Raw genomic sequence first — 72,089 nt, 5'->3', positions numbered from 1 at the left:
AATATGGCGGAAAGTGACGTAATAGGGGTCATTGAACTTAGGTCAGTCCAGGGATTCCAACGGTGCCTGATATGTGAAAATCGGACGCACCGTTCAATGGTCACATGCGTTAATGCAATCCAGGTTCGACCTATTGGTGGCGCTAGAGTGTTGGGCATAGAGTTCTTCCAAATTTCATAACTTTAGATCCAGTGGTTCAATTTTCGGACAGATTTTGACCTGTTGGTGGCGCTAGATGGCTGGGTTTAGAGGTCCGTAAATGAGTGTGAGTGGTCAGTGGAGTGTCCCGAAACTTTCTGCCAAAAAATCTGCACTTTTTAGCCAGGCGTTCTATGGGCTAACCTGACCCTAGCCAGATGAATTTCGCTCCGCCTAGCTCCACTCATCCATCTGGAACCGATCCATTGAAGTGTTGCTTCAGAAGGCTGGGCCTAATCAAAAAATGCTTGCATATGATTGAATAAGCCACTTGTCCGTCATCTATTGACGTGCTACTTCAACCACTCACATGAAGCCAACCCGTGGCGCTAATAACAGTCTCACAGTTGCTTCTACGCTATGTCACATCTATGAAACTCCGCCCCTCGTCCTGATTGGCTGTACCATAAAATCGGTTGCAGAAATCACTCTCAATGGAAGAGGTCCCAGATGGATGTGAGTGAAGCTAGGTGGAGCTAAGCGGAACGAAATGCATCTGGCTAGGGTCAGGTTATCTATGGGCTGCCATAGACTCCAATGGCGGAAGTGTAATAATAGGAAAAGCTAGTAACTCAATAACATACATCTACAATTGTGAAAACCAATTTACAAGTTACAAATATGATTTTTTTATTTGTGGATGTCAAAACACGAATGCAAGTCAAGAAATATTTGTGGATGTCGCCATCTACTGGATTGCGATTTCTGTGTGCCGGTGAATTAAAGTAGGCCTATTTACGTGTGGATTTGTGTGACTTTCATGTGAAGAACGTCTCAAAAACACGTAACTTTGGAAAGCGAGGAATACGTGTGCTGGTGATCCACAAATGCAGAATCACATTTCACAAATGAAATTTTCGGTTTTACAAATGGCATTTTATTTACAAATGCACATCTATATTTCTAAAAATCAATATACGAGTTACAAATATGATTTTTTTATTTGTAGATACCAAAACACACATGCAAATCAAGAAATATTTGTGGATCCCCCTCTGCTCATATACAAATATTATTGAGACAAATTTAGCTCCATATTTGCAGAGTATTTTGTGTGGATAATGCTTAAGCGGACATGCATTATACATGAACTGGTGATTTCCGCGTGTTTTCGGCAAGATCTTTCTTTGTATTCTGTCTCACTGTGGGCTTGTGAAAATGTGGATCTCCCGGTACTCGAGGGGCGGAGGCAGAGCAAAGCGCTGTTAACAAGTAGGCAGAGTCTTGTTGAATATTCACAAATTTTATGCAAATATCACAAGTTAAACTGCTCACCATCTAAACTGGAACACCGGAGTTGTCTAGAAATTCAATGGTAGCTGTTAATTTACTGTCTGTAATAGTTACAGCACAAGAGGCTCTTTCAGAGAGCCACGGACCTAAATTCATTTACAATCATTTACAATCCGTTGAAAGACTGCAGTATGACATGGAGACACATGTATAAAAATTCATATCTAGCTTTGTTGGGTGACAAGCTTAAACGGGAGGCGAGTGTGATTCACTGATATTAATATTAGCAGTGCTAGATAGACTTCCATGCATGTTACAAGGACACTAGGCCAAGTCATGTAAGGAACATGGTGCTGCCAAAAATCAGAAACATAGCCTACATTGCAGAGCCACTTCATCTTTATTATTTTATGGTGAATAAATGTTACACTACTGTGCACAGCCCCATGCTTCTCTGACGTGACGAAGCTAGCACATTATTAGCAGTGGTTAGCTAACTATGCTAAGTTATACAAGTCTCCTCCAAGTGACGATCATTTTATACACAATGCTGGCAATGCTGAAAACAATTAACATCCTTATTTATCTTACATTGAGTTGACTGTGTGGCTTAATCCACAGAGCACTGTTTCGTTATGGTTTGCTAAGGAGTAACCCTTTGCTTAAAATAGTGGAGATCTGGGACGAGAGAGAATTTAAGTTGTAGCTATTACTATGAGGGTTGTTATACAATGCCATTATAATAATTTGTTACATATCTGAACATTACATTTTCCATGATAATGACTGGGAATAATAGTGATAGCTCTCATATAGCAGAAAGCCTCAAATGCAATTTTTACACACTGTATGCTCCATCGCGAAGTGCTTGTGGCTAAAATAATTATTAGGATTAGCTTAATGTATTTTTACATTTGCTGTAGTATTGTCGATGGGTTTAATAACAAACACATCAAGGTGGCCCTTGGACAGAACCTAGTGGTATTTGGGGGGCCTTGTCGTGGAAAAGTTTGGGAACCCCTGGCTTAGAGCACCTTTAAGGCATTAAGATCAATTTCCAAAAGATGATTTTTTTATTCCTCTTTTTAGCCAACTTTAGCATAATAACTTTAACTTTACCAAGTTATGAGCACAACTGTAGGCTATGTTTCAGCGGTAATCCTACATTAGTTTATTTTACCGTAGAACATTGGGAAATCCCATTCAAATCAATGAAGCATTCTGAAGAGCCATATAATAAGTAAGGGATAACGGCCGCCGAGGTGTCCCGGAATTAATGGACGAGGGTGAGAGGCAAAGAACTCCCCAACGCGCAGCTGAGTTTCCCGTAACTTGGTTACAGTTCAGACTCCAGATGTTTGTATTACGCATTATAGCTTACACTCTTAAAGAACCAGTTACACATTCCATCCACAACAACTAAACTAAAATGGTTTACTGTAGACAAAGCTCCATTATTATCCAGTCATAACAAATGTCACTTATCATCCTGCAATGAATCTATTCAACTTATATTACCACTTCAGGTTATTTATTCCATCTGTGCAATAGATGTAATATTAGTGTAATGTGTCATTATTTATTATTATTCAGTTCAGTATGTCAGCAGTGCAATGCCATTATTATGACCGCCGCGCAGCGAAGCGGTCAGATTTTTTTTTTTTTTTTCACATGGCCAAATTTCCGTCAAGGATTCCCCGGACACTGAAAGACCGGGGTACACAAAACTTGGTGGGCATGTAACCCCACATGGATAGCATGGAACCATTGTTTTTCGTTTTGATCTGTAGCCCCCCCAACTGGACTGGACCCCCGAAAGGAGGGTAGGGCAGACACAGTTTTCTGTGAATATCTCGAGAACCGTAGGGTTTAGGAGGACCACCTTTTTTTTGTATGTTGATCTCAAGGGGCCATGTCAATCCATTCCATAACCACTCATTTCATGTATAGCGCCACCTAGTTAAACACAAAAAAGTAAAAATGAGGTGTTGTAATCGCAGGTATCTGTGACCTAACAAAGTCAAAACTGAACAAAATTGGAAGTGTAGGATTATTATGACACCCTCTGAATGCACGCCAAGTTTCGTGGAATTCCATCCATGGGGAGCCACACAATAAATTAATTTATGTGTGTTAAATTATGGGGTGGGGTTGTATAAAATGAATTTTACATGTGAAATCTATGTTTTGGTACTTGTTGTCTAGCAGATATCAGTGAGAATTGAGTGTGCATAATGCAATTTAGTGAGACAGTTAGAATCATATATGCCTTTCAGCGTGATTTATTTTTGTGGAAAAAATGTGCTGGACTGGGCGGCGGTCATATTTTGTACCGCTCTGCGGTACATCTAGTTATTACAGTAGTATGTCAATTGTGCACTGCAATGTATATAGTATATTTTCATCATCAGTGGAACTACTCTTGTCAAATTTTGGTTACCGTACACTTTACTTGACAGTATCGACATAAGAGTGACATGACACTGTCATGAATGTGTCATAAACAAGTCATAAACGTTTATGACATAACGCTTCTGTCATTAAGTGTCATTCGGTTTCTGTCATAACAAGTTAGGGTTAGGATTACGATTAGGGTTAGGTTTAGGGTTCATGTGTCATGACAGTGTCATGTGTTCATCTTATGTCGATACTGTAAAGTAAAGTGTTACCAAACTTTTTTTACGTTTTGTAAACTGAACACCTCAGTGCTCCCGGTGTAGCCTGACTGTTATAGGTTGAAATGGACCTATATTCACAGTGTTCTTCTCATTTGGAATATAAACGCCGCCTGCTCGGCGCCACCTTTTTAGAATTGTTCCTTTCCTCCAATCATCATTAGCTTCCACTTTCAGAACATCAGGTGCTCCTTTGTAGACCCAATACGTTATGAAAGACATCCAAGTGGTATCCTGTACCGTATGTGTACCACTGACACAGAAGGACAACCCTTTTTTGGTCACTTCCTCTTCTTTGCTTCCTTATAAAAAAAAATGCTGTATGAGGCCAGGCCACGCATGTGCCAAAGGATGTGTCCATTTGACCATTTATCTGCTGCTTGATCCTGCTCATGGTCATGAGAACATTTAGCAGGGGCAAGCGGCAGAAAATTGGTTTCACAGCGCAAAAGCAAGCTCAGCAGGGGAGAGCCATTTCTTTCTGACGAGTGAATACCCAGGGGTACTGGGATATTTACTCTGCAGGATTTACAAAACACCAATTAAAATAGGGAAGCAGAAGGGGAAAAGCCATACTATTAGTAAGTCCTCCAAGAGCTGCAATGGTAGAGGCAGCTGCCAGATATGCTAAGCCTTGTTTTCAGGCATACAGCAACACTTATAAATTATTCAGTTTCAATATTTACAACAATACCTTTAGCTATTTACAAAGTGTGTATTATGTCTGTAATAATGTGGCTGAAACCACAACCTATACTAGTTAGAGGAATACTGATATACTGATATCCTGCTCACAGTCAATTTGAATGAACACATACACAATTCTAATTACCATACTGATTATAATTCACTCACAAATATGTGGTGCAATATCAACTCCACGCTGACCCCATGTGTTCAAAAGAAGTGTGATGAATCCTCTGTCATAAGCTTTTCTTTTGATAATTTGCTTTGTTTGCTGTGATTCTAAGGCCATTCTTGACAATACCCTCCACATAACCTAATCAATGCATTATGAAGCCAAGCAATGATGATATAATCTCAGAGTTTCTTTGTCAGCATTGGTCACACATGATTGCATTTCTGATGTGACCTTTTCAGATGCTCGTCTAACAGACAGGTCCCCTCACTAAACCAGTTCCTCTGTAATTGTGTCATGTCTGTACTTACCCAAAAGACCACATTCTTCTGTGATGACTTTTTAATTTTCAGCAAATGCAGTGTATACAGCTTTTTTGTTCTGTTAATTCTATTTCAGAACTATGCAGACAGCAGATTTGTTTATACTCTCTACAATGTTCTTAACAGCTGTTTACCACTTACATGTAATTTACACTGGACAGATGAATGCACAAGGTAAATCATGCATTAATAAGTACAATCCTGTAGTTCTATCCACCTTGAATGCATAATTCCTTCAAATGGTAGGTTAGGGAACACCATACATTCTGTGCGTTTTTCTTGTGTCTTGAGTGAAAGCCTTAAGGAGCTAGGCAGGGGTGAGGATAAATAAAGACAGACATTGCAAGTTGCACAAAGTAAGGAAGGTAAAAGCCTGTCAGGCAGTCCATGGCTTCTCTCCATGTCAAAGCCACAAAGCCAGGCTTGACTCACCAACCAACAATTTGCACAAGAGCTGGAAGGCTTGGAAATCTTAATTGTTATGACCGGCTAAGTAAGTACTATCACTATTAAACTATTATAATACTTTTCAGGATTGCATGATAAACCTGTGATGCAATTTTAATGTTCACATCCGTGGCATTTGAAAATGTCTGCAAACCGCAGTTCAGATAACAAAAGAGGGAAAAGAGGTGGGTAGGCCCTCTTAAAGGTGTCTGGATGCCTGCTGAGATATCATCCTGTTCTGGTTTCTGTCTCATTTTCATTCACTGCCTGCCAGGATACAATTTGTTCTCGAGTAAACATGTAGTCCTCTGCTTTGATGTCTGGGTGCGCTGCAGGAAGAGCAAATATCATTGCCTGAGATTCACAGAGGTGTTGAGATCATGAGGTCCCATTTTGAGATCACATGTGTCACGGGGTTCAGTTGCTATTCATAGATACAGTATATTAACACCATAACACCAACAACCAAATGTATGTGGTATATACCTAATGTATCTAAGGTAAAATAGTTTGCCTTGACAGATCAATAATGAATGTAAGGTCTATGCTTTAATCCACATGTTTCTTTTTCAATGTAAAGATGTCTGCTCCCTATAGGACTACAGTCCTTATAAGACTACAGTACTGTACTACTGATGATAAAAGCATGATAGACAGTTTCCTCTTGGCTGATTCTCTTTGTTTTGAAAAATATATAGACTTTTTACCTGTAACATGTTGCACCATTAGTTTTGTGTGTGTGTGTGTGTGGTTGTTGTTGTTATTGCACCAGTTGTCTGTGTATTGTTTGGAACTGTTTTCTGGTCCTTTACATGTTAGCCATTTAGGCAAAATAGTGTACAAGTAAGTGTTCTCTCTTGCCATGTCGACAGCTCACACTTGCCTATGTGGTTGTTTTGTGTTTTTCGTTAACACTGTTTGATGTGGAATCTAGCACTCTGAGGTGAGATGTTAATCCTGTTGGACACGTTTCTTGCTTAGGCCATGTTACACTTCCATCCTGCAAACCATTGGTGGTGGTTATTTTTAGCTGCCTCACTGATGTCTTCATGGAGAGAGATAATATGTTTTTATGCTTAAAATTGCTGTCTTCATGGTAAGTTTTAAAATGGGTAATGTTACTTACTAGAATCTAATAAAGAAATTGTCTATCTATATATGTATGTATCTACAGCAGTGGTTCTCAAAGTGGGGTACAGGGACCCCTTGGTGTCCGCGACCCATAGCCAAGGGGTCCGCAAATTATTAATTAGCTTGAAACTATAAAGTTGAGGTTTATCATTTTAAAAATGAATATCTACAGATGATGCCCCTCTTCACCCATAAAACAAGCAAATTGTGTCTATGGGGCAGCCGTGGCCTACTGGTTAAGGCTTCGGGCTAATAACCGAAGGGTTGCCGGTTCAATCCCCGACCAGTAGGAATGGCTTAAGCGCCCTTGCCACCTAACCCCTCACTGCTCCCTGAGCGCCGCTGTAGCAAGGCAGCTCACTGTTCCGGGTTAGTGTGTGCTTCAACTCACAATGTGTTCACTGTGTGCTCTGTATTCACGTATGGGATAAATGCAGAGACCAAATTCCTTGTATACCCCTGGAGACTTGGCCTAGAGACCTGATTTACCTTATTGGCTCTTACTCACATTAACATTTAACTTCACTCAGGTCATGAAGAAACATCCCTACTACTGCTTAGCTTGCCATGGCTTATTTGTTAGCCAGCTAGCTGATGAATGTGTAGAAATGTCCGTTACGTTAGGCTACTCAATCTGAGTAATACTTGGATTACTTCCGCATTGAATTGCATTTTATAAGTGTAGGAATGTGGCCATCAAATCCTGCTTACTAAACAGGCCTATTCTGGTCTGTTCTTCTGTTCCAAATGGCTGTAAGTGTTAGGCCCACATAGGAGAATGTAAAATCAACTAAGCACAGTGTTGTAATGTAACGGAGTACAAATACTATGTTACTGTACTTAAGTAGAAATTTCACGTATCTGTAGCCTACTTTACGTCGCTATTTAAATTTATGTCAACTTTCACTTTTACTCCACTACATTTCCTAGATAAAATGTATACTTTTACTCATAGTTCGAATTACAGGGGGTACTGGGGGGTACAGGGGGTACCCCCCAAAGAGACAGAAATATCAGTTTTGGGGGGGTCAGATATTTTTTCTGATATTGTGAAAAAATATAATTACAGTTGGCTACAATACAAGTCAACTCCTATATTTTCACTAGAGAAAATGTAATGTAAAGCGATTTCAGACACCCCTATTATGGACCTTACCATTTTTAACCACCGTGGCGCTATTAACGTTTTTCATGTGACATAGCTTTGTTTACATCCACCTGGTAGGCAAGGGACAAGTTGAACCCATTGAACATCGTTGTCTGCAGCTGCCTCTCAGTAGGCTACATCTCTGTATTTCAGCAATGTCAACATTTCAGGCATCAATAAAGGTAATGATGAAATGTTATCCCATTGTTCAATATTTGATAGCCTGTCACAGGAGCGTTATTTAAGCTAAAATCGCCCTGATTTGGTGCATTGATCTGTATCGATAGCGTTATGGGAGAACCTGCATGTAGCCTATGGTAGCCTAACTTTTTTTCTCTGTTCAAAACTTCGGTTTACCACGAAGGCGATAGACTTTCTTAGAAGCTGTGAAATTTGGCCAGAGAGGAACATGTCTTCCCTCTGAAAGTTGACACAAAATCAAACAATATTTGATCGTTTAACTTGAACTGAACAGCGACAGGTTTTGGTAGGCAGTAGACTCAGCAGACGTTAAAACGGTAGCCTACTGTACATAGCCAGCGTCAGTCAGCATCATGTAACATTAATGTCGTAAAAGTCATGAATCCTGTATCATATTATAACATATAACAGCGATGACTCATTCGAAGACGATCATGGATATATAACCACCCAGAAAAACTCAGAATGTGAGTGATAAAGTTCAACAGTAGGCTGTTATGCTAGCTCAGCCTTTAAATATGCTGTTATTTTAGTCATGTGGACTTGATTTAACGGGTAAAGATAATTCATAAACTGCTTATTTCTTACATGACTGAAGCAGTAGCCTAGGTTCAACAGTGGTGTTTGAGGTTGCTGTGTTAAGTTCAGCTCAAAAATCAGTTTATTTTGACATACGGGAGTTAGCCTAACTGTAGGCTATAGCACATATTCTGTTTTCATTTATTTTGTGATTATATAATCAAATGACACTCATGATAACTTGAAATAAAAGGACAGAAGATAGGTGATTGATGTCCACAAGCACGAATTTCCTTGAGACAAATTAGAACAAACTGTTCGGTAAAAATAATCTTGCCATGTTTAAAATGCTGCACTTTTTCCCTTCATAGCCTATCTCTGGCAATTCATTTTTTAGATGACTATAGATAGTTGTGTTTTTTAGCCCTCGTCTTAAGTAGACAGTCGGCTACACCATTAGGCCATCTTGAGAATAAAAGACTTCACAGCTGCTAACGATCATCCTCCACAACCCGTGGATTTAAATTAAGCCTTTTTGCTTCTTATTGTAAAACCAACTGTTAGGGCCTACACAAGTGGTCGGCATCCCAGTCAATATTTGATATTAAAATTTCAATTTTGAAGCTATTTGTAACTATGTGTAGCCTATGCAACCCGACTGTTGTAGGCTTGCCTACCACTCTCTGCAGTGCCTTGCCTACCATTCTTGCCTACCACTCTAGTTGTAAACAAACGGTCACATGACATTATGACGTAGGTGCAAAACCTTAATAGAAGCAACAGAGATAGAGAACGACTTCAACTTCTCAGGCAAGTGTCAACGTTAGGTAGATTCCTCCAGTAGCTTAAATTCGTAGCTGCTGACGTGCATGGGTAAATATAAGTTGCTAGCAGACGTCTAGCTTGTGGAAAATGTGCTATTTTACAACCTTCATGTATTAACGTGTTTTGTTCTTTCATAGCTCATGTCACGTCTTCATACATTTAATTACCGGCTACTTACCTGCTACTTACCCACTGAGGCTAGTAAAGTGGACCTTGGTTAGATACCAAGGTTAGTTAGCAAGATAATTCTCTATTTAAATAATTTATTATTATTATTTTACATTGTGGTGAGGTAAAATCTATTGTCATTTCCAAGGAGATGAACTCCAGTCCATAGCCTAGGTGCCCATTCTCGTTTAATCTTGAAAAAATGATTGTGCCCTTTTGAAATTAGTTTGGCACAGATCCTGTGTTGTTTTTATATTAAGCACAAGAGGGTCTGATGTAGCTACTGTAAGCCTACATAACATCAGTGAAACCTGTGGAAACATAAAAAGAGCCAAGTAGCCTAGGCTAAATAGTACAGCTATTATTTCATATTTTTAGTTCAATAAATGTAGTTTCATCTGAACCCTGATACTATCTTAATGAAACTAGGATTTTATTTTATTCACAGAGACACTATGAGGAAAAGGAAAGTGTATGTGTGCATGTGTATATGTGATTAATTTGTACAGTAGGATACTGTAGTGTTAATGACACCCAGCTTGTTCTGGTTATCGGATTCTTGTAGGTTACCGCTCTGTAGGCTAGTTTTTCTATGGTAGTATGTTTTTTCATAGTATGCTCCTTAATCACATTAAAGATTGCTCAGGTTTCACATATCTCTAGCAATTGTGTTGATTTGACACTGACTCATAGACTATAACGGAAAATTGGTTTCTGTTTATATGAGAGGGTTAGGGTCCAGGTCTTATGAAATCTAAAAATAAACCAAATCAATATTTCATGAAATAGGCAATAGGCTTGTAAAGGTATTACTTTTACTAGTAATTAGAATGGCATTTCAGTGCACTTAACTTCTAACTTTTGAGAGTTGATCAAAACAGTTCTCTTTTGGATATATAATAACAATGAGATATTCTGTAGACTACTGATTATCAGTTTGTCGCATGTTTAGACCTTGTATGTGTGTTGCACAACACATGTTGCACTTGGCGATCACAATGGGGATTGATATGGTAGTGGACCATGATGGTCATAGAAGAAGTGAAGGAGCAGTACCCCCCAATTATGGTGGGGTAATTCACACTCTGCTTTTACTCCGTTATATTTCCACTAATCATCTTCGTTACTCGTTACTAAAACATAAAATTAGAAGAATTGTGTGCGACAGCAATAAGGGAGGTTTGGCGAATCACTGCTCCTAGATTGCAATACGCACGCTCCGCACGATGCGCGCTCTATTTCAGCACTTGTTTGTTGCAAATGAAACCGCCATGAGCACGAGCAACTACTGGAGGACCTCCCGTTATCATAGACGACCACCCCAACGATAGTGGTGAACTCGGCGAACAGGGTGGTGGTGAAGATAACGTCATACACCCGTGGCCGTATTTGCAAGAAATGTTTCTGTACATTGGCAACTTCTGTGAAGCTGAACACTCCGCTACCTGCCTCAGCGGCCTGTGAAAGGCTAGTTCCCCACTAACACAAAACGTTAAGGGAACGTTCGGGAACGTTAGTGTATGATTCCCTAAAGGTTAGTTCGAACCAAACCAAAAACTAACGGTTAGGGAACGTTCTAAGGGTTCTAACATTCCCTAAACGTTAAGGGAACCAACCAACTAAAACGTTCTCCTGTGGTTGCACAGTACCTTCACACAACGTTCCCGTTTGGTTGTCTTTGGTTGTTTTTTGGTTGTTGATGATGCTAATTATCATCGCAAGACTTGTCTTCAGTCAAAGAAGAGTAGGCCTAAGACTGAATCAGTCCCGGGGTGGGTAATCGGGAGAATTCACGGTGGGCCACTTCACTTTTGGGCCGGTCGAGGGAAAAAAATATTGACATTGGTCACGTCTATCTTTTCTCAAAGTGGGACACGTTCCACATTCTGTGCATGACACCAATGCAATGACTCTGCATGGGTTGTAGCCTACGTGAGGGAGTTCTCCCCTCCCAAAAAGAGTTGGTTGGGTCCATAGCCCTTTTTTTCCAAAACGTTTTCTCAGATACGGATAGCCGAGCTGGCCCTACAGTAGACACAAGCGTCAGGAAGGATGGATGGTAGAAAGAGGCCAGGAGAGACTGAGCAGCAGATCAACCAGTCGACCACTGAAAATGATGAGCCCGAAATTAGTGATGAGGAGGCCATGACTACAGGGACAAGTAGAGAGGATAAATTAAAGTTATTTAATGTAAGAAAGAGCAATTACCCTACATGATAAACCTATATGCCTTGTTTGCTCAGAAGAGGGTGTAGTAGGCTAAAGGAGTAGGCTAAATCACCAAACAACAATATAGCCTACCCATGCAAAAAACATGTAGCCTAAACATTAGTTCAATATGCCTCTTTGTGGAAGCGTGGGATAGGCTACATTTCAAAGGCTTTCTTTCTTTCTTTCTTTCTGTTTTTGTTAACTTGTGGAATAGTGGAATATTTAGCTAGTTAATAGTTAACTTCTCAGTTGAAGTGAATTGTTATATAACCTTTACACATTTGTTAAGCCATGGTACTAATAAAAACTACAGGATAGTAAGAGCTTAAATGTTGCTTCATTTATCCAATTTCCACCACTATGGAAAACGTGGGCCGGTCCTGGGTCTGAAACTCCCGGGCACTGAATTCTGGCAATTTTGAAAACCAGCTTCTTTTAAAGATGAACAGACACCTTTTCAGTTTCAACTAATGACTGGCATATTAGTAGCTGCTGGACATAGGTGGCATGTGTGTGTGAGAGTAAGATGGTGACCTGGGGAGTAAGCCCTAGAAATGCTCATACCACATTACCAAAATGTTCTCCCTACCAGCAGGTCATTTTGTTTTGTTGAAAGATTAAGTTATTTATTTTTCATTTTTACCTGAAGTTCATACAAAAGTGACATTTCTGTTTCTGTTTTTTTCTTTGATGTCAGCTCTAAAAATATGCTGTTTGTTCTTTGAACTTAAGAGAATTGTGCCTGAAAAGTCCTAGAAAAGAATGTGATTTTGATTTGATGAGTGAGATTTAAGAAGATATGGGAACCCTGAATATGCTTTATGCTTTACTATAAGAAAGCCAAAATAAAGTTCACAATAAAAGTTCAAAATAAAACTGCTTGCTTTTTACTTTTTACTTTTACTTCAAATACTTAAGTACATTAAATATCAGAAAATTACTTTTGATACTTAAGTACAGTATATATCAGATACTTTAAAACTTTTACTTAAGTTATATTCTAAAAGGTAACTTTCACTTCTACCAAAGTCTTTTTTAGTACAATACTTGTACTTAGATTTTAGGTGGCATCAACCCAGTACAAGTGAGGGGCGCATATGACAGGTGGAATGCAAATGACCTGCAAATGTAAACACTATACTGTATAGGCTATCAGTGCTCTCAAAATTAACGTGATCGCGTAATGACAATCAAAAACTGCACGTTAAAATATGCTACTCGCATGAATAATTCTTCAGAGGCTGCACCGTAATTCATTTTAAAAAGTAAATGTAGATGTAATTAGAAAAAAAAATAAGACATGAAGCTATTTTAAGTTAGAATAAAAAAAACTTAGAATGCAGTGCCTATTTTAGAGATGGGTTTTATTCTAAATCAACACGTGAACTAGGCTTTGTTTATTGATTAGCAAACTGTGTAACCGATTGACCGAAGTAGCCTGACCTATTAATAATTGGGAAAATATCCTTTGAACAGACATCAGGAACCACGATCAGCGAGGAACAGGAGTTACCTCCACTTACTTTACTCCTTATTTGCTGTGCCAACAGTCATTTCAGGGTCTCCAATGGCGCGTCCATAATGCGGCTGGCTGCGTTTTGGTGGGTGCAGAGGCTAGTGCAAGACGGCAGTAACCTGACTCTCGCCAGATGAATTTCGTTCCGCCATCTGGCGAGAGTCAGGTTAAGACGGCAGGGCTTGGATTCAAACCAAAGTCCTTTTAGGCAAGTCCCTCCACTCGGCAGCTATATTGCAACTCTTTTTGGGCACTCATCTGGCATCTGTTTCGGCAGAAATGCGCGTGCGCAAGGCTTCACTACGCCAATCTTGCTCCAGCGGCGAGATCACAACACATGATTGGCACGATGTCTTCACAACACACCACATTATTGGCTCAATGTATTCACAATACAGCACATAATTGGCTCAATGTATTCACATGTCAACGTTTTGCCGCGGAAGGGGTGTGATTTGTGTAGACAACTGCCATATTGGCGTTACAAACTAACCCAATGCGTTTCTATGGAGGATTTTTTGAGTGCTGTGTCTCCTCATTAGAAAGTCTCTGTTTAAACATGGAAACAATTTCATCATAGATTGCTTTCAGGAGCTTCTGGGAAATGGAGTTGCCTTAATTTATTTAGAGTGTGAATAAACTTATGAAATAGAGAAGTATCGTCATGTAATCCATTGATTTCAACAATGTAACTGTATTCTAAATACCAACTACTATAACAGAATAGGGCAGTTCCAGCATTATGGATGTGACAATTGGACTCATATTGGTAAACAAAATGCCTTAGAGTGGGGGCAAAATTAGTATCAGTGAATTAATTTGCATAACTTTTAATGTAACCTCTGTCCTCTGAATACTGAGAAATCCTCACATTTCATAATCAATTTCATCCTAAGAATACAAGGCATTTTATCAGTGTTATGGATGTGACATGAAATGGACACACTTTTGTGAGAGATTACAGGTTTTCTACAAACTCTGTGAATTTTGAAGGAAACTGCCGAAACTATGATATATGTAGCATGAAGGAGACTTGAATGAACACAAAAAGTGTGTTTTTTGAAACTATGCGTCATTTTCGTAATGCATTATGTAGGAAAAACTGGCATTATGGATGTGATGGTTTCACGTTATGGATGTGACGTGTCTGAACTAGTCCTCGACAAACTACATAAAACACATAATTAAAGGAGAATTCCGGTGTGATATTGACCTAAAGTGTATTGAAACATGATACCGAGTGTGAACGTATGTCTCATAGCCCATCTCGGCTTGTCCCCTGCACTCCAAAATCTGGCGCTAGTTAGCCGATGCTACCAACAGCTTAAATGCATTCCAAAAATAATTCAGTGGAAATGCATGGATTCCAGTTTCTTCCAGTAGCAGCAATTGGAATCCATGCATTTCCACTGAATTATTTTTGGAATCTGATCCCTTATCATACCTGTTCATTCTTACTCGTTGCTCGACTTATCGTGACTAAATTCAAGATGGCTGCAAGCGCTAAACCCATTGAAGATACTGTCTGTATAAATTGTCTTGTAAGTAAACTACCAGTGCTTTTTCAAAGTTGTCAATGTCTCGTTTTAAATGTCAGGGCCCTCGGAAGTCTACCAATAAAGTGTGGAGATACATTGAGCCTCGTAAATGGGTGTAAAACAGTGATTTATTTGCATGGCTAGCCCGATGCCAAAGCACCACTATTGAAAAAGCTGTTGGTAGCATCGGCTAACTAGCGCCAGATTTTGGAGTGCAGGGGACAAGCCGAGATGGGCTATGAGACATACGTTCACACTCGGTATCATGTTTCAATACACTTTAGGTCAATATCACACCGGAATTCTCCTTTAAGTAGTGAATTTTGATATGACACAATTGAAATAGTAATCATGAAAAACTAGCGATGAAATTTTTGCTTCCTCAGTGCCCACTAAGAGACACAGGAAGAATCAGGTCAACAAGTCATTTAAAATATAAAAATAAATTTGTTTTTTTCTTTTAGCGTCATCAATTTTGGTCAGTGATTCCCGGGTTACTGAAACACCAGAGAACATGAAACTTGGTGGCCACTCCCTGAAATAACTAGCCTACCTGAACCGTTGCACCCAAGATAAAATATTTATGGTATGTTAGTCTCAAGAGCCCGCATCAACCTAACCCATACCCACTCATTTGTGATTTGCACACATAAAGTACATGTGCACACACGCACATGCGCACACACACACACACACACGCACGCACACACGCACAGTCGCACACATACAGACAGGCAAGCACACACACACATAAACACATACAGACAGGCAAGCACACACACACATGCACAAACAAACACCCACATAAATGCAGACACACAGGCACGCATACACACACACACATACACACACACACACATAAACACACAAACACAGGCACGCATACGCACATGCACACACACAGACACACACACACACACACACACTTATAAACAAAAGCAAACTCACATATGCACACACATTAATTTACATGCACATGAGTTGCAGGAGTAGGAAATGGAGACAAATTGACAAGCATTGATTGGGTTTTTTCTTGAAGAGAATATGCAGGACTGAGAGGAGGTCATATTTTGTACCGCTATGCGGTACATCTAGTTTATTGCTGCCATTACTTATGTTACTCTGTGGGTATTAGCTACAGAGGACCTGACACTTCAAATGCTGGCATATCGCGTCACATTTAAAATTAAACTGTGTTAAGCAGACGTGAACGGCAGGCTGAACAGATCTGCAACAGAAGGAGATTACTATGTTAACTCCAGCTGCAAAGTCAGCCATCTTCACCGGCTAACACGATAATCCAGTTACTGTACAACAACAGTATGACAGTTACAGGAAGATAATCGCTCAGATTTTCGTTATTAGGCCACTTGAAAATAGGCTATGGCTAGGCTAATCACTGGAGGTATTTTAATATTATGTTTGTTTTGCTAATGGTTAGGCAAGGCCTCCCTGTGGTTTTGATCAACCTAATAATCTTTGAAATGTCAATTGTAAACACTAAGGTGAAATGCGTTGAAACTGACATGCCACCAGAACAGACGTTTTTTTTCAGCTTTGAGGTATAATAAAGTCTCCAGTCTTGTAAATTCACATTGTCACATGTAACATCCATAACGTCACATCCATAACGCACCATTAAAGGTTATCAGCTTTGCACAGACACTATGGACATTGTCGCATCAACACTGTGTGTAGCATAAACTTTTCCTATAAAACGTTATGGATGTGACATGGCCATGGGACTTGCTGACTTAAAAACAAAAGCCTTACAAATGTAAGGAGTTGTGCTCTTAAAGGCAAGCTGAGCATAGACATTGCTCTACCATTCCCTTGTCAATCTGGAATTTGTCAAATGGCACAATTTGTTTGAACCTTGGGTCCATTTATCCACTTTTTAAATATGTATAATATTACCATGTGAAAAATGTTGTTTCTGTATGGTTGCACACCATATTTATGATGTAAAAAGAGTGTAATTCTCCATCAAATTCAATCAGATCAGTTACAAACATTAAAATATAGACCTAAATGAAGATTTTAACAGTAGTTCTATTTGCGTATGCACAACTTTTTTTTCCATGGTAAGGATGACCTTTGCATGGAATTGCCCAATACAGTTACTCATAATTTGTATTCTGAATACGTAACGCCGGTACATGTATTCCGTTACTCCCCAACACTGATTATGAGGGGTCCTCAGAAAATTTTGAAACCCCTGATCTATCTATCTATCTGTATATGTATATATATATATATATATATATATATATCTATCTATCTATCACACGTCCCAGACCAGTTCCTTAGGCCAGTACATCTGGGACAAACACTTCCACTCACCTAACCCAGTCAGTTCAACTGGAGCCTGATCTGGCAATAATAGATGATAGATCTTACAGTCTGTGTCTCATTCTTTATCTACTGTATATATATACTCTTTTGATCCCATGAGGGAAATTTGGTCTCTGCATTTATCCCAATCCATGAATTAGTGAAACACACACAGCACACAGGTGAAGCACACACTAATCCCGGCGCAGTGAGCTGCCTGCATCAACAGCGGCGCTTGGGGAGCAGTGAGGGGTTAGGTGCCTTGCTCAAGGGCACTTCAGCCGTGCCTATTGGTCGGGGTTCGAACCGTCAACCCTCTGGTTACAGTTCCGAAGTGCTAACCAGTAGGCCATGGCTGCTCCAATGCCCCTGTATTGTACTGACTATGCACAAATCCCGGTAACTAAAATTAGTTGATAAATCAATTATTTTTCTTTACTGTAAGAAGCAACTATATGAATGCTCGCACCTCCGTTTTTTGTCTTTGAAATATTTGATCATGATTATCAAATCAATCATTTGATCTATCTACCAATACATTATAGAACGCATTAGAAGTACAGTAACAATTTACTCACTATAAAGCATTACAAACTCTAGCATTACAAACTCATTTATTATTATTCTTAAGTATTCATAATAGAACCTGATCAAAGTCTACATAAATCTATACATAGCCAAGTGTTATGATGTAGCACAGTATAAGCCATTGTTATGAAAGCTGTCTGGGGTCATATGGCTCCATAAAGAGCATACTCTATGGATACTTGGTTTAAGTAAATTGTTACCAGAAATGTCATAACTGTAACTTTAATGAGTGCTAGTGAGATACTGTATTGGTTGTACTTTTCTAAACAAATGTAGTCAACAACAACCTCTTCTGATCAAAACACAGCCATTCTTTGGTCCTTTACAAATAGCACACATTTTTTACCAATAGTTATCAGCAATCATAATTTTTGTGAGTGGAAACAGCTAACATTAACATCATCAAGAAAAGGAAAAAAATCTTACCTCGCTGTTGGAGAAGCTCTGAATGAGAATGCCTTGCAGCCTTTATAGGTCCTTGGCGAGAGAGGTAGGCTCAATATGTCAGCTGGAGGCAGGTGTAATTGCAGGGAGCTGATTAGACGGAGCTTCTGAGCTGGATAAATGATGATGAATGACCGGTTCCCTGCCACTAATGGCCAGCACATATAAGAGGACAGATACAGCAAGCGACTACTTACATCAGGTGAAAAAAACTCCCTCTCCACTCTTCACTGATCCCACACCCTTGTCACTCTTGCAGACACACACACACACACACACCTTTATACCTTGGGGAGAAAATGTGTATGTATTACAAAAAAAACTTTCCTCATTAAAATGCAGAAATAGTACTACAAGTACGCATCTCTCCCACTTTATACAATCAACCTCCAAGGTCGTTACAGAAAAACGAGGTTGAGAAAAGGCAGATCTCATCTGAGTCACACTCCTCCACCTAAGAGATTTTAATTGGATTGTTGCCCGAACTAAGTCTTCCTCTAAGATAAATTGGCCCTTTGGCAGTGACAGAGTAGATCATTATTATCCAGTCATACAGGCAGTGCTTAACAAAGACTGGCACTTGAACTGGAACTGGAAAAGTATCGCCACATATCTCAGAAATTGGAGGGTCTCAATAGGGCTACAGAACTGAAAAAAACAAAAAAAACAATAGCGCACAACAAACTGAACCACTTGATAACAGCACTGGGATCAGATAACCTCTGACCAAATGGAGACTGATAGGAGATCTGGAAGCACTATGATAGAGAGAATATGATGACCACATTTACTACTGTCCATCTTTGGCAGAATGGCAAATTATTGGCCTTGACAATGACACACTCTCCCCCAGTGGAGCAGAATGGAGACCATGACCTCAACCTTTCAGATGAGGAACACTCTGTCATCTCCACTTACCATTGCTGTGGCCACCCTGAGGGGCCTTCTCAGAACACCATAGACCCACTAAAGGGAGGAGGTGTGTGTGTGTATGTGTGTGTGTGTGTGTGTGTGTGTGTTTGGAATGCAGTGATCTGATATTTGGAAGTTGAAAATTGATAAAGAAACTGAATGTGAGTCTGCAGTCTAGTTGGAGGAGTATGAAGATCACTGAAGACCAGATGTAGCCTGGCACTGTTCACAGTAGATAATGATTCTCCTTGTCTGAAAGGAGAACTATGCAGGTTTTTTAGCGTAATTTTCCTTAAAGGAACACGCCACCCAATGTCAGTAGGAATATATGTTCTTACCTTAACTTTCACGAGTTGAGTCGTACCTCTCCCGTGTCAGTACGTGCACTCAAACGCTCTGGCGCGCGGTGCAAATGTGTTAGCATGTTGCTATGCTAGCGGGCTCAGACGTAGCCATAGAAGGAGGAAGATAGCAGTAATCAAACACATCCACGTTTTCCCTACTTACATACAGTTGCACGAGTAGTTGATAAAAATGTGTAAGGTCACACAACATGAAATGTGGCGATTTTCCAAGTGAATAAACAGGAGAACTACAATGTGTGGCGCAATAGCACTTGGGAGTACTTTGACGTTAGCGTAGTAATATTAATTAACACCTAATTGTAAATCCTATCCACCACAGAGTTTAGAATCCATGATTGATCGCACACACGCATTTCCATAAATAGAGACAACCTGCCCTGCTGGCGTTACAACCTGCCCTGCTGGCGGGTGCGGTTTTGAAAATTGGTCAAAAAACGTTGGTGCGGATGGATGATAAGTTTTGCTATGCAGTTACGGTTGAAATAATAGCCCATCCGCGCATCTCTAGTGTGTGTGCCTCTCTCTCTTGCTCACAGGGGAGGGGGAGGCTAAGGGGCATGGATTCTAAACTCTGTGGTGGATAGGATCTACAATTAGGTGTTAATTAATATTACTACGCTAACGTCTGAAGTACTCCCAAGTGCTATTGCGCCACACATTGTAGTTCTCCTGTTTATTCATTTGGAAAATCGCCACGTTTCATGTTGTGTGACCTTACACATTTTTATCAACTACTTTAGCAACTGTATTTCCAGTTTTTTTCAATCGCTACAAGTGCTTACCCATACTTCAGATACTTTTTCTAAACTCTTAACACAGAAATATGGAAATCTGACTCAAAATGAAATTATTCTGTCAAAGAATGACACTTTTTTCACTTCACAAGGTACAGTACATGCATTCAATCAAAGTACACCAGGTCAAAATACTGGCTATTGTTGACATTACAAAAACTGCATACACTTTTATGTTTCAGTTTTACAGGTATTGCATACCATTTTTACACTAAATGTCTTGGTTGGGAACTGTATGTCCACATGTAATGTTCACATTCAAAAGCATTCCAGTAAAAAGCAAATCAGTTTATTTTTTCCTTTACTGTTTACTACAGGAGGTACTGTAGAAATACTGTTTACAGTATGATAGAACAGAAAAAGTTTTACAGTATTGCTTACAGTGAACAACAAAATACCCATGAAACACAAGAGCATTCTGAACAAAAAAAAGCATTCAAACAGCAAAAAGCCCAGATAAAGGGGACTAAAAAGCACGAAATTACTGTATCTAATCTCTGTGATCTTCAGGGTTAGGCCACATGTTTTCATCAACATTGCATTGATTACATGGTAATGATAGTGGCACGAATTTCATCGCTGACAACAGTTCTTGCCACCTTTGGAATGCCACCACCACACATTCTTACACCTCTACCTTGCCCTCTCTTTGGGCCTGCTCTTTTCCCTGGCCCTGCTCCTCTCACTGCTCCTGCATCTCTCACTGCATCTCTCACTGGGCCCACTTGCTCTTACTGCTCTTTCTGTTTCTGTTTTTAAAAACATCACTCCTCAAAGTCCTCCTTTTACTGTATACGTGTCAATGTAATAGAAAAAAATAACCCCTGCCACTGAGTCTAAGCCAGACTGGAATCAGCTGTGGTTGGCCCAATTTACCCAACATAAATCAATTGTGTGTCAATTATTCAATCGTTTTTTTGTTATCATTGGAATATTGTTTTTGCTATTGTGGGATGTTGTGTGTTAACATTCGTAAATACTGCAAAAACAATCCATAATTTTTTATAGCTTGTCTGTAAGCATTGTGGAAATGTGTTCACTGACTGCATATCGTGTGAAAACGACATGATATGTGTGAATGGTATGGCCACAAAAGACCGATGCTGTGCTAACTGTATTTAGAGTTTTGAAAATGTGACAACTGGTTGGACAAACGCTTGTTAGCGACTGAAAAAAACTGTAAGTAGGGAAAACGTGGAAGTTTTTGATTACTGCTATCTTCCTCCCTCTATGGCTACGTCTGAGCCCGCTAGCATAGCAACATGCTAACACATTCGCGCCACGCACCAGAGCGTTTGAGTGCACGTACCGACTGTAGGTGGAACTATACTGCGAGCAAAAAGCGAGAAAACAGCAAAGAAATTGCCAAAACGGTATAGGGTCCCTTTAATACATTTACTTTCCCTGGTTGTGTCATCCATCTTGCAATACGCCTATCACGGCCATCGGGTGTTTTTCATCTTTCAGCTTACTGGTCCTCCTGTAATGTATTGTGCTCCAGTAAGTGTAGATTCTTGATAAATATAAAATAGAGTATTGAGTATGGAGATCAGTATAGAGTATGGATTGAACTGGATTCTGAGGGTTTGAGCAGAACAATTATAATCACTTGGGCACATCTACATCCAGCAGACAGATCCATACACAAAGCAGGTTAAATGGGTCAAAAGAGGTTCATATTATAGGCTACCCATGCTACAGCTAGAGAGAGCCTTACATGGGTCAAAAGAGGTTCATGTTATACTGTATGCTACAGTTAAAGAGAGCCTTACATGGGTCAAAAGAGGTTCATGTTATACTGTATGCTACAGATAGAGAGAGCCTTACATGGGTCAAAAGAGGTTTATATTATACCCATGCTACAGTTAGAAAGAGCCTTATACTGTATGCATACAGTTATACAGCATTTGTTCAGTTCACCTCCATTGTTCACGTGCCTCTTTGTACCTTAAGGGACATTCCTGTTAAATCAATTCTGTTCCACCTCACATACAATGCAGAGATTAAATAGTTAGAACTACCGGTAGTTATATCCTATTTAATTGCTTAAAGGTGCCATGTGTAAGAATTGAGGTATTAGCATGCTAAATTACTAGCCACAGCCCGACAGGTGTCATAATACCAGTTTCTGCCATAGGAGGCGTTTCTGCCATAGGAGGCGCCAGCCAAACTGCAATACACAAATAACTTGCATGGCTTGTGGGTGTACTTGAACCAAATACACCTGTCAGGCTGTGGCTAGTAATTTAGCATGCTAATACCTCAATTCTTACATATGGCAGGTTGATATCTCTGCAGCACTATACCTTGTCATTTTTTAATGACATCATCGCCCTTATTTCTTCTCATTCTTTTGATGCGTGTAGCTCATTTTTTTGGATATTTTTACCTCAATTCTTACACATGGCACCTTTAAAGGTTTACCTTTACCTGTTCCATGACAATAACAGTGAGAGAACATTTGGCCCTTGGTAATTTTTCCCTTTGGTAGAGCCATTAATAACAACTAATTCATGATGTAATATCACTGAATAAGCTTACTTGAACTCACACTCTCCTTTCAAAAGTCTCAGCTAATCAGCAAACTCTCTCCTGCAGCACAGCTTTCCACCCTGTAACTGAACCATGTATGAATTTAGAAATCCTGCCTGCATTTTCTCCTGTGTAACTACTAAACAAAAACACTGAGATTGACATGTTTATCTACAACATGGGCAGAAAATGGGAAATGAGAAAATGGAACACATTAGAGTGAGATACTGCAGAGAGGCCTAGAAAAAAAACAACATATTTTGTGGCACACTTATAGTGGTCAGTGACAGCTAGAGAGAGAGAACTCTTCTATTGCTCACCTGAGGCTAGTGTCCTACAATAGAGCGGTGTTGCACCCAGCAGGATCGCACACAGAGGTGTCTGAGAGCACAGAAGAATGAGTGGGCTCACATTAAACACCTCAGCAGCCTCGACAGGGAACTTTTTCTGACATATTTAGAGCAACGAAAGTTGAGAGCAATTCAGCTGAGAAGTTCGGTGATCCAGATGAGCATGATGAGGAAACAAGGCTCTTGTAGTGCAGGGGCTGGGGATTTGGGCGAGTTACTGAGGAGAAGTGAGCGATTAATATCTTCCCCATGTTTATTATCATGACCTATTTACTCACAGTTAGCTGGGATTCTTAGGAAGCTGCTGGATAAAACTGGTAAATCCTAAAAGAAACGTAGTACAGAGACACTGAGGTTAATACTTTCAGGGGGAAAAAACACCACAACTTTTTTTTATAGTTTCTTCTCTGGAGAAGACTACAGTTCAGAATGCTATTTCATTCAAGAAGCTTTTATCATTATTTCACAAAGCAGGAAAGCAGCATGTGTGTGTGTGTGTGTGTGTGTCTGTGTGTGTGCTCCTCCTCTAATGTTACTATATTATCCTAGTAAGTGCTGTGTGAAGTTGGAATCTTCCAACATCCTCCATTCACGCATTCATTTTGGGTTCCCTTGATGCTGCATCTGTCTCAGCTGGCTCTCCCATGATTGATGCGAGAGCTCCAGCCAAACCAAAATAGCTTGAGAGAGACCGCACAATCATCTCAGGGACACCCTGAGTGACTGACTGGCCTCTCTAGGGGAGACAGGCTTTAGAAAAGAAAAAAGAGCAAACACACCAAAAAAATCATAGCTTGAAAACTCCTTGAAGTTGTTGGACATTTCACCTGAGGTGCGCGTGAGCATGACTCACGTAGAATGAGGCAGACTGCCAGCCTCCATTGCTCAGAATCAGAGAGGCTGCTCTGCTTTAGGATTGGTGGTGTTTGGCTTTTCCAGCCTCAGAACAACTGGTATACATGACTGAATACATGACTAGACCAGACATGGCTTGTTCCATTTTCTAAACATTTTATATATCCTATAATTATGGCAAGCTAGGAAATATATCTCTTAGTCTAATTACTTATGAGAAACCACTTGGCATTTGTAAATGAGTTGCCCACCTAGGATAGTATGAAGTAGGCACTCGGTCAGTTCACAGCAGCCGTTAGGTTTAGAAATCAGCAATCTTCTCTTCAATGGCATAGTTTCAAGCCACATTTATTGCTGACCTCAATTCAGACTTTGAACACTGTCCATTAGCAATTCAATTCAGTTTCCATGAAAACCAGAGCACGTCATAGGCGGCCACCTGAAGCAGAATACTGGCAATGTGTCAATTTGACAGAGGTTTCATGCTGAGAAGCCAAGAACCAATGAATGAATCTGGCCAATCGTGTTAATACCCTGAGCCAGAATCTGGATAATTGTACAGAATCTGGCCCATCATAGCCTAGGCTCAGAGAAAAGTCCGCCCTTATACAGTATACAGTATGCTACAAGTGACCGTATGTTTAATACATCAGTTCTTCTTTGTGTATAATACATTAGTTCAGCTTGAGATGTGTTTCAAAACCGAAGCTCTGATTTGGTTGGAATCTGCAATAGTGAGAGATAGAAGCCAGTGATCTTAACACAGTGTAGGGACAGTGACTTGTAAAGCTGGGCTCCATAGGCAGAAAGGAGGTTTGTCCAGAGCAGAGCCATACGAGCAGCACTCACTCTAAACACCTACTGTACTACTGAATCATTTTATCTGCAGTGGCTATTTGGCTGTAAACACCTTCACCTACATGTCTGTACTGTATGACATGTACCATACCTATAATGACAGCATTAAACTGCATCATTTACTAAATAGTCTAAAACACAGTTGAACTATTTTGATTTCAAAGAATGTAATTGGCATTTCAAGTTGCGAAATTAACATAATGGTACAGATTTCTCCTGTCAGATTTAACCATAGACTGCATATACAGTCTATGGATTTGACCATGAATAGGCCTCCACCATTCCAAATCTTATCATATAGATGCGCTCACTTAGATAGTCACTGCAAATACAGAGGGACACAATGCAGAGGCACCTGGACAACAATAACAGGCTGAAATGAAGACATTATATGTATTGTAATAGCAACCTGCCAACTGTCCAGAAACGGAGTCCAGCGAGACCATAGATTCTAGGGATGGGATCATTTAGCTGGGAACTTTATTGACTCTAACTGTCTAACATCATCCCACTTGACTGTTTTAATACAAAGATAAACCTGCTGCTACAGATGTTTCCTTTCATGTCCACTTATGGGTTGTTGCAACATTACCCTTGGAAATTTTGTGTGTGGTAAGTAATGTTAAATCAAATGCCATTAGTATATTGTTCAACGTTGGTGTAGGAGATGGGATTTTGTTGTTACCTCACACAGTTGTTTTTCCATTTCACATCTTTTTTATTTGTTTGTACAGGTATTACAAAATTCCACTTCAATTTAATGTTCACTTACAAATACAGTAGTTGCATACCACTGTGTGATTTAAATGCATTTGGCAAATCGATGGGTAGGAAGTATTGAGCGCAGTGTCCTTTTTCTCCATTTGACAGATCTGTTGTTCCCTATAAACTGTGAGTTTGCTACATACAACAGTACTACATCTTGCAGGGCTTCTAAATTGAGGAAGCAAAGCATAGACTTACAAAACAACTGTTCCTGAGGCACTTCATGAGATATCAAAGGGGATAGTGAGAATTGCAAAAACAGATACCTTACTATCTCATTTTTTTTTTAAAAACATTAACAACTAATGAATGACGACGTCTACAATATTTCAGAATCTGACCCTCACTCTAGACTACAATGATACCCAATTTACAGAAACAGAGAGAGTGAGAGCGATAACAAAAAGGGACCAAAAAAAAGTCTATTTTGTCATATTATTTTGTTTGCTTTTGTTGTGTTTCTTGAGCGTCGAGATGCTCCTTGAATGTCCAAAAACAAACAAACAAAGGGACTAATAATACAAAATAAAACTCAAACATGGCGGTTTGGTCAGTGGGAATCATTGTTTTCGCTGACCCGTGCAGCCTGCGCATCCTGATCTCCGAAGAGGCCAGCCAGTGTTTTGAAGCGTGGGCCCCAGTCACTGATGCACTTAAACTCCTCCTCGGGGTCAGGGGCCAAAGACTCAATGGAGCTGAGCGACTCAGCCACCGAGCCCTCGCCCTCGTACGCATACGTGGCCAGCGAGTCGTACGGCGGCGCCGTGCCGTTGACGTGGTTCTCCATGAGCCGCTGGTGGATGTACGAGCGGATGTCCTCGCTGTCCTCGGCGGCGGCGGCTGCAGCATGGGCCAGGTCCGTCAGAGAGTGTCCGTCTGGCCGGACGTCCCTCCTCAGCGCCAGCTCTTTCATGGCCTTGGGGTTGCGGAGTGTTCCCATGTCGAAGGCATGCGTGTCCTCTTCGCCGCCTCCCTCGTCGTCATAGTGGATGACGTTGTCCCGGATGTCCTCCTTAGAGGACATAAGAGCCTCCTTGTCCTTGTGCCGTCTCAAGCCCACGTAGAGCACCACGATCACTGTTTTCATAAAGCAAACGCACACAGACACACAGCAGAGACATAAATGGTCACATAAGAGAGACTCACATTACTGTCTGTAATCATCCACACCACATACAACACAGTTTCTACAGCAGCACATTGGCTTGTCTAAATCAACTAATATCAACAAATGTTGTTGAAGAATACAGTATAAGTGGTTTCGTTCATGACGAACAATGCAAACACGGCTGTGGGAAAATAAAATAAAAAACATGCTTAAAATGTGGTGGAGAGATCACGTGCTTGGGATCCATTAGCCGATCTCTCTCTTTCTTCTGGCGCTCTCATTCCAAGCGGAACTAAAGGGAATGGCAGCCTGGGGCCAGCTGTAATGCGCTTTTGACATGCTGTCTGTCACCATTGTAGCAAGGCAGTTCTCAGGAAGAGAAGATGGGAGGCAGCCTCTCCTGGATTTCAACCCCCCCCCTCCCACATAGTCACACACATACACACTCACTCACACACACACACACACACACGCATGCGCATACACACACACACACAAACACACACTCACATACACTCCACACTACCACCACTACTTCAGGCACAAAATACAACACACTAATATTCTCCCTTTTAGAAAACGCTAGCTCATACAAAATGGTTTAAAGCCTCTTGAATTTACTCTTGTTAGAAAAAATTACCCTAACCTATTTTCAAGGGGAGATATTTTGTTTTTAAACTGCTCTTCTACATTAAATTCATTATTTTTGTGGTGGGGTGGATTAAACTGCACTCTCAAATTACAACAATTTCACTCCAGCTCCCCCAAGTGGAAACTTGAAACACATGCTCAGCTAATTTTTTGAATTCTTATGACTATACATATTGTACAACATACCATTAATGTAAGTAACAAGTATGTATCACCTTAGTATGAGTAAAATGTATGAGTGTGTGTCTGCACACTTGTGTTTTTTACGTCTTAAGTGCGTGTGAGTGTGTGTGCTAGTGCCATCTAGTCACCGGTTTTGTATAGTTTTATTTAATGAGCCCTACTGTATGAAATGTGCTATAGACCCTTTCAAGAGAGTTTTTTTATCAGCATCGTAGTTGGCCCCACAAGGCTTCCGTTTTAACATTCCATATGTTATCTTAATGCAGAGGAAGTAGATTGGGAACCAAATAGAACGTTCAAGCATTGTTTTTGTTTTTATTGTTGAAAGGGTCTATAGTCTCTCTATGTGATTGTGATGACTCCTGAGATGTCCCTTGTCCCTGAGGATGGCCTTGTTTTTGAACTGCATTGCCATGGCATGCTCACTCCCTCACTCACTCACCCAGCAGTATGACTACACACAGCAGGATGGCCACCAGGGCGCCAGTGCTCAGGCCCACTGGCAGGAAGACGGCCTCGGCACTGCACGCCACCAGCGCACCAGCACTGCCGCCGCTGCCGCCGGCGCACGAGCACACCTGCACCGAGAGCGTGGCCGTGCTGCTCCGCACCGGGAAGCCGCCGTCCTCCACCACCACGCCCACCATGTACCAGCGCTGCTGCTGCCGCCGGAAGCCCGAGCGCCGGGTCACGATGCCCGCCGTGTTGTCTGAGGATGGGAATGTGAGAGAGAGAGAGAGAGAAAGAGAGAGAGAGAGAACACGAGAGGGAACATCAGGAAGGAAAGGAGAGTGCTTGCTGTTAAAGGGAATGACAGATTTGCTTCGTTCTCAATACCAAGTTCAAGTTTTTGCCTGAAATTGCACAGTGTCTGCTTCAGAGGCCACTGTTCCCACCTAGTTTGGCCTATAATCAAATGCTTAACCTCTTTGGAAAGCTGAGACACTGTAGTTTGTTGGAAAACAATCAGAAGAACTGTGTGATGTACTGACACAGAGTTACAGAGGCTAGAATAGTGTTTCTTCTTTCTGCCGGATAGCAAGCATCTCTGAACTAACCACATTTCAGCCATCTAAGTCACTTGATATGACTTAGAAACACAACTGAGCCCAAGCACATGCTTGCATTTGAATTATACTTCAGGGGTTCTGATATGGAATGACTACACTAAATATGGAATAATTACACAAAAATATAAATCTTTGCAATTTCTATTTCAATTCAATTGGTGTGTATGAGATGGATTATACATCTGCACAACTAATATTGGATAAAATAACATGACACTGTGATTATTTCAAGACCCAATATGCTATTTCTAGCATATTGCTAGGGATATACACTGTAGCTAGAAGGTAGGGAAGCACCAAAGGAAGGAGAGGAGGACATTTTTGATTCAATTTAATTGAGACATAGTTAGATTAATCTGACAATGTAAAGCACTACACATAATTTACATGAAAAATATTGTCATGTATTGATTCCCAAGAGGCCAAGCTTTCAAATGATGTATACTATTATACTGTATGACTATGCTACAGTACATAACAATCTTATGTATAAAAATTATTTAGAATGTTGTGGGGTGGTGGGGGAGGGGGGAAACCGCCTCACCGGCAGGACACCGCAGACCATGTGAGGATGTTACGCCCAAAACACACCCATGACTGATTAAGAAACACAAGAACAACCCTTATGCGCCAAGCGCCCGACGTTTGACCACATAATCTGGACTGGCCACGCCTTTAAAGCAACACCAAAGCACTTTTCCTCTTCGGTCCCCCTACAGGTTGGAAGCGGAATTGTCCATTACCGCTGTCATGAATAATTTAGCCACCGCAACCTACCGTCGCTCGCATGCACACGATTTGTTTATCCAGCACTGGCTTTTGTTTGTTGGTATGTTGCATGATTTTATGAAAGTATGATGTATTGCGACATCAGAAGCTAGTCAAATTTGTAGTTTTTATGTCTCATACAAACTACAGGTCCAATACCCAATCTGGCAAACTTCCATAGTGTGGTTATAACCGATAGAGGGCTGCAAAGCGAATGCAGAAGTGCTGTTCACCCTGTTACGAGTTGATGAACCACTGAAACAATTTTGAAACATTATTTTAGGGTACAAAAGAATCTTTGGTGTTGCTTTAATGTCTATAAACTTTATGCCTCTGACCATCCGTTTCTGATCGCCAAAATAGAGCTCTAAGAGGATGACGGCAGGTCTGTTTTCTACATGCTGCATGCTCTGCATATTTCAGGCTTGGCAAGAGCCAGCCAAAAATCCAAACAGACGAGAAACCCCATTAATCAATTAATTGCAGCCATTTGAGTAGGGTTACAATTGGCCAAAACGCAAGAATTCTCCAAAAGTTGATCTCCTTTGAAGCTGTGAATAAGCTGGGAAAGTAGTTCTGGCTAAAAGGGATTACAAGCTTACACGCGTAAGTAATGCGAAGAGCATCCTGTACCTTGAGATTCAAAATGATGTCTTAATAATTGCTACAGCCCCATTTTCAACGTCAGAAAAACACACTCTCCCTGCGTTTCTCAGCCTGAGGAGCTCTGTGTCATGGTGAGTGCAGTGGTCTGGTTGGTGAGTTATTAGTGTATCATTTCTCTCTTCTTTCTCTTGGGGTCAGGTAGAGTGTGCGGCTGAGCCTCGCACCTTCACCGCTGTGACGGTACGACCCGAAAAAGAACTCTCCAAAAAGTCCAGCAGTCTTCAAGAGAGGTGAGAAACATAGCGACACGGGGCCTGGAGCAACAGTGGGCGTGTTGGCGGATGCCTGTGTGCAAAGGCAGCGGTGGCGGGCGGCGCAGAGGTGATGTGTCGAGATGCTCCTGTCCTCCACTCAAAGGTCACCTGATCCTGTCGGGGCTGGTTTGTTCCGCGTCGACAGCCGGCGAATTGCACTTGACAATGTAGGGCCCCATTAGACCACAGCCCGAGCCGGAGAGAGAGAAAGAGAGAGAGTGTGTGTGTGTGTGTATGTGTGTGTGTATGTGTGTGTGTGTGTGTGTGTGTGTGTGTGTGTGTTGCCTGGCCTGCCTTGAGTGCTCCTGTCTGTGGGAATCAGAGCTGATGATACTCATGTCCAGAGAACAGGCCAAGCCCCCGGGACCGCACTGGCAGCCAGGTGAGAGCATCTGGACAAAATACATCTGATCTGGAACACAGTGTCCCCTACTTTGGTCTTTGGCGTAAAAGACAAACACAAAGGCAACTTCCATCTGGTTATTCTAACATATTCATTTATAGAGTAAACATGCTGGATGTCAGTCAAGTATTACATAAGAACAGAGAAAACTTTTGAGAGCCACATGGTGAAATCCCTTTGGTTTTGACTTACTTCCGAAGTCCCGTATGGTGAAGTTCCTGTTCCGGACATCTTTGAGTGATTTGAAATAAAACCTCTGACCCATTGCAGGCAGATCTCTATCCTGAGCACTGACCAGCTGGATCACCTTGGAAACATGACAAATATTTAAGATGAACTTCATTCAACCTGGGCCTTATTGATAGATCTCTTTTAGATTCAATTTTTATTGCGGACAAAAACAGCCATTTTGTGCAAGCCTGTTAAAGCATTCAATTTATCATTATAGTATATGGATTTAAATTGTTTTGTCCCTACAAAAGCATTGGACACAAAAGGTGTGAAAGAAGAGCCCAAGATGAAAAAAATTACAAAGGAAGAGTGTGAATTTGGGCAACACACCGGCCTCTCCACCATATCTGCTGTCCCACTAACATCAACTGATATATGATATCTGATAACTAATAACTAATTTCCCCAACAAACACCAGTTCATTGTAGAACAGTCACATCTACCATTTGTCCCGACTGAGCTGATTATGGGCTCTAAATTGTCAAGACATGATTAAAAAGGACTTTTGTATTGTGTGAGCTGCCTTAACTAAGAGCAAATATAAAAGAGAGAGATAAACAAATCCAGTGCCTGCCAGGACAACAGTTCTTTCAGCTCTATGCTGTTCAGCACCATGGACAGCGCCTTTGTCAAAGCCCACAGACACAGACGGTTCCAGTGACAGGCGCGACCCGGCCACTGCTGCTACCGCCACCACCGGCACCGCTGCTGCTGCTGCTGCCAGCTCACAATCACACACCTGCAGGGCAGCTAGCCCTGCTCTGACTCCGAGGGAGCCGGACAGACAGGGGAGAAGCGTCTAATAAAGGAGCGGCCTGTCTGACAGAGATTGGGACAGGCTGCGCAGGCCCCCTCAATCCCCTCACGGCTCCTCCACCGACCCCCCGCGGCTCCCTGCCCAAGCCTTTCTCACGAGGGAAAGCCAGGCAAATCCCCGGCCTTGTTGAGAGACAGAGAGAGATTTCGAAGAGGGAGTGTGAAAGGAACAATCGGTCTATGTGGGACTCTGTCAAACAAGCTCTCTTTTACAGACTCTTACTCACTAGGGATGAGCAATTGACTTGTGATTTAGAACATGGCATCCCCACTCCTCCTGAAATCATAACAGCTCCATATCAAGGGTCTCATTCAACACATTCATTGAAATCATAAATATAGGTCTATGTTACGTGTTTCCTGTTTTATCATACATTTGTATAGTACATTGATGAGCAGATACATATATGTCTATATATATATACTGTATATATATCTCCACTGAATGTATGCACACTCTAAGACAGACACACCAACATGCATACAAATACATATAGATACACACAATCACTCACCTGTCCTACTTTGGCACTTTCACAAACAATGGTCTCAGGTGGAATGACAAGCTCTGGAGCAAACTCGTTGACATCCAACACGGTAATTGTGACACCAACCTTGCTAAACAAAAGTGGATTGTCTGTAAGAGAATAGCATTGTCCATTAATTCTTTGGTTTGGTAACAAAGGACCGATCACCAGAGAGTTGTAATATCTATCTCATGAATCCTGTATTTTTCTACAGTGAAACAGTGACACAAGGTGTTCATATGTGGAACTGCAGGCTGTAAACACAACAGTTTAAATTGTGAATTCTTCTTTTTTGGCTTCCATAATTCATATGATTTCATAGTGAATTGATTTTCTAAAGAAAAAACAATATTCTATCTTCTGATCATGACTATTAAATGGTTTAAAGTGTACCGGTCTGACCTACAGGTCAGTATAATTGTGTTTTTTTCACATAGAGAGTGGGTTAAGGAATGATTCTAATATGTAAAGATCTTATTTTATTAATATATTTGTCTACATTACTGACTGATATTGACAACAACTGAATATATAAGTAGAAATGACTATATAAAGTATAAATCCTCTAAACAATGTCATTCTCCTACTTCGATACCATACACACACAGCACTGTTTTACACAATTTCTTCACTAGATGGCAGTATACCGTTACTCATTCAAAAACCACTGAATATTTTTCAAGATAAATGTTCTACTTACTAACTTTAGTTGCAACAACTGTGATGTTGTGTCGTGCCACAGCCTCCCGGTCCAGGAACTCACTGACTGTGATAAGTCCCTCCACTGGGTCAATGTCAAATGCATGCTCCAAATCCCTCTTCCAGTCAATAGAGTACCTTCAGATAAAAAGAAGATAGAATATTGTTCAAGTTTATCACAGCCACATAGTTCCAACCTGTATGGTTAACCTCTAATGGCATAAATGTGTGGACTTCATACAGTGTGAGAGGTGACACTCTGAAACCCGCACACCACTGCTGTGCCACATTAGTCTTGGCATGTGCCCTGTCTGAAGTAACTACGAGACAAAAATGTGGGTAGATCAATCACCAGCCTATCATTTGGATAGAGGAGCAAGATGAAACAAGACAAAACTGTCTGCTCTGTCTCTAAAACAACCATTAGACAAAAGCAATGTCAAAATCCCCCTGATGTTTAGACAGAGGTGGACATCCTGGGTCCAGTAAGTAAAAGTTCTACCATATTTGTACCTGTGCACTTAACACAGGTGATGTACAGTGTTTAGACCAATCTAAACACTGTATGCAGACAACAATAGGGTGCCAAGTACTTGTATACAAGTATAGCAGACTTTATTTTCAATACAAACTGCATTATATGCTATGAAGTGTATTTGATGTATTATGAAAATATTTGACACCATTATGTCTCTGGTCTACAATTAACACAGACACATAATATTGAGGGGAACACATTCTTTTGTACACAGAAAAACAAAAAACAAACAGAATGAATGATTCATGTTGTGTACTAAAAAGACAGATGTGCTTTTACTGCTGTGGGCTAAAATATGAATGCACTTCTCAATTTGTGGACAAAATAAACGTTCATGGACAAAAGTAATTCCGTCCACAGTATAGGTTTTGTCATAGTTCTGATGTGTAAGAAAGAGCTTTGCCAATTGAGAAGCATAATTTCAGACTACTGCATAATCCCAGCTCAGACTGCGCAGGGAGCAATAGGTGGCAGGCTATATCTCCTCTACAACCAGTCAAATCCAAAACATAGGGCTTTCATGGCCCTCAAACATATTAAAACAGTTGGCTTTTTCAGTGTGTGTGTGTGTGTGTGTGTGTGTGTGTGTGTGTGTGTGTGTGTGTGTGTGTGTGTGTGTGTGTGTGTGTACATAAAAAAGTGACAACAAAGACAAAATATTATTCCAGATATGAAATAAAATCCTCAGACACTGTGTGTCATAGTCCCTATTGACAGGACCTCAACAGGTCACTGCTACTCTGCACTGCAGACCGGTGCTTTTGTGATTTAATCTCCCTGTAGAACAATGGCAAATGTACTGCTGTGAAATATTAAAGACCCACCAAAAAGACAGCCTTTTAAGTCGGCTGCGTGACTACAACCTAGCAGGATGTTTCCACATGCAAAATTTATGATGAAACAAAATACTTCTGTGGAAACATGCCGCTTTTGTGTTAGGCCATGCCACATGCTTTAAGCATCAACACAACAAAACATTAAACAACACTCACCTAGAGGAAAATAAAGGAAAACAAACATGCCAATAAATTAGACAGCTAGAAAAGCCCTAACGTGGCTTGTCAGACTGATGCCAGCTAAAAGTATACAATACAGACTTTTATCCCTGCTTGGGAATGAAATGAGATTTATTTTTCTTTTCATCACTTTGCGTATGAAATAAAAATGACTCGGGCTTGGGTTTCAAAAATGGCATTCATAAAAACAAATCCACTGTTTTTATGGCTATGGGAACAGAACAATACCTCTGTGCTTATCTTAGACTTCTTTGTTAACCTGTGTGACTTGTCCGAATGTGTATGTCGCAAAAATGAGTCATAGCTTGTTTTTGTCTGTATGAGAAAGAGAGAAAGAAAGAGAAAGAGATAGATAGATAGAGACAAAGCAAAAAACATAGAGAGAGAATAGAGAGAGAGTTTGTTTACCTTATTGGACTGTTGCCTACGTCCATGTCCTGAGCTCTCACTGCGCCCACTATGATCCCTACAGGTGTGTCCTCGTAGGCCTCCATGCTGTAGTGGGGCTTGCTGAACACCGGGGGCTCATCCACGTCCAGCACGTTCACCTTCACTGTCGCCGTGTCCTTAAAGGGCCCCTGGTGCAGGAAGCGAGGGTCCAAGTGCACATTCGAAGCTTCCACTTTAAACGTGTACGCCTTTCTAGTCTCATAGTCCAGACGCTGTAACAAAAGACAGACAGACAGATGGACAGACAAAGAGTGTGTGAGAGAGAGAGGGGGAGAGAGAGAGAGAGAGAGAGAGAGTGGAAGAGGGAGAAAAAAACAGTGAGTGGCACTTTAAGGTATGATACTGACATGGGTGACTTATCTAGTGCCTGCAGTGGTGTGTGTGCATGTGTGTGTGTGTGCCTGGTGACGGGCTGTCGGAGGTGTCACAAGACACATCGCACCTGAGGCGGAGTGACAGGAGGGAACAGCACTCCCCGACAGCAGCCCTCTATCAGGAGGAGCCATTAGCAACGGCTCCCCTCCACCACCACCACCACCACCGCTCTCCACACAGCACCCACCCCGCTAACCGCCTCGGCCCACACGCCCGTCCCAGCACGGCATGACATGATGGGGAGGGGTTGTCCCTGACCTGGTTTCTCACAACTTCTTTGGTGCTTTTACAGGTGAACCCAAGCATGGGATTTCATTTAACAAGCTAGGAAGCCTGCAGAAAAAAACACACAACTGAAAAGACAAAGGAGAGGGAATTAAAATGCCCTCCATCCCGAGTGTTTTTTTTTATCTGAGAAGAGGCAGACACTTTAGGCTGCAGTAACATTTCATTTGGGGATTGATGGTGCTCACTCTGTTTATTATGACAGAGAATTAGTTGGGATTAATGAATGCCACATATTTAGACCAAAGCCAAATAGACAAATCAATAGCTCAGCATGATGAAAGAGAGAGGGCTAAATGGCCTCACTTAACTCCTCTCACTCAAACCATGTGACAAATATGGATTTTTAAATAGAATTGAAACCCAGCAAGCCACAAAGTGTATTGTGCTCAGTTTGTCTCCTTAAGTTAATGGCTCAGACGAGCCTATTTTTAGCCTTGAGCTTATTGTCTTGTTTTAACACTATTCAGCATTTCATTTAGCCTAGCCCAGCCTGACTGTTACTCTTTGATTGCTCTGCAGTAAACATTGCAGTAAAGCATTCCCTACTGGAGCAAGAAAAATGTGTAAAGTTATGTTCCAAAGGTAAAGACATTGTTTACTTACTCCCAGCAGAATTTTGGAAAGCAAAGGCAAAAATATTGCACCATTGCACTAAAAGCTTGCACCATTAATGGTGAAGTAAGAAGCAGGCCTTCCATACATATTCCATACATATATATATATATATATATATATATATATATATATATATAAACTATAAACCTATAACCATATATATATATATATGGCTAGGTTTATAGTTAGAAATCAATTACAGACATTTATACACGTTTAGAAAAAAACTGAATGTACTTCTGTAAACTAAACCTACCGCAGTTGTACCACAAAGAGTAGTACCGCAAACACTAGTCTAGTACTGAGTGCTTAATAAATAACAATAAGTGATAATGAGAGCATCTGCTGAGTGCAGACTCCATATGCACATCTAAGCCATCCCTACACTTACTTAGTCAAAAAAATACACTGGTGTTGGTCCATTAAAAAGTCTACTGCCTTCAAGCAGACCACACATCAAAATCTGCAGAAAAACTGAGTTCAATTGAGCTGAGCTCACCTCCACTCCCGCACAATTAGCTGAGCAGCACGGTGCCGACCCAGGAGCAGCCCTCTTTGATATGGAAATGTGAGGCGCAGGATTGATTCTCCCATAAGGAGTACTGAGTTAAGGAATGGCAGTTTGAGCCGAGTGAACCCAGCATATGAAGAGGGGCTCTTCGATTCCCATTCAAGGGAGTTGGAGGGTGTATGTCTCATTTAGCCACTGGTTTGCGTCTTTTTATCAAAGATGCTCAGCCGAAAAAACTGGGAAAGTGCACTGACACTGAAGCGTAAACACTCCAGGGGGATTGGCTTGGCCCTGCAAGCACTGCAAACACCAAAACCAGACTGTTTTTATTTTGTGTATCACATTTGTCCCTTTGACGTCCTCCTCAACAGTCATTCTCTTCTTTTGATTTTTGTTTATTTTGCTTCATAAAGCGCCTAACCGAATAACTTGCCGTGTGAACATGAGTTGTGAATGAGTTCTTTTGAAGCAAGCAGTAGTGGGGTAAATTGATCTTTGGCCTAATGGTGTTCCTGCAGGTCTGGAGGAGAATCTGCCATGGATATGATTTAGACAGCACACAAATTGATAAAACGCATACCCCTCTCTCCTCTAGCGCTGCGTGTTTCTCTGGAAAAAACTCAGAAAGAAAGAAATGACGTGCTGAGTGAATAATAGTTATACCGCATAACTCAGAGATCAGAAATGTTACACTTTGCATACAGAATACACAACTGCAACCTTCCTCTCCTGCTCTACTCTAATCACTGACAGGTTATGTGGTCCAAACAGATACACTGTTCACTGTGCCACACCATTGTTCCAAACATAAAAAATAGAAGAAAAATAGAATCCACTGCAAAATACAGCCACATCAACAACAACAGCAACCAGCAAATCCCTGCGGGACACAAACAGAATCACAGATACATCTCCCACACTCATCCCGCTCTGGTCACCCTGCTGCTAGCCTTGTTACTGATGGCAACAGTGCTGTGAACAGTGCTGCTGTGTCTGCCTCAGTTAAACACAACGAGGGCCAACCACACCATTCACACACACACACACACACACACACACACACACACACACACACACACACACACACAGAGACTCACTCACCCCACAGGCCTGGTATCTCCAGGTCTATGTGTGCACTGAGGGCTGACACCCTGCTGAGTGGCTAACAGCTGTGCAGATAAACTGGAGATGAGACAGGGAGTCAGGCCGGTCAGCTTTAACAAGAGCCATGCAAAACCAGCGAGGTCACAATAAACCCAAGAGGTGAGCAAAAGGACTCCGCTGACACTGATGCAATTGGACTGCTACGTGTGTAAACATAACGTTCAGAATTCACACACGTCTCTAGTTGCACATCCTTGAGGGATTGGGGTTTTTTTGTCTTTTTTTTTTGTAGGTGATATGACTTTCAAGAACAAGGCTTTGTATACTGGCAACTGGGAGCTTTATTTCTTTGTTTATTTTGCTCTGAAGATAACTGAACATCTTCCGTAAAACACCATCTGACAGTCCCATTTTAGCATCAGGCCTTTACTCAACAAAAGACAACAGTACACTAGAGCAAGTAATCCCTTGGTAAACTGGTTGGAATGCTGTTATTTAAGAAGGGACCTTTTTATTAACTTTAGCTTTTTAAATGACATATTTTCTCCGTTTTGGTTGACCAGTTTCTCTGTGAATAACAGATGAAAGTGGTTTGTGGCACTGCGTGTACGGTGTAAATCAGTGGGGTGACGTGTTAAGATGAGGTGAGCACACCACCACACCACACCCCCCACACCACACAGGCAGCTACCTTTTCTCTGTGGTTTTTGCTGGACAGCTCTGCCAGCTCCAATCTCATCTGAGCAGAGACCGGGGAAGGACAGGAGCGCTTTTATCCCACTGTGGACTCCATAAAACAGCATCTCCATGATCCAATTCACCCTGGTAACGTTCAGAGTTCAAAGAACTCTCCCATCATCTGCTCTGTGGTTTATAAAACATAGCCTATAGGTGGCACTGTCTGTCTCTTCAGCTCTGGCTCCACAGAGGTTACCCCACCACATTTGCAGCAAAGAGATATATGCTTGTGTTTTGATGAGGGACTGTGAATAGGATGAATGGAGATGAGGCCTAGAAATGGATGAAAGAACAACTGGAGACATCATTTGGTGTCAACATCTAACTAATACTTAGGAGACCAATGTTTGTTTGAAAAATACACTTCAGTCATCAAAGCACGAGCGCTTCCATAAAGACAGTTTGAAGACGCTGTGTAACACCATGACTGTCGTTCGCTATCTGACAGGGCCGCACTGCTCATCTGCTGAAATTTTTAACACCACAAACCAGACAGGCTGAACCGCTGGGTTTCCCACTGGCCCACCATTAAGCAAGGCAGTAAGATGCGTCACTGTGTACGTCACATTTTAAAAAACAACCCTCTTGACAGCGACAAACATCTCATCATTTGCTTGTTTAGCAAATGGACAGGCCAATTATTAGAGCTAAGCTTTTTATTTGATCTAACGCAAGATGGGGAGAGCCCACCTTTTATCCCTCTGTCCTCACACAGCCCATTATCTTTTTTAACTCATTAGTGTGGCAGATGCTCTTAACAAATACAAAAGAAAAAACAAAAAGAAACACACTCATTCACATCGAGAGAGATAGAGAGAGAGAGGGAGAGAGAGTCAGTAGAACAGTAAACGGTCTTCGACTCACACACTTTGCATGGCACAGCAGGGGGGGCTGGGGACAGTCTGCTGTTTTACTGCATTGGGGATGGGTGGAGGGACACTTGTCATTGAGATGGTATAGTGGGGGTGAGGGAGCAAGCGAGTGGAGCGGGGTGGCACCGACACTAACCCTGTTCTATGGCCCAAGGTTCGGATCTCTCATATTCATATGAAAGTGCTTTTTGGGTCACAGGATATGCCATGCTCACAGTCTGCTTTGTCGGGACGTGGTGTCTTTGTGCCCCTCCCATGGACCTTTAGTCTGGTGCAGAATAGGCTACGTAACGACAGAAAGAAAGAAGAGATAACACTGCTGAAGGATACTACTGAAGTCACTGAAATTATTCACAAGTCTCAGGCAGCACCCATCATGTCTCTTGAAGAAATGTGATAGAATTCACATTCGCAATCAATTGGAATTTGAGCTGAGCATAAAGATGGGATGCTGATGATGATGGGATGTAGTGATGTATCCCGGCATGTTTTCACATCAAGTGAAAATGAGACCAGTTTTTAATAAATCTGAAAAAATGTCTGAAGGCTGGTTAGCAGGGTACAGTACCAGTAAATAATGTACTGTCTCCCTGCAAGGCATAGGTTTATGTACTGGAGCATTCTGGCGCAAAGCGAGGTGTCCTTGCTCATAATGCCAGTTCATGAAACACATGGAAGCAGGATGTGACTTTGAGTGTTTTGAGTTACATGTCAGGATGTTGCTCCCATATACATGTCCCATGAAACTGTATATTTGCCCCCAGATAGTCGAAGGCATGTTCCTTGACATACCATCAACACTAATGACTAGAGAGAGCTGCGCTGCAGAAGGACTGAATGCTGAGGGGGGCAGAGATGTGTCAGGCACACATTATCATAACGCCCAAGGGGAGAGCATCAATCAGAGCAGCTTTTTTAAAGGACGAGCCAGAGAGTAACTGGCAGACACGCTGAAATAAAGGCACAGTTAGTTGCCTTTTTCCATGAGTGCTGAAATGCACTCGGCAGTGAGTGGAGAAGCCCGGCTACTCTCACTGGGAAAACACTTTTTCCCTGCAGCCTCGTGTCCGTGAGGCTTTTACCGGGGCTTTTTTGGCACAGCTAAGCACTTACAGCGGGGAGACCCGCGTCGGCCGGCCGCGGCCGTGAGCGTCTGAGAGGATTTCTGCCTGTCACATCACATTAACACGCGTGTGCCTGGACACCGGTGACCACACTCATTTATTTATGACCAGTAAATCAAAAAAGATTGAGCACTTTCTTGAGAAAACTCAAACAACGTATATTTTAAAACCTAACCTGATGCCTCAGCATGACTGAAACAGGTCAGCCAATGCAGGTCCAAGGCTATCTTCCCAATACTGCAGTCCAACCTTTGATCGCTCTGCAGTAAACATTGCAGTAAAGCATTCTCTACTGGAGCAAGAAGAATGTGTAAAGTTATGTTCCAAAGGTAAAGACATCAGCCAATGCAGGTCCAACGCTATCTTCCCTATACTGCAGTCTAGCAAAGTACCAGGCGGATAAGGACTCTGACTAAGAACTCCATCCCTGGCGGGTCCATCTGAGCTACTGGACTTTTGAATGAATTGACAGGTTGAGACTTTCCACAGTTGAAACAGGCAACTGGAAGTGCAAGTTCAACAGGAATACATGAATGACAATGCATTATTCATGGCCAATAGCGTGGTTTTGCATGCTGTAATCAGGACTGACTTGTACAAGGGTAAACACTGAGCTCCTGAGGACTGCCAGGGAGTAATATCATTATCTGTACACACGCATGACTGTGTGAGCAGCACAATGCAAAGCGGGCATGTCAGGGAGTAGTGTGCCATCTCCTTGGGCGTATGGCAATGTCTAACAGCACCTTCTGCCCCCGGGGTGAGTGGGGAATAAATCCAGATACAGCGCTGGATGTCCTGCCAGATGACACAGCCAGGAATTTAGTATCACATGGGATGCTTGAGATCACTGGCACATTTGATGTTGTCTACATCATATAGCATAGTGGGTCGTCGAAATCAAAATGTACTCCTCGAACCGAATGGTAAGATAATAGATGGAGTCACTGAATCGCTTCATTGAGTCCTACCTTTTTGAGGATCACTGTGCCTTCCTGGTTGAGCTCGTTGGTGACGACGTCAAACATGGTGCCCCCATCCCCTGGAACAATACTGTACTCCACTTGCGCATTCTTGCCGTCGTCTAGGTCATGAGCTACGATCTTGCCCACGGCTGACCCAATGGGGGAGGACTCGGGGATGCGCAGGTGAAAGATACCTGCCACACGGAGGACAACAATGAGCACCTGTCACACCACACGCCAAGGTCAACTGGTCAGGCAAAACAAACAAGACAACATAATGACTGGGGGACAAAAAGACAGCAGAAATAGCCACTGAAGGATAAAGTTGTGAGTGGAGAATATGCAGCTCAGTGGAAACTCAGTGGAAGTGTAGCACTAGGGCCATCACTGTCTTGTAGGTTTTCACCATAATTACTTCTAATGTCTGCACAAAATAAATGAAAAAATAAATAAAAAGGGATTTGCATTATTTATATTTTCAGGTGATCAGAGGACTGGCTGTCTCAGACAGACTTAATTGGGTGCAATGTTGTCTTCCCAATGGATCAGAGACACCATATTGAAAGTAAATATGGTAGTGAAAGACTGCTTTGGTAGTGAAAGACCAGCTTTAGTGGCTTGGCTTGAGTTTCTTTACATAAAAGTATGGGTTAAAAAATCTGCATGCTCAACTGATACACAGTTTGCAATTCACAATTCATAATTTATAATGGCACATGCAGTGTTGAATGCATATTACCTGAAAGTCACAAAAAAGGAAATAACATAAACACCAAAACAGAACAGTGCATTGCTGACTTGACATGTCTTGCGTGTCTTTGCATCTGGTAACTTAAATAAACAAATGCATTCATATCGAATGATTCTACTTCTATAAGCTATTTAAAGGCTCTCCATAACATACACTATGTGTCACAAGGACAAGGAGAGAAAATAAATAGACCATGCTTTAGATTTTTTGCTCACTCTTTGTAAATCTGGGGGGGTTGTCGTTGACGTCACTGAGGGTGATGTTGATGGTAGTGGTCCCTGCCAGGCCCCCGAGCTGGCCTCCCATGTCCTTGGCTTGGATGAGGACCTGGTAGACTTCCTTCACCTCTCGGTCCATGTTTGGCAAAGCTGTCTTTATAATCCCTTTACATAATAAAAATAAATACATAATAACATTATTTACAGAATAAAAAAGAGAGAAATACAGATTTAGAGAAGGGCCGGGAAACAACCAGAAGAACAGATGACGGCCCTAACCCTACTGATTTGTGGTGCAGAAATCCCTCATGTGGGCTTGCTTTGAGAAATTGGGTGTCTATTTATTGACCACTCATTAATCAGTAAATGGCACCTCTATGAACACAGTGCAATAAAAAGCAGCCCTTTGACATTCTGCTTATGGCTAATCTTTCCTAATGGTGGCTTCCCCACAGGGAATATCTCTTGATCAAAACTAGCCAATAAGATCCACTTCGCTTTTCTCGACCTCCACGAGGCCTCCACGATCTTTGTTTATTCTGAGGGCATTTGAGAGCATCTCCCTTCAAAACAAAATAAATAATTCATGAACATTCATTTAAGTAAACACCATCTGAAATACACACTCTCCCCATCTTGCATATGGACTTTGTCTTGCAGGCTGCATCATTTTAGTTGAGATCAGGCATTTTGACATTGCACCTGTTTTTGAGTCCACTGAGAAGTATGGTTGGCCATGGATGATGCTGTACACAATCCTGGCACTGTGTCCATAGGTGGGGTCATCGGCATCACTTGCTGTCACTTGTGTCACATAGGTGCCTGATCAAAAAAATTAAAAATGAAACCATGATTTAAAGCAACCAAGTTAGGAAACTAAGGACACTACAATAAAAAAACACTACAATAAAAAATACAATAAAAAAGTAAGTCAATGTATAAAATTTGATTCACCAACTATAACTTTATTACAAAGAGGATGTAGGTCACCAGATTTGCAGGGAATATACAAAATGCAAGCCACGTCTGTTGTCTGAAAACATTCCGCAAAAGTAGAATATAAGCACTATTTTTAGGTTAAACATTTTAGTGGGTAACAGACTGGTTTTGATGATGGCATAATCTGCACCCACTGAATAGCGGTGTTTGAATTTAAGACTGGATTAGAGATTAGATTTAAGACCTCTCTGTTAAATTAACTGCGAGGCAGTGTAATGGTATCCAGCTGGGAGTTAGGGCTCTAGGCAGTTAGGACCAGCTCCCAACTTAAGCAGCAAAACCCAAGACAACCAGATCAGTCATTGCGGCGAACAAAGAGACTCTTACTTTGTAACTCCTTCTGTTTGGAAAATAAACTGCATTTCCTTTCATGCTGTCAGTAAGTGAATCACCAAAGTAAACTATTTTATTTAAATACTAACAGTACTTTAAATGAAGCCATTTACAACACATTGTCAGTCTGAGCATATTGTTGCCAAGTGCGAATCCACCGAGTGAAACCATTTTGAGACTGCATCCATCCTAATGTGGGCCTATATTGCATGCAGAGGACTTCTCACTGGTGTCAGCTTTGACATTGAGCTTTGCAAGTGAGTTGTTTTTGATGATCAAAAAAGACCACCTGGGAATTTCTTGCCCTCCAACTACTGATAGAATAACTTATGCAGAAAATATGCTGTGCATGGAAAATGCCCATTCCCCCAGCAATACTGTGGTCAAATCTGTGGTCATTAGCCGTGCCTCACAGTCATTATTGGACAAGCATTTGTATTCCTGATAATTTTTTTGCCATGTATCATTCTGACCAGTGGTCTTACCATCTACTCATATGAGAGCATACAAGGTTAGATCATTCAGGCTTGTTTGCACGTCTCAGCTCCAAGGTGAGAGCTCACTATGTCCAGTGCATCCTCTCCATGGTCAAGCTCAAAAGAGCCAGTGGAGCACGCCTCACCTACAGGTGACATCTCCGGGACAGTGGCTGCATATGGTCCACCCAGGAACTTGGGCTCGTTGTCGTTGATGTCCTGCACCTTGATGATGAACTCGGACTCGGGCTCCAGCGGCCGGCCGGTGCGCATGTCCACCGCCTGGGCCCGCAGCGTGTAGTAAGGCTTCTCCTCCCGGTCCAGGCTCCTTAAGGCATGGATGTCTCCGGTGGTGGGCTCGATGGTGAAGATGGAGCCCACTCCTTCTCCAGACAGGGTGTACTTCACCAGGTTGTCCCCTTTGTCCATGTCTGTGTGGAGCTGAAACACACAGACAGGTGAAGATTAGCCCTGACTTAAGAAGAGTGGAAAGCAAAAATCAAAACACCAAAAATTTGTGAAGCTCTCTGATAATTCTGTCATGTTATGTCTGGCCGGAAAGCGTGACAGGTTTGACTAATTCGCCCCTTTTTATTTTGACATTGACGACAGTTAATTACGACTAATCATCAAGGGGGTGAGAAAAACTGCTTGTTTCAACAAACCTCAATACCTCAAATATCCGCTGTTGGCACCCCTTGGGCAATTGCTATGCTGTGCTGTACTGGGCTAAAGCTCTCCTGCTCTCCCTCAGCCTCAGAGAAGGAACAATGCCCCATGATGCGTGATGACTTTGCCTATTTGACTAAGGAGCCGAATGACTGAGGACATGATTTCAAGGCCCGTTAATTCCGAGATGGAAACCTCTAGGAACAATTCATGCTTTATTGAGAAAGACTGTTTTTCAATGGCTCATGTAATGAGTGAGGTGAGTGTATTTATAGAAGGAAAATAAATAGAATAGATGGGGACATTATCTACAGACCTGAATTGAGAATGTCGGAATCTTTGATGGAGTTGAAGCACCATCTTTAACAAATGTGGTATTGTCTTACAAAAGATTGCTCTGTTAACATTTCCGACTGGCCTCACTCACTTTTATCTGACAAACAACACACACACACAGTGTAAATAATGTCATCTATGAATAATGAACAGTATTTTAAGAAGAATTTGCTATAGAACCCTGTGGGACAGAATTGTCCTTTGCCTTGTATTGTGCCATAAATCCTGTATTCTGTTTGAATCACAAACTCTGTTTGAATCCCAAATCCAAGTATCTAAATTTGTCATAGCCAGTATGGCATTGAGTGAAATTATCATAGTGAGATAGTAGGGATAATGATATTGCTGAAATAATGTGATTGTGGTCTGAAAGTTGTGCATGCAATAAAAAAACAAACAGATAATTCACCATGTGTGCAAGAGATGAGGCATTTGCTAATTTGAGTCCCCATAACACAAAGACCTTTGAAAACTTCCAGGAACTAACATAAGGTAAAATTGAATTGCTAAAGATAACAAGCAAATACCAATGTTGAAAAGAAGCATGAGATCCTTAAACAGCCTACTGTCATGCATTGTTTACATACAGTTTATTGATGAAAAACTACTCATTGTTTTCCCTGATGTATTATTGAGGAATTGAAGTATGAAACCCATTTTGATTAGTGACTGACCCTGCAATGTTTTACTAATTGAAAAGAATCGCTTGGATTCTAACACAGAATGGGACGGATTATTATCCATTTCCAAGTATGGGTGATAAATACGTGTTCACACCATCTATGGGGCATAATAGAATGATAAAGCGGAATATCAGTTAGCAGAATGAGGTCAAGCCTCTAATGTGACTGTCCTTTTATGGGCAATGGCAGTGGTATCTCAGCTATTCACTAACATGAGCAGACTTTTGATTTCAGAGAAAACTGGGGCTCTGGATTTTAGACATACACATTTTAAGGCCATCTGCTTATGTTCACAGCTGACAGATCCATAAACCATTTGCTCCAAACTTCTAGTATTACAGAACCATACTGGTAAACAAAGCAATATAAATGGAAATGGATCTAGATTTGTTTTTTTTTCTGTTGACACAGTTGACGTTATCTCTTGTGAATGGCTGTGTCAGTGGGGGGGGACAGGGTAACAGATAGAGATTCTCTGGAGACAAATGACTCACTCTCCTTAAAGGTCACAGAGAAGAGCAGATCATAAAATTGAGGTAATGTATTCTGGAGTCAAAGGGCAAATGGCGTGACATATGTGCTCCTGATTGAAACAAATGAGGGGGTTCTGTGGCAGCCGGAAGGATGTGAAAGACACGAGCGCACTACAACACCCATGACCCCAGCCGAAAGCTAGAATTTTCCAGTCATTTGTCAAGCGTGTAAAATATTTTTTTAAAAATCCATGGAATTACAAAATTGTATTATATAACTTATTGGATAGTTTCTATAGTGTTGACAGAATCATTGCATTTTTATTTATAACATTTCTATTTCCTATCATAAGAATTGCCACCCACCCAAGAGAAAAGTTTCCTTATTAGGAAGAAAGTTTTGACTTATTAAGCTTGCACATGACTTACATCACACTATTTTAGTTATTAAAGTTTCAGTCTAATACCACCCACATACTATCAGGTAGAGCTGGATAAGTAGCCCGTCTGAATAGCTCTCTGATGCATTCACGACAGCTTCTTTCACAGCTCACGGACACAAAAAGACCCTTCACATGAGAAAAGGGGGAGGGCGAACTGTCACATTGTGATTTGGAAGTTAAGCCAGATATACTGAAGTGCTTTCCAGCCTAATGTAGTTTGGAATTAATATTTTTTGTGTTTGGGTCTTGCAGATGGCTTTTGCCTAGTATGGGGCACAGGCAGATTATTTAATTGCACAAAGTAAAGTCATGCAAAATCATCTCTTGAAACATTTTTGCCGTCTGTATCAAACTAAAACATATAACTGATGTCTTTATAGACCCTTTCAAGAGAGTTCCATCCCATTGGGACCCAAATAGAACGTTCAAGCATTGTTTTTGTTTTTATTGTTCAAAGGGTCTATAGTTGCTCCATTTGCCCTTTAAAGGGAACATCTGTATGTGCCTTCTGTCCATGCGGTGGTGTTTTTGTTGGGGTAGGGTGTTTGATGACTTGGGGTTTGATAAGAGTTAACTAACTATGAAGAGGATGGGAATCGTATGAGAAAGAGATAGAGAGAGAGACTGAGTAAGACAGAACAAGAGAGAGAGAGAAATAAAGTGAGAGAGGAGAGAGAGAGAGAGACAGAAAGGGAGAGAGAGATGCACTTAATCTTCGACTTAAGGTTAAAAAGGTTTCAATCTTGATTCATCAACCTGGCATTTTGTACCGAGACAGCCTTAACTGTCTGTCTGCAATTAGAGCCTGATCCCTCCCCGCTGCCACTACCTCCGGCCCTGCCCTGGATTAATCAGTAGTCTTGGGCATGGCTCCATGTCATCTGGTGCATCCTTAAAACTATGGGGGGTGGGGAGGGGTGGTATCCTCGCTCACTCCCTAACCATTCCAACAGCAGCAGTGGCAGTTGGCTGTGAGACTGTAGCAGCAGCAGAAGCAGGGGCCACTATCCCTGCCTGTTTGGTCAAAGTGGACGTCTCCCCTCCAAGAGGACAGAGACCGCTGATTGCAGCAGCTATCAGTCCACACAAGTCAATCTAGATCCCATTTAAGCTGCAGGTGCTACAGAATCCAACTTCATCTTAAACGGCCTTTGAAATTTAATTTGGTGCTGCCGAGGGGGAAAAAATCCTTTTAACCTTGCCTCTATGCACTTAACACAGAATCAATCCTTGCAGATCCTGTGATGTCAGGTGTAGTTATCCCATCGACCATTATTGTCAAGACATATTAAATTCTTAAAGGGCACAAGCAGTTCACACACCATCCATCATCACAGACATCAATTTCTCTTTTTTTCAACAAATTCACAAAGGCTAATGTCCTTGTAGCCCTCCTTAATAATGGGGCAGCCGTGGCCTACTGGTTAGCACTTCGGACCTGTAACCGGAGGGTTGCCGGTTCGAAGCCCGACCAGTAGGCACGGCTGAAGTGCCCTTGAGCAAGGCACCTAACCCCTCACTGCTCCCCGAGCGCCGCTGTTGTTGCAGGCAGTTCACTGCGCCGGGATTAGTGTGTGCTTCACCACACTGTGTGCTGTGTGTGTTTCACTAATTCACGGATTGGGATAAATGCAGAGACCAAATCACGGGATCAAAAGAGTATATTTATACTTAATATATTTTTCATGAAAAGACAAGGTTGTGGAGTGTGCTGAAACAATGATGAGCTTCAACCATCTAATTCATACACACACATTACTCCCATGTTTTCATGATTCCATAGCCAGACAGAAATAGCCTACATATGGTGAGTTTAGCTGATTTTAAATCATCCACTTGGACCATCCACCTAAGTGGATCCTCCAGAGCCCATATTGTTCTGCTTTGTTCTTGTGTAGTCTCCACAGAGCATGAGGACCACTGTGAGAGATGTCTCCTGGCGCAGTGAGTGCTCTGCTAAGTTCAGTATTTCATTTAAACTCATCCGAGAAGCTGAATTGGGTGATATTTTTAGCTCTGTGTGGTATCTTCTGTTTGTTGCCACAGAACAGAGTCAATTCAGAGTGCACAATTCTAAGCATTCGAAAGCAGATCACACACAAACACACACACACATAAACACAAACACATGCATTTGCACATACACACACAGAGAGAGACACACACACAGGCACACACACTTTCTTCAGTTATTCACTGCATTCAAACAGCCCTTTGAAGTACTCTCACACTCTGTTCTTGCACTCAACCCACTATCACATGAGTACATAAAACACTATGAATTTCAGACCATGTTTAAAAATTGAACAAGGCACAGAAAGGAGAGTAAAGGGAAAAAAACAATAGCAAAAAGCTATAAATAAATATCACTTTACCTTCCCAACATACTGAGGTTCCGAACCCATATATTCTTCTAGAACAAAAAACTGGTTCCACACCCATCCTCTCTTGACCCTTTGAGCTCCAGAGAACCCATGTCTTCTCAGGTTCCGGTGGTGCTCCTTCCCCATCCTGTCGTGGGATGGAGAGTGGAGGGGAGCGACGAAGGCTTTGTCCAACAGACACCAGAGGAACAGCAACCAGCAGTTCCCCGTGAGCATTGGAAGATCTTTGAGGAGGGAGATTCTCTGCTAAATTCCAAAGGGGCCTCAGTAAGACAAATGGTCCGTAGATCCCAGGCCGGATGGTGGGGGATTTCTGGAGGACATTGATGAACCAACATCCAGAGTGGCTTGAATGCTTGTGGCTCGCTGAAGAGAATCACCTGGTAGATCAACCAAACAATCAATCAATCAGTAAATCAAGTGGAATAGTGAAATTGTTGGCAAATACCTTCCTCTGACTAGACATGGTCTCTGAAGGTTGCAATATAGCATCCTTTCTCACATTCCAAACAAATATCTATTCACAGCTCAAGCCATTCACCATTCAGTGTGAATGTGAATGTGTACTGAAAAAATCTTTTGTCAGGGTACTCGAGCTCGTCCTAATTGAATATGATGTATTTTACGGATCATGGTGCCAGGGATAGGAAATATGAACAAATTGGCCCTCTAGAGAACATTTAGCTCTCTCTCTGTCAAGCTTTTGGAAAAATGGCCCAGATATGTGAGGATACAAACTGGCAATCCATGAAGACTCGGTGACAAATGGCATCTTTCCCAAAGATATAGAGATTGTTGTGTTTTACCAGTCATTTCTTCAGTGTTTTACTTTGAATTATCTGTATTCTGAGACAGAGAGGGTGATTAGATAAAATATGTAAAACCTATGCAGAGGTTCATAGGTTATCTGTAGACTTTAAGTGAGAATGTCTACCTAAGCTATTTTATTGCTGACAGAGACGGCTGCTGAGGCACTTTCAAATGGCCTCCTGTGACATTGTGTCAAGAAATTCTGTCTGAGAATGAGCTGGTGTTGGTATTTTCTCTCAAAGTCATAATTCATGTTGAGAAATAATTCCAGGCTGCAGCACTGACGTGACTGAACCAAACTAACCTTCCTGGTAACATTTTTTACTTTTTAAACTCATAGATACATTTTAAAAATGATGATCTAGTATTTTTCCATGTTTACAGACGGGTGGAAATATTATGATTACAGTAAACATATCTGCAGCTGATCCTCCATTGCCCTTGGAATCCTGGTCTTACAAACATGCATAAATACTAGAAAATCTGCTTAAATTTAATGCGAACTGAATTGCATTTTTGCATTAGCGATATGCTAATTGCATGACCAGCAACCATGCATGCTGAGAGGTGACTTATAAAAATGTCTCTCGGGACCTATTCAGCTCTGGAGATGAAGCATGTCTTGTATTTGGTACATGACCCTCTCCATCTAACGCCATTCATTGTACGGAACCCCACAGCAATATTTCTGATTCTGTGCATTTGCCAGATGCAATCCCCCGCTACTACAAGACCCGCAAGAGCACTCACCATAATACTATAAGGATGTTTAGATGTGGGGAATGAGAAATAAAACATTACTGCAAAGCAAATGGATTTGTGTGTGTGTGTGTGTGTGTGTGTGTGTGTGTGTGTGTGTGTGTGTGTTTCCCTAGTGTGAAAGATACTGAACGCTGCATATTTGCATGCATTCAACCAACACAGATGATATACACAAAAGCTGGCCAAAAAAGTTGAGCTAGTTCAAGTATCTGGGTCACTGATGAGCGCTATGTTTCTGATGCTTAATCCTTTGTACTTTGGTCATTAGCTATGATCAACCCCAGCACACACTGCCTCTGAACATCTCTAGATATTTGGACCCCATAGCTTTGCCCAGAGTGGCTTCAGTGCAAGTGAAAAGAGCTGAGGGAAACAGCATATTTTTGCACACACCATCATTTGATTGGTCCCATAATTGATTTGAAGGGGTGTGTGTAACCCAAACAGATCATTTATGAAAAGCCAAAGAGCTTCAGGCGACCACATTCACACACTGACGGCTGAATTTGATGAAGATGGAATAACTCTTTCACTGAATAAACACGAGACATCTCTGCACAGTGCCATCCAGTTGAATCATTGCACTCTCACTGTCAGGATGAGTTAGAGCGAAGCACGCGGGGCCTTGGCACTCAAAAGTGAGAAGAAACTTAGGATGAGAGAATGCCAGACCAAAGCATGCAAACAGTCTGGAATATCCTCCTCAAACAAAGGTGTGCATGAAATCTGTCAAAAAACCTAGCAAGTTAACTTAGGGGATGAATATGCTTTGACTAAATGGTCCTCAAACTTTTTTACGGAGAATTAAAGCTGAGAAGGCGAGTAATCATATAATTAAATCTGGAAACTGTTCAGTAACATATTGCAAAAAGCACTACATCTGTTATTAAAGTAAATTCCAATTACACACGATGGGAGAAGTGTATTGCGTTCCCTGTACAATTCAGCCCCAATCAAGTTTAGACACGGGCATTAATAGGAAGCCTACAAGTACTCAATCAGGGGCTTTTGTCCCCTGACATTTCAAGAGCAGACTGTGCTATTCAAAGTTGACCATGTTTCAAGACAAGCCAGGCGTCTCCTCTGTCACTGAAACACTGTTATATATTACGGTCTAACCTCAGCGTGCTGCAGTTTCTTGTCTGTGTATCTGCAAGTTTGTATTTATATGGATATCGTCAAATGATGCAAGTATGAATTGCAGAGGTCAGTATGCTACACATACTGAGCAGTTCCGAAAAAGTTTGTTTCTTTCGTTGTTCGAGGGCATGAGTAAGTACTCTTAGAGCACTGAGCACATATTTTTTGATGTTTGCGCCATTCTCTCTACAGTTGCCATAAAACCAAAATGATAATCTCTGTAACAAGCTTCCCAAGCTCACTCTCACATGTAAGGCCATGGTAATGAAGCATGAGTTCAGTTTATAGAATGATACATTGCCACATTCTATCTTGTGCTTGACTTAATTCCACATTCCACACACAAGAGCAATTAGATTACACTTTCACTCTGCAGAGGTGGGAGTGGGTGTGGAGAGTGCCTAAGGCCCTCCTACAGACACTGTTATGCTTCCCACAGAACAGCCCTCGACACGACACAACATCCCAACATACAGTATGGGTGTTTGGCACCTTATGCTCCATTGGTCTTGCTTGTACGTGGATGAGAAGAGGGGTCTGGAGAGGATGTCTATATAATGCTGGGGGGACCGAGAGCATCACTGTGCAGAGACAAAGATATACTGTGAAACCACATGTTGTCCAAAGTGATGCATTTCACATGTAAGTGTTGACACCTGAAAGCTCCCAAAGGCTAAACGTTTTACTATCAGTGTCAGATAAGACTGGATGTAATCACTGCCTATCCTATTCTATTCCTGATCTATCATTTTTAAAACGTTACAGAAGTTATTATAGTTCTTCTAATCAACAAATGTTATGTACTGCATACTGTGAAGGTCCAGAGATTTGGGGGGAAACAGTCTGTTTAATGTATATTTAATACATTTAGGGCAGCCGTGGCCTACTGGTTAGCGCCTCGGGCTTGCAACCGGAGGGTTGCCGGTTCGAACCCCGACCAGTAGGCACGGCTGAAGTGCCCTTGAGCAAGGCACCTAACCCCTCACTGCTCCCCGAGTGCCGCTGTTGTTGCAGGGAGCTCACTGCGCCGGGATTAGTGTGTGCTTCACCTCACTGTGTGTTCACTGTGTGCTGAGTGTGTTTCACTAATTCACGGATTGTTATAAATGCAGAGACCAAATTTCCCTTATGGAATCAAAAGAGTATACTTATATTTAGAATGATGTTATCACATGTTCTCACTTTGTGTTGGTGTAGGTGAGAGGTGTTAAATGTTTGCAGATTATTCTCCAGTTGACACAAGATGCTTCTAAAACATCACGCCTTTGGCTGATTCTAACTTTGGCTTTGACTCTATTGTCAGTCTCACAGACCAATACATGTGTGGCAAATTAATGTGTTTTGAAAGTTCACTCCTAAAATCAGGTGTTCAAAGGTAAGGAGGGAAAATATGTTTACTGTTACCGAGACATTATAAATAAATTAAATTATTTATAAAATGTGTTTCCTATGTAGGTGAAAGTCAATATTCCCTTCAGCAGTCTTGGAATTATTTTGTTGAAGTATGTTATTGTGTTGATCAGCATTCTATGTTGATTTCAATTGATTTCAAATTACTCATAGTTGACAGCAATTTGAATAACACAAATACAAGGGAATATTTAATTTTAATCCAATCATACATTTACTATTCTGTAATAAGAATGTGATAGTTTTGGAACTAAATACATTATTTAGAATCCAATACATTCTCTGCCGACTATTTCGGCAGATAATGTATTTTAAAATCAGGATTCTGTGGACACTCAATAATTAGTTGAGCGGTTACACTTTATTTTAAGGTTCACATGTTAGCCACTAATACATAATGCCTGTATTAGTGACTTGTAAGGCATGTTAACCCCACAATTATATGGAAGTAAAATTCACTGCAGTTAGCTTACAAGTCAAAATAAAAACAACTTGTCTTGTTCTCTCACTATTTGGAATTTATTCAGACAGTATACTAGTGGGTTATACATATTCTCTTTTGGTACTTACTACTAATTAGTAAGTAGAGATCAAGGCTTACTAGGTCATTATTAAGATTATATCAAGAATAAAGGCTAATTCGTCATGAACAAAAAAATTGTGAATACTGTACACGCCTAACAAATGATTAATGTTGCCTAACACATGCCTAACAAGTCACTAATACAGGCATGAATTAGGTATGTATTAGTGGCTAACGTGTGAACCTTAAAACAAAGTGTTACCAGTTGAGCTTTTAAACCTTGCATTACTCATCTTGTGTTGTCTCCTTTTACATTATTTTAGTGCAGAGATTAATACAATTAATGGCTGTGGGTTCCGATTCCTCGGGATACCACAAATCATGCCACACCACCAAGTCATGCTATCATACCTTTACCCATGAATGTATTAGACAGTGTCCTGTTCTTTATCAATTCCAGCAACATTTGTTTTAAGGAGGTCTCTAGAGGGCTCTGAAATGCTACGACCTCAGGGACTATTTATTATTTGTTCTTAGTGGTCTGTCATGAAGATTTCTTATTCCATTTTGTTTGGAAAAAGTACAATGATTCACAACTCCAGTTCATACATATAAATAAGGAGCAGCAACACAATACATTGCATCCAGTCAGAAATTAGAGTCAGTAAACTGAAGCTTATGGGCGAAGACAACAAAAAGTCGGTCCTAGCAAGCATAACATCTTAGATAACGCCTTCAGCAACCTCTTTGAACAAATCTGTCCCTTTCACAAAGACAAGGATTTAAGGTGTTTATTAATTTCCACCAGTTGTTTTTATTTTGACTTGTAAGCAAACTGCAGTGAATTTTACTTCCACATAATTGTGGGGTTAACATTCACAGTCCCCTCTAGAAAACCACATTCTTTGTATTGCAATAGGACACCATGTTGAATCACAGATTCACAAAAGCTTGCTGTCCTTCCAGCTCCCAGCTGAAGCCCATAGGAATAGTCTTGGCATTAATGTGTGCTAGGCACAACGCTGAGCAGCATTCTCCTCCAGCTTCAAGGAACGCACACACAAAGGATGTGTGTGTCCATACACCAGATGTACCATAGGTAACGATATGAGCCAGTGCTCCACAGACAATTGTCATTCTGATGCCATACGCCACAATGAATTTTGAAACTGGGAACAATGTGAGATAGTAATGGGCAATAGGATGCCCATGGCATTGACAGACTGCAAAGACCTATACACATACACACCCAAATTTGGGCCATCGGTATCATCTGGGGGGACAAATGCTATCATTGTTTTTTGGCAAGGTATACACCCCTAGTACTAGAAAAATCACGATAGCAGTGCAGGGGTGGTAGCGAAATCACTTTTTTCAGCTCATGAAGTTACTAACCCCCTAAGATAAATTCCATTTTTAAAATCTGGTGTATATCTTGATGGTGCTCATGGTATGGATATTGTCAATATGTTATAATATGGTGCTTGGTATCTTTGGAAAGGGGACCTTTTAGGCTTTCATTTAAGCCCAGTGCTGAATCTGTCTGACAAACACAGACGTCACATGACTTCTTTAAACCAGAAATAACACACATTTTCTGCCTAAACTGTATGCTTTCTTTTATCCCTGTGGCTTGAAAGAACACCAGGGACACAAAACTCAACAACTTCAATACTCAAGGCCCTCTGATGATTCAGAAAACGTACAATATATACAATATAGCCATACTATTTATTTGTGAGAGCCTTAAATTAGACTTGTGTGGCCAGCATTTTTATATTTTTGATATGTCTAGTTTATAAAAATGGATAGTTGTATAAAAATATTTTATCTATCTATCTATCTATCTATCTATCTATCTATCTATCTATCTATCTATCTGTATTATTAATGGGTATGAATTCATTCATTTAGAAACAATTTACAGGTTGCACATTTCCCTTTTCCTATCAATTCAACCCACTATCTGTAAAAAATAAAAAGAATAACTTTACATTTACTGTATGTTTAGACTTCCACTCTTGTCAGAATGTACTGCAGTGGATGGAATGATGTGCAGCTTCGGCTTCCATCCAAGTTCTCTCTCTTGTGATGTGATAATGCATTATGGCCCACTCCACTGCAGACACCAAACTAATAAGAGGCCTCTCCACACTGCACCTCAATATGAATCCCACTCGTCTACTAAACTTAATCTAACACAGTTTATACAGTAGGTTTCAGGTGTCAGAGAAATGACAGTAGCAGGTCAGATACTGACTCCTAAATTTATGTTTGGTTCGCATTATAGTCTTATTTTCCCAACCATACCAGACAATTGATTGTTTTATGTTTACTACAGGGACATAAAGAATAGTAAGTTACAGTGTTATCACAGAAGTGGGCACCATTTAGTATAGTGTTATACACTGAGTTAGAATGACTTACAGCATATTTATAACATTACCATGTACTTTTATACACCTTGGGAAGGTTTTGGGTTAAAATATCAATAGAAATACATTGAATACCTGTGTTCTATACCCTACTGTCACACAGCATAGTGTAATTAAATGTATCAAAAATGCAATGGCATAATGATCAGTTACAGTTTTTCTCAGTCGCTTTGGTGTTTTTCTCTGATCAGAATGAAAATTCTCATAACTATTAGTTCAACCTCCACAACATTTAGTCATTTGTGCACATCATAGTAGCAATTTCTCCTTCCTCTGAACAAATTGCAAATGCTTTTGGAGATGTATCAGTTGCTTTCGTACAATTCTCTGCTGTTTTATAACATTATCATTTGCTTATGTCATGTCAGTCAAAATGAATTGTACTTATGGATGCTGAATAGTCATTCCCAATTAAACTAATAGTCTTCATTTCATTGCTTGAGTCATTACATACAAAATTGTTGAACTAGTTATCAAATTCTGTCACAATGCTGTAGAATTGCAAAGAGCATAAGGAGTAAAAATGTGAAACGCACTGTACTGTACCTTTTTTTTTTTTGCATTGGAAAACACAGAGAATAAACGGTCATAATGAAAACATGACAAAGCCATTTGACTATCTTGTTCATAAACGATGGTGTCAAGACTTCTCATTTTGATGACACTGGCAGTTTCATTGACATGAAGACTTGCTTTTGAGGAATGGACTATCCATTTTGAGCAAGTGACGTGCTTTTGCAGGTAATCCACTAGGTTTTGCAGTTTGCACTAATTGTTTTGAGAAATGCATTGCTGTGCAAATGTTGTAGTGATGTGAGAAAAGCACCAAAGCGACTGAGAAAAACTGTAATATGCTTGCTGGAAGGTTTCTCGTCCTCTTGAAATAGATTATGTGTGTAGTTTGATCACCGTTTCATTATTATTCTATGTTTATTCACCATGTGGTAATCACCATATTAATATTAAAAAATTGTAGCAACCGGTGAACTGATTGATGCCCAGTGTCTTATAAATATCCAGTAGGTGACCAGAATGGAAAACTCAGAGGAAACATCACTACTCATGTTGATATATCAGACACCAGATATATAATAAGATTGTTCATAAAGTTTGACTGTATTTTGCTTGATGCACCACGTTTTCCTCCACAAATTGACGCTTCACTTTAAAACTGTTTAAGATGTCCACTTCAACATACCATAGCAAAGGATTGGAAATATGCCATGATGCAATTGAATAATATGTGTTTTGTCACTAATGTTACCAAGATTGACATCAGATAAGATTACTTAACTTAAGAGTGATGCTATTCAGAAACAACCAAAGTAATTCATACAGTAGGAGTCCACTGATAGGGGCCTGCTGGCGAATATTCATAACAGCAACTAAGGCTAGCTTCTCAAGATTAGCTAACATGTGCTGGCCTGGCAGCAGGATGCAGGATGTACGTTATAGCTGTAAAAAGGCCCCCCTTAGGCCTACACCTCACCTCAAAGTTCTAAATATAGACAAATATTAAGTGATTATTATGAGTTTGAAATGATACTCACTTTAACACCCACTTAAGGAGCAAAACATAAACAACATTAACATAAACAAAACCTAATATTTCGTCAATTTTCGTCTAGTTAGGCTACTCTGTAATCTTGCTCACACTACAACACCAAAATTTACAAACATTACAATTTACACTTTTTTCGAGGAAAGTATTTTTGACATTAGAAAAAGATACTAATAGATACTTCAAAATACTATCAAAATACCTCCCCTGATCATTAAACTCCCCTTACAACCCTTTATGAATGTGTTTAATATTTTCTGTGTGGATTCATAGAAAGTGTTGCCATAAATGTCATAGAATGGTGGTTATTAGATTCTGGATTTTTTTCTCAAAAGTGCACTTGGACTCTGCTGATGCAATAGCAGTCAATTCAGTATGATCAAAAAAATCTTCATGATCATGACAGCCTTGAAAAAGAATGTACAAAGCTTAGAGTGAAGATGATCCAATTACGGTTTTCTAAGGACAGAGAATCAATAACCTCTTTGCAAATTGACAATTGAAGTGTTACACACTGTACTCAGTGGCATAATTACACTGTTCCCAATGCATTAAAAGCACTTACATCAGTAACTTATTAATTTCACTGCTTCAAAATGTGGTGATTGCCTCAAGTACTCAAAATCACTTAAGCAGCAATTTGTCAGTTCTTGTTTGATTCTATCAGAATTTTTTTCCCCTTCTGCTGCTGAGAACTTGTTAACACTGGCTATGATTATTCACGTGTCTGTCAAAAGTGACAATTAGCTTTGACAGTGGCCTAACATAGAAACAAAATGACAGAATGTGGCATCACGCATGTTGCTTATATCAACATGGCTGATACACATCGTGTATCATCGCTCCCTGTGGGGTTATAAATGATGACATGTCTTAAAACGACCCTAGCCTGCCCACCAGCTGACATCCCCTGAATAGTAACGCTGGTGTTCATGAATACGGTCACCTCTCAGTTGCTGGATCTGACATGAGAAGAAAACTACTGCGTGAGAAGGTTTCACTCTACCTGATGTGTTTAGTGAGGTGTGGGTGGGAGTGTGTTGGGGGGCGGGTGCAGGCTTTACAGATTAAACATTCCAAGAAATGAGACAAGGGACAAGTAATGATTAAAAAAGTGTTCCTCTGCCGACGGTCTGTTTAGCAGAGTGAGCACATACTTTAAGAAAAAATAGTTGAAACACTGCCAGTGACTGTTCCCAGAAATTCACTGACCCCTAGTGTCCACAATGCAGTGAGTGCTTATGAAAAAAAAAAGACCAAACAGGTCCAAGAGATAGGATTTTAAAAGATTATTCTGTTGAACTTATTTAGTGTTGTTCTGTATCACACACGTCCAAAAAAAGACACCTATAACAAGATGCATAAGTATTGCAGCTCTAGCTTTAGTCTATATAAGTGGTACTTAGTCTCTACCATAGACTTTTATCAAAATATTATACATTGTATTTCAGAGGTATGGTGTATATGTTAAGTCTAAACAGAATGTATTTCCTTATGTTTCTTTAAAGAAAAACACATCAAATCAAATACATGTCTTACCTGTGTGCAGCAGAATCTGTTTACTTGCAGCAATTCCGCAATAAAAACTGTCCAACTGGTAAAATCACCCACAGGATGCCAGCGGTGCTCTCGTATCCTCTTCTCTTTGGAATTCACCCTCTATCACACTTTCACTCTGTCCCTCTCCTTCTCTCTGTCTCTTCCTTTTCTCCCTCTCTCGTTCACGCACACTCACTCACATTTGCTCATCAGAGAAGTGAGTGCACACTCTGTGAAGGCAAAGAACAGACAGGAGAGAACTGCCTCAGTCTCTCTCTTTTCTTTTTTTCTCCTCCTCCTCCTCCCTCTCTCTCCTGCACTGTCAGAATGATGCTAGCCTGTGATTCCGGCTGGCTGCTAGGTCGCGGATGCTGTTAGCGCTTTACTGTGCTGGCTCCACACTGCTGCAGGAATGGTAAAGCCAAGAGGTGGGTGTCAGCCTGCCTGCCTGCCTGCCTGCTCCCCAGGGACATGGGATCTTCCCTTTTTCCAATCCCTGGATTAGTGGAGGACCCACCCCTTGCACAGATACACTGTCTGATGTTCTTTGTTATGTTGGACCCAAGAGAGTAGAACTCTTTTATGGCAAAAAAAAAACAAGCTCTCAGTCATATCCCAATGCAAAGAGTGTGTATTTTGTAGGTGATTGCTGTACTGTGACAAGTTCAGTCATATAAAGATGTAGTCTCACAATTTCCTAAAGCTGACCTGTCCCACCATGCATGTTGTACTAATTTCTGATTGCACAGCTCCTGCTGGTTAATGTTTAATAACTTTTGATGTATGAATCCCATGTCTTCCCCTGACCTATTTCGGAAACCATTTATTTTAGTAAAGCCACATTGTCTGCAATTTAGTGCTATGTTAAATGGTGACACACATTTCTATTGTGATTGATCTTGTGTACATTATTCATATTTGTTCTGGTTTGTGCTTTACTGGTTCGTAATTGGAATCACAAAATCATGCCGCCCCCCCCTCTCTATTCCACTAGTACACACTGGTCATATCTTGGCATGGAGTGAACTGTAGTTTCTGGAGAATTGGGTGTGCTTTTTAAAATTCTCCAGTAAACACAAACATCAAAGCAAGGATGCAATGTTAAAACTGGCATAAATTGTACAAAAAAAGTATGAAAAATTACACCAACAAAACAAACAAAAGTGAGCTTCAGTCACGTCTCCAAATAGAAGTGTCTTCTATCCTAAACCTTGATCTGAGATGAGGGGCACCACCAGGGAGTTTTACTGGCTAACAGATCAATTCTCTGGTTAAAATAGATCTGTAAGAGCAGTACACTGTCAGTGGTGCAAGTGGTCACATGTCCTTAAAAAATAGAGATATATTACACTGCTGGAACCAACTACAGAACCAACAACTACAGTTTTGAGGGGATAGAGTGACTGGATTAGCGAACATTGTGTGTGACAGTAGAGTGGGATTTTCAGCTTGTCATGCCTAATGGAGTAAGTACACACAGGATATCCAATACAATTTAGCGGATCATAGAGCCGGCTACAACTGTCGCCTGTTGTGATAGGCCTATGTCACGTCGGAGCTCCTTTGAACACTTGCGCAACCTGCAGTTTAAACGGCATCGGCACTGGTCTCGGCCCTGCTTCGCTTTACCTCACAGCTCTGCTGAACAGCTGAAAAGGCTGAATCCACATGCTAATACAGTCTCCCCCTGTTAGCTCATGTTTGTTGCTAAGCCACAGCTTTTTTTCACCCTTAACCTTAAACGTTTTACCTTAATTCGATTGTGGTCGTGAGGCATTGGGTAGCGTTTACTCTAACCAACCTCAAAGCAGATGGCATGATGTGCCCCCCCTCCCAACCCCACCCCCCAGAGAAACCCTGAGTGTTAATCCCTGCAGCACATGGTGGGCTACACGAGAGTGCACTCTTTACAGAGGAGGCACAGGAGGTGGGAGGAAGGGCGGCCGGGCTACTGTTAAGCTCATACACCATTACCAAACGGCGGCCAAACTACAGGATCTAATTATGAGTTTGACAGCTTTTTACAAGGAGCCTTGGCACGCGCATCCTTTTCACATGGACAGGACATCCTCTCTCTCACTCTGCCTTGGTTTCACTCACACACATACACTACACACCCACATAGACACAGATACATACACACACACACACACACACACAGTGGTAAACTCTCTCTTACACTCCTACTGTAATACTCAGAAATCTCCCACTCCGCACTGTCCTGCAGTGAGGGATTAGTGATGACATACAGTTCACCGTGGTGTAACCCTGATGTGTATATTAATCTTCTCCTCACAACAGCCCCTGATGCACAGATACATTTATATACACTGTACTATACACATCTCATAGGGAGAACCTGTGTCAGTGGCAGGATTCGTTTGTAAATGTGACAGAATGACACCATAAGGGTATTGAAAAAGACAACGGCAAAGGAGACTTGAACCTATAGACTGTGCTGAAACTGCAGCCTGCTCCCTTGTACTCTCATCAGATAGCTGTTTTTTTTTGTAGTCATTACCAATTCCTCTAGTGGGCAGACACATGTATGCATACAGACAGAGCAGCCGTTCCGTCTTTGATAAGTAACTTGGCTCTGAGTGTGTGTCGGTTGGAAGATGCAGGGAGCCTTGAAGAGTATAGATTGTGTGCATTAGGCGTGAAAGCTTGTCAACAACAAGAAGTGGTTCTTGCCAGCTAAATGGTGCACTGCTACTGTATAAATACAAGGAATAACATATAGGAATGTATGATTCCAGTTCATTAGGGTTTTCTTCTGTATTCATGTGAATGTCACATTGCATGGAACTGAGTTACATTTCTACCCTCATTCTTCTGATAGTTTGAGCCTTGTATGCTTCAGGCCTATAGCTCTACATATTCCACACACTTCTCCTGGTACCCCCACTGTCACAGCACAGGGGAGCTAAAGTGGTTTTTACAAGGGAAGAGGATTTTGCCTGACCTCATTTCTGACCATAACTCACCAACACACACAAACACAGGATTGAATTTGAGGTTGAAATCCCCCCTGGGTTATCTGGTCAATGCTCTGTATAATATCAACTAGGGGATACATTTCTTGGAATTATAGTAAACAAATGTTATTCAAGTAATCAATATGTTATTCAGTATTGCTATCATTCTTAATATTTTCACAAACAATTAGTAGAATAATAGATGATATCATCCTGAGCCCTTGCATGCGTGTAGGACAGCTCTGACCCCTGTCACCTTGTCACGTCTGTTACTTTTTCATGATGTGACACAAGCAACCCTTGAGTGGGTAATGTGTAATACATACCCTAAAACAATACAAACAATAACCAAAACAATAAAAACAAACTAGTCTCTACATCTTTGAGGATCTCGCAGTACACTTGGATCCACTAAATCAATTCAAACAATGTTTTTAATTAAATTTGAAAATAAGTCATCTTATAATGTGGAAATAATGAAAGTCATCTTGTGGAAGTAAACAAGTACAACAATATTATTGCTACAAAAAAAGAATAAGCAATATGTTTAGTGTTATATCTATGGCTTGTGATAGGTCGGCAAGATATATTTATAGTAATACATTTCTCATAAGCCTGTTAAAAAAAGACCCCTCCTACACTCTGATTGCATGATTGTGGCTTATCATTTCCTGAAGGTTAAAATCTTATGTCAGTTGAGTATATGAGATGGATGTCACAGCAGACATCCCTTCGACTGTCCAGGCAACCTGACCCTACACAAATGAGAAACAGCTGATCCTTGGATGAGCAGGGAAAGCTTACACTGTTACTGGTGCAAGGATTACAGCAAGAGACAAAACCTCAGCTGTGCATACCGTGATCAGCTTTGTTTACTTTGACATTATAATTATTCACACTCTAACCAAACATAATATGGCAATACTGCTTCTACTCTGGTTGATTCCTTTGATTAATTCGGGGAGCTGGTAGAAGCTTGCTTGCTTAGCATAAACATACACAAAGTTAATCATGGTTTGTGTCACTGGTTGTCAGCCATTCCCTATAAACAGTTTGATTGTGTATACTTCAATGCAGGATGACATCAAACCAAGACTGCAAAACAGTCAAATAAAGATGCCATGCTTAACTCAAAACCTAATCTTCAGTGCAACCGTGCACACAGTGAGCCACATTAGGCAAAGCTCTTGGCAACAACAATTCAGGAAAGCGTAATCTTTACCATAGTATGATTAGACACGATCTGAATTGTCTGTGGAGTGAACGGTGGCTTTTATTATTCTCATTAAACCCTTTCACGTATGCATCGAGACGTGCACAGAGACACCCCAGATCACCACATTCCAAGACCACGCTAAATGCAAAGGGCTAATTAGATTTCCACTCAGACATTTAATGGTTGACGCAATTAGTGGGGAGGCAATGACCTGGAAGGGCAGGGCATGAAAACTCATATGACAAAGTACGTCTTCAGGTTATCCCACGTCTACCGGGGAATGGTGTAGGCAAGGCCCTCCACACAGGGTCAAGGACCAGCGGGGAGCAAGCAGCCCTCTGACACCATGTGTGGTGAAGCATGTCAAAGTCGCGGGAAATGAGACTGCTAGCCCTCCCTGCACTCTGTCCTTACTCATGAATACAATGCATACAATACAAAGATGTTAATCACCATTTGTATGTGGTAAATAAAGGTGACCCAATTTTGGGGTGTGCTCAAGTGTGCTTAACACTGGTGGCTTGGCATGAATAAAATCATTCCATTTCACACTATCTAGGTTGTACTGTGTAGCAACCTCAAATATTGTTTTTGTTAAAAATGTTGATTGTTTGTTCATGACAGTAGAAATGGTAAAATTACAAATAGTAGAATGGATTAGGAAAAGAAAGATTACTAACTTGTATTAATAATAGAACAAGGGGAAAATATTTATTTTTGAAAAGTACTTTCTGACCTATGACCTCTATGGGAATGTCAACTGTGCTTCACTCCTGCGCTATTCAGATGCATAGCTGATGGACGATTTATTCACCTGTTGCCATTTTCATATATGTTCACAGAATAAAAGAAATGATAGCTTCAGCGAAAGTTCTACTTGGAAGACTCGTAGTGTAGCTTACTCCTCCCATGCTTACACGGAGCCAATCTTAGCGTTGCCTACTTTCGGGAAAGCCCTGCAATCTGATCATTCACTCATTCAATCAGCTTAGCCTATAGGAATTCAGTGGGCTCTTTAAATATGTACCACCTAACACCTGCTTCTGCTTCTCAGTACGCTGACTTTGACGCCCTAGCTCAGGCTTCCGCGTGGACCTGGGCTCTCTGCATTTTTACATTCGGCCCCTTCTGCCCCTCAGTGGCGTTATTTGTTACAATCCTACCGCTGCTTCGTTTGGCGCTTTGTTCAGACTCCAGCGCCCTTCCGTCAGGGCCACTGCATGTCGCTTCATCGCTAATCTCTGCCCTATCGGAGCCAGTCACGCCACGCTGTTGCAGCCTTCAATTCACGATAGCCTACTGCGGGGTCGCCGCCCTCGCAAGAACTCTGTTGCAGGCCCATGTCGTTTCGGCAACAATTTTCAAGCTTCAGCGCCTGGTTGGTAAGGTTATCGTGCTCTCTTCCCAAGCTCCTCGAGCTGGGCTACACTCTACCCACTGTCATGCAACCTGCTTGCCAACGATATTGGCGGCAGCAAACAAACTGACTTATCTGACACGGTTTAACTTTCACTTAAGCCTCCTTACATAATTCCTGCTGATTTTATAATCCTTGCACCACGCTGCCGTTGAACCCAACCCTGTATTAAGACCTGTTTAATTGATGTTCTACACTCACTGTGGTTATCTCGATGTCTACCTTGGTTGAGCGTTGTCAAACCAGTTGTCTTTTGTGTAGCCTCTTAATTTGCCTCGCTGCTCGTTGGGCTGCATAGGCTTTAGGCTAGGCTACTCGCCTGCTGGACCCTTCGGTTCAGGTATCACTCCTCTTGTGCATGGCTGCGGGAAGCCAGTTCATCGCTGTATTCGCTTAATCATCTGGGATTAAGGCCCCATACCTTCTGGTAGGAAGTCTACACGCCTTCCTCGGGTGATTCTCTGCATGCACTTGCCGCTGCTCAAACTACTCTCCGCTACCGCTGATCTGTGATGTCCCAGGTATGCCGTGACGTCCCCCGACGTTCTCAGCTATCTGGGTTCAATTTTTTGGGGGTCTTTACACCAAAGCTCGAACCAAAATGACGGCACGCCGCCCATGGTTATCAATTGCCAGTATGTCACACAAGCTATTATTCAGGCAATAATAGGTGTTTTCTTTTCAATGCCCGATATTATGTCGGTGTTCATGAGCTGACACCACAGTGTGGGCTCATGCCCACATGGTTGAGCTTTTAATTAAGAAGCTGTGTCATTTGTGTATGTAACATATCCTTCTAGCGTCTTTTGTATGTTTAAAATGTCTTTTCTGATTCCGTATCGTGTATTGGGTTCCTAGGAATTCTATGGCAGGCCTCACTTTGCTCACTGCCCACCAGTGGGTCGCTTCAGCACTCCATATATTGGTTTTAATGGTTACCGGCTGTTCATGATTATGTCGGCAATTTTACATTTTGCTAGTTGTGGTTTAAATGGTGGCCTATGCTGGAAGTTCGTTGATCACGACTACCAACGTAGCCGTTGGCTGGTTGTTTTACCGATGACGATGCTACATGTCGCCTGTCTAACCACTCCTTCCTTCTCTCAGGTCAAACGGAGCGGTCCATCATCACTGGCAGACTCAAGTCTCCTTCAGGCCAACGCCGCGCCCTTCATGCACTCTCTTTAGACACAACGGGTCTCTGCGTGTCCACGTGATTTCAGCCCATCTAGTCATGCCATCAGTCACATTGATTGCTGACTCGAATTGCCGTTTTAGCAGGATCCTCTGCAAATGTGTACTCTAATTTCCATTCTCCTATTTTGCCTTGGCTGTTTTGTTTTTGGCAGATATGCTCACCCGAAGTGATCGGCGCCAGGGGAGGCGTGCAAGTTCCTTTTACATTCTCCTCCCAATCTTTAATTGCTAACCCTGCAGGTGCATCATGCCTCCCCTCTTCCATTGAGGGGATGCAGTTCGTCAATGGAGAAGCAGTTCCACATATCACACTAACATCTACTTTCTTACAGGGATGGCAGTGCCGGTTCACAGAATCACGCAATCGCGGTGGATCATGTTTCCAGTTCATACTGGAGGGGGGTCATCCTCCGTCTTCACAAATCTCCTCCGGCCAGCGCCGAGGATATCTCCTCTTGTAGCACGGCTTAAAACTAGCCTTCCTAATCCCAGCACTTATCACCCGTCTAGAACTGACTCTTGACTGTGTAAAACCAGCACTCACTGATGCACTTTTCGCTATTGTGCTCTACCTTGTAAATTGTTTTAATTGCACTGGCATTGTGGGAGAATTGTTTTAGCTTTAACCTGTTTGTCCGTCACGTTGGTCTAGGTTGCCCTAGACGCTGGTTGCCCAGCTCACTGTCCAGGTTGCCTTGGACGCCGGGTTGCCCGCTCATGACGCCGTCTAGGTTGCCCTAGACGCTGGTTCCCCAGTTTGGTCCAGGTGGCCCTGGATGCCGGTTGCCCGGCCGTCATGTCTGTCTGGGTTGCCCTGGACGCTGGTTGCCCAGCTCATGGTTCAGGATACCGCTATACGGTCAATGTTAACTGCCTGATTCCAGACTTCGACGCAATTGGATGACACTACGTCTGTCATCTGTTTAGATCGCCTCTGGCCGGCTATATCAGCTACACATATATTGGTTCCCCGCGATGCAAGGGGCAAAAGTTACGTGCATCATACTCCTTGCCAGACTCGAGTCTGTCCCTGAGCAAACGCTTCCGTGAGAACTCTGGATTCCCAGGGTACATTGTCAGTCGCTTTGATTAAAAATGTCCTGGCCACATGGAATGTCACGTGAATGCACACCCCTCCACTCACTCAGGGGCCAGTGCTTGGCGCATGACTAATATAATTTCTGCATCCAGTTGGGCGATATGTATTGCCTATTCTCTCCTCATTGCTACCTTTACTCATTGTCTCTCCAGCAGCCAGTTCTAAACTGGACTATCCTGCCACAGTGGTGCAGCTGGTATAGCAAGTTCGCGTTAAGTCATTCTCAGAGCTCCTCTGCACTCTGAGATGCATAAGCACCATGGTGGTACCCCAGCACTCATCTGTTCGTTGTCTCGTCATATTTCAGTTACATATGTTTCTTCCTCCTGTCACATACAGGCATGAATTGTCCTGAAGTCCTTTGTCTACGTTGCAAGGTCATGCTTCCCTCGCATTACTGATGCTGCTCATCTTATTTTGGGGGGCTTTCCAAGAGCAGGTGCTAAGGTGTAGCTCACACGCATCCATCTTGGCCTTGGGTCTGCAGCTCAATGCATTCATCTCACTCTAGCCGCGCAGGTGAGCTATCGAACCAGAACACACATCTGGCTTCACAAGCACTAGTCTTCTACAAAACTAGTCATAATGCTTATCTATCCTAAATATTAAACCACATGACTTCGATGCGAATATACTCAAGCACCCATATCAACTAACTCATTGCTTTGGTCCCAAGCATCTGCAACCACAAGCTCTATTCCCCTGTATTGATCCTGAGTACATCATGTTTAACCTTTTAACCCTAACCATGTTTTGCTTCCCTGGTCCCCGTTCACTACCTTAAACTACGGCTCACACTTTACCTGATTTTCAGCAGCCATCTAGCTAACGTGCTGCTTAAATGTAACCTCTCTTCAAAGAGGTTCACTTCTCACTCATTCCGCATCGGCGCAGCCAAGACTGCCGGCCAAAAAGGGCTATCCACGTCATCCATCAGGATGCATCAAACTAACTCCTCGTGATGCACGTCTAGGTTGCCCTAGACACTGGTTGCCCAGTTTGGTCCAGGTTGCCCTGGATGCCGGTCACCCGGCCATCACATCGGTCTAGGTTGCCCTATACGCTGGTTGACCAGCTCATGGTTCAGGTCGCACCGTACGCCGGTTGCCCGGCTCGTGACGCTCGTCTAGGTTGCCCTAGACGCTGGTTGCCCAGTTCGGTCCAGGTTGCCCTGGATGCCGGTCGCCCGGCCGTCATGTCTGTCTAGGTTGCCCTAGACGCTGGTTGCCCAGCTCATGGTTCAGGTCGCTAAAATGCGCGGTTGCCGGCTCGTGGCGCTCGTCTAGGTTGCCCTAGACGCTGGTTGCCCAGTTCGGTCCAGGTTGCCCTGGATGCCGGTCGCCCGGCCGTCACGTTGGTCTAGGTTGCCCTAGACGCTGGTTGCCCAGCTAATGGTCCAGGTTGCCTTGGACGCCGGTAGCCCGGCACGTCTCGTGGTCTAGGTTGCCCTAGACGCTGGTTGCCCAGCTCGCATAAGCACTAAAGTCCAGGTTGCTCTGGATGCGGTGGCCTGGCTCGTCCGATGTACTAGCTTGCTAGTCACTGGGCGTAGCCCCAGATCCTGAAGTGCTTATGGTCCAGGTTGCCCTGGACGCCCGGTTGCCGGACGCCGCATTGGTCTAGGTTGCCCTAGACGCTGGTTGCCCAGCTCTTCAAGCTTCTAAATCCCACTAAAGCGAAAGCATGCTGCGGGCCCCACTACAACCCTAGGTTTATGGTTAACACCTAGCTACTTTAAAATTCTGTCGGCGTCCTGGCACAACGTCTTCACCCCGGCCCAGTCATGCTGTTTAATTCATCTTGTATGTATACTAATGTGTCTGCTCCTCTCAGAACCAGATTACTGAGTCACCGCCCTGGCGGGCATCACTCATCCTTTTGGGGGTAGGCTCCCCGCCCCTGCCTTCATCCATCGGCAGGAGACGAGATCCTCTCATCGCTGGACGGATCCGAGACGGGGCCTACGCCAAAGACTGTTACCTATTCAGGACTCTTATCATGCTTGCATCCAAGCCGTTCCTTTACTAATTAAATTGTTAACTGATTCTATTCTGTCTACTGAGTCTTTCTGGTAGAAGTAAATGTGTTGCCGCCTCCTGTGAGTCATCCTTGGGGTAAAAATGTAACAACTGCTTAGATTAGCCTGACGCACGCTATAGGGGTCCCTCAGGAAGGCTCCTGATCTCTGTCTGAGTCATCAGACATGGTAGTGTCTCCACCAAAGGCTGGAAAGACTCTACTGAGTTATATACAGCACAGTTCATCTAAAAATACAAATGAAGACTCTAGTCAGCTCTTGTATGTCTAAGAAGGAACCACCTTGGTCTGGTTCTCTAGTAAATACAACCATAGGCCTCTATCTCTATTCTCCTGTTCATACTTGAGGGAAAACCATTCCATTCAACTATTCATCAAAATACAGACAGGTGGCTCCTCTGTATGACAGCAGCTTTGTCGAAGTTTCCATTTTCATTTGCAATCAGAGATTGCACAGGGAACAGAGTCCATCTTTGTGTTTAGTCAGGAAATGATAATTGCTCTTCAGGACAGAAGCCAAGCGTAAAGCATACAGATGCCAACAACACTGGCACTGATCAATGCGTAGTTAAAAAAAAGGTCACCTTTCCAGGGATCACTGGATTCCTTTTAATATTCTAGTGAAACTCAAAAAGGCACCTCATTTTGTCTGTTGTGGCATACTAAGTGGAGCACTCTGTCAGGACCTTTCCTTACAAATCATCATGATAGATGAAGAAGACCTCAGGCCATGAGGCAGATTCTCCGACATGCATAAAGCATCATAGACCCTAACTGAAATGTGACAAGACATGCTGCTCTGGTATGTAATGGTGTCAAGAATGCTGCAAAAGATTCTCACTAATTCAGAAGCCTGAAAGATTATTACACGGTGTTGTGGGTGTAGATGAATCCGTCACTGATTTACCAATAATGATCAGAATTCAAACAGAAATGCAAACAGGGTTGTAGTGGAGGCTAAATGCAAGTAAACACAATTTATCTACCACTGAAATTTCAGAAATAGAGTTTATCCACCTCTCAAAAAAGTTTATTTACCAATTGCAGCTTTTAACATCAAAAATCACACTGCATTATCTACATTGACAATATGTACAGTCATCAATAGGATCCATTTAATACCACTGGTATTGTTATACTGGAAACATTGGACAATAACCTCCACCCTCATCAAACATGTTCCAAATGCCTTTTTAAAAAAAATCTGATACATGGCACAGTTATCACAGAATTCATTGTTTACCCACCTCTTATTTTACCACTAGCCTACATCCCTGAATGCAAACCTAGTTTTTCTATAAGATCCACAGGGTTTGAATGTTTTTGCAACGATATTGAGCCATACGTCCCCAGAGTGCTGACTGACCCTACAGAGCCAATTCAGTTGTTGAGAAACAAAGCCATTACAAACAGATATACAGGCTCCTGCTTGCCAGCAAGGGCATAGGTTTGGTCTGAGCTTTGGTGGGAACACTACCCACTAACCCCAAAAAAAAAAAAAAACAGCCACTCAACTCTTTCACCAGCCACTATAGATATATAAAATGATTAAAATTATGTGCTACTGTCCAACTACTATCCATGATTGAAATGTGTTACTGTCCAACTTGATCTAACTATACTGTGTAGCCTACATAATCTGATTTTAATATGTAGGCCTACAGATATGCAGGCTATATTTAACATTTAACATTTATTTTCTATTTGGTCTGTTATGAAATCATGCATTGACCCATTTAAGCACAGCTCAGTTTTAAGAAACTTAAATACATGCATGCTTAGCATTTTGTGAAAAGAAATCATTAATGCTACATTGACAAACTCTTAACCGTGAGCTGCCTATATATTCTCTAATATTTACAGATATCTAGGCGATGTAAGCACAGCTCAGTTTTAAGAAATGCTTAAAGCCGAAAGACCATGTTGAATTTTGCTACAATTTATTTCAAAACCGGATTACTCTGGAACAGCTAACTATACGGGAATGCATTACACCTATGTGTTCGGTAAAGTCTGCTGTTTATTCTGATATATGGTTGTCATGTGTTGCGTGAAGAGTGTGTAGCCTACGATATTCCACCGAGACGAATAGATGTGGAGATGGGCACATAGAATAATTATTACATCTCTTGAAGTTATTTTTCTCGCGAACTGTGTATCACAGCAAATAGTGTCTCTTTCATGTGACACATGTGTGATGAGTAACCTACTTCTCCAGGAGTTCAACAGAAGAATGGGTGAATTTGGACGCACTTCATATGCCTTGTAGTGAAGCTGAAACCCTGCGCCATGCTGCGCAGGAGATTGCGGCTGACTGGTAGTTATTATAGGTAACTTCAAATCAGCGCGATTTACCCTTATTGGTGTGCTGTGCGAGATGATCCGCAGCACTGAAGTGAGAAATGATTTAACTCTTTGTGTAGCGCATGTGAGCGCTTT

The 72,089-nt window shown here is 41.7% G+C and overlaps 1 protein-coding gene across 1 annotated transcript; it reads right to left on the bottom strand.

The window, feature by feature from the left end:
- Positions 1-25,753: 25,753 nt before the first annotated feature.
- cdh12a (cadherin 12, type 2a (N-cadherin 2)) lies at positions 25,754-60,033 on the bottom strand. Its single transcript, XM_048261893.1, has 12 exons — positions 59,707-60,033; positions 49,518-49,906; positions 44,685-44,979; positions 43,433-43,552; positions 42,728-42,895; positions 41,768-41,955; positions 35,128-35,381; positions 33,167-33,303; positions 32,455-32,576; positions 31,084-31,198; positions 28,173-28,439; positions 25,754-26,865 (listed from the first exon to the last, which is right to left on the bottom strand). Exons 2-12 carry the CDS (start codon positions 49,740-49,742, stop codon positions 26,339-26,341), a joined length of 2,418 nt encoding a protein of 805 aa, XP_048117850.1. The 5' UTR covers positions 49,743-49,906; positions 59,707-60,033; the 3' UTR covers positions 25,754-26,338.
- Positions 60,034-72,089: the final 12,056 nt, after the last annotated feature.

Source organism: Alosa alosa, chromosome 1 (assembly GCF_017589495.1).
Source record: "Alosa alosa isolate M-15738 ecotype Scorff River chromosome 1, AALO_Geno_1.1, whole genome shotgun sequence".
NCBI classification, from domain to species: Eukaryota; Metazoa; Chordata; class Actinopteri; order Clupeiformes; family Clupeidae; genus Alosa; species Alosa alosa.
Note: the sequence above shows the minus strand (reverse complement) of the source record. Positions and strands in the feature narration are given on the sequence as shown.

Coding starts and splice junctions, on each gene's coding strand:
- cdh12a (XM_048261893.1), bottom strand. CDS start 49,742: ATGCTCACGGGGAACTGCTGGTTGCTGTTCCTCTGGTGTCTGTTGGAC. Junction 41,956..42,727: donor CCCCCCCAGATTTACAAAGA/GTGAGCAAAAAA, acceptor TCCGTGTGGCAG/GTATCTTTCACCTGCGCATC. Junction 28,440..31,083: donor CACCATACGGGACTTCGGAA/GTAAGTCAAAAC, acceptor TCCCATCCTCAG/ACAACACGGCGGGCATCGTG.